This window comes from Gordionus sp. m RMFG-2023, chromosome 3, assembly GCF_954871325.1.
Source record: "Gordionus sp. m RMFG-2023 chromosome 3, tfGorSpeb1-WG-v2, whole genome shotgun sequence".
In the NCBI taxonomy this organism is placed as follows: Eukaryota; Metazoa; Nematomorpha; class Gordioida; order Chordodea; family Parachordodidae; genus Gordionus; species Gordionus sp. m RMFG-2023.
In genome coordinates, this window is record NC_088777.1 from 8,692,943 (window position 1) to 8,765,031 (window position 72,089).

The 72,089-nt window shown below is 27.7% G+C and overlaps 3 protein-coding genes across 8 annotated transcripts in view; 1 reads left to right on the plus strand and 2 right to left on the minus strand.

The window, feature by feature from the left end:
* Positions 1–10,605: 10,605 nt before the first annotated feature.
* LOC135927365 (poly(U)-binding-splicing factor PUF60-like) lies at positions 10,606–28,491 on the minus strand. 3 transcript variants are annotated; one of them, XM_065463331.1, is made up of 15 exons: positions 28,443–28,491; positions 28,343–28,404; positions 28,038–28,254; positions 27,621–27,824; positions 22,380–22,534; positions 21,482–21,540; positions 20,613–20,826; positions 17,924–18,051; positions 15,081–15,149; positions 13,180–13,282; positions 12,838–13,092; positions 12,340–12,430; positions 11,534–11,751; positions 11,055–11,262; positions 10,606–10,877 (listed from the first exon to the last, which is right to left on the minus strand). In XM_065463331.1, exons 4-15 carry the CDS (start codon positions 27,820–27,822, stop codon positions 10,768–10,770), a joined length of 1,812 nt encoding a protein of 603 aa, XP_065319403.1. In that variant the 5' UTR covers positions 27,823–27,824; positions 28,038–28,254; positions 28,343–28,404; positions 28,443–28,491; the 3' UTR covers positions 10,606–10,767. The 3 variants fall into 3 exon arrangements, with proteins under 3 accessions (XP_065319403.1, XP_065319402.1, XP_065319404.1); XM_065463330.1 differs by lacking the exon at positions 28,038–28,254 and having other exon boundaries at positions 28,443–28,457; XM_065463332.1 differs by lacking the exons at positions 28,343–28,404; positions 28,443–28,491 and having other exon boundaries at positions 28,038–28,297.
* Positions 28,492–29,036: 545 nt separating this feature from the next.
* On the minus strand, positions 29,037–29,468 carry LOC135926694 (uncharacterized). The gene has a single exon (XM_065462626.1). It carries the CDS (start codon positions 29,466–29,468, stop codon positions 29,037–29,039), a length of 432 nt encoding a protein of 143 aa, XP_065318698.1.
* Positions 29,469–60,008: 30,540 nt separating this feature from the next.
* The window catches only part of LOC135925639 (uncharacterized), a 12,542-nt gene continuing 461 nt past the window's right edge, over positions 60,009–72,089 (plus strand). The window contains exons 1-11 of one of the 4 annotated variants that reach the window (XM_065461020.1): positions 60,009–60,117; positions 60,192–60,248; positions 60,294–61,993; positions 62,165–62,347; positions 62,454–62,702; positions 62,819–62,984; positions 64,504–65,151; positions 65,847–66,368; positions 68,027–68,249; positions 68,465–68,655; positions 70,810–71,345. In XM_065461020.1, coding sequence (XP_065317092.1) covers positions 60,018–60,117; positions 60,192–60,248; positions 60,294–61,993; positions 62,165–62,347; positions 62,454–62,702; positions 62,819–62,984; positions 64,504–65,151; positions 65,847–66,368; positions 68,027–68,249; positions 68,465–68,655; positions 70,810–70,901 — 4,131 coding nt within the window. In that variant the 5' untranslated portion in view covers positions 60,009–60,017 and the 3' untranslated portion in view covers positions 70,902–71,345. Of the gene's footprint in view, positions 60,118–60,191; positions 61,994–62,164; positions 62,348–62,453; positions 62,703–62,818; positions 62,985–64,503; positions 65,152–65,846; positions 66,369–68,026; positions 68,250–68,464; positions 68,656–70,809; positions 71,346–72,089 lie in introns of those variants that run through there. The other 3 variants (XR_010571693.1, XM_065461018.1, XM_065461019.1) reach the window with 3 other exon arrangements.

The following is a 72,089-nucleotide window of genomic DNA, read 5'->3' on the forward strand; positions in this document are numbered from 1 at the left end:
ATAAGGAATTCCTAAGGTACCTCCAATGTAAGGATTTTGGAATAATAAATCCTCACAATTTTTTCTGTCGGAATATGTTAAATAAAAATAGTTAGGATTTAAAATTACATTAAACGCGTCGTTTAACTGTAACCCAACCCGTTAATCGTTATTGATTTCCAAAAAAAAATCTTAAAAATATAATACAGCCTTCAAATCATTGAATGTAATGCAAAATAGCTCCATTTAAGCCAATTTTTTAAAACGGCTAACTCAGTATTTTATAGAAAAATATTTGGCAAACTTGAAGATTTTGCAGCACAAAAGTTTGGACATCTATTAATGAAATCTCGAGGCCTAGGCAATATTTTCTGGCTAAAATATAGAGTTAACCGTTTTAAAAGATCGGTTCAAATGGAGAGATTTTGCATTACTAATTAAATGTACAAATTGATAATTGTTATATAGTTTTAAAGAAAAAATATTATATTTAAAAAATGGTTCTTAAAATTTGAAGATAAATTAATAATATATATATATAATAATTTGTATCATCCTAATCTAAAAAATTATTTGTAAAATGTTGATTCAAATCTTTCAGCTTGCAACCAAATAAAAATATAATGATAATTTTTATATTTAATTTAACTATAAACATTATAAGGCCAGGGACATAAAGAGACTTTCCGGAACCCGCTGGAGAATTTATGGGAACGGATCCGGAACGTGTATTCCGAAACCTTTCCAGAACGGTTCCAGAACATTCCTAACAATATATATAAATTCCTCATTTTCTATAATTAAAAAAATTAAAAAAAATTAATCCATCTATCTAACAAGTGCATATATTAAGTTCTTTTTATTTATAATATTTTTTTTATGTAATAAATAATCGTCAATCAATACTAGCACTTTTGAAGAAGGACAAGAATACGATGAATTAGAAATGTTTCAATGGTCCATTGATAAAAAAAAAGAAAATCATTACAAAACTTACAAAAAAAAATGATATTCTATCAACTATAAAAAAATTTCAAGCGGATCGTCTAGATAAATCAAAGAATTTGCTAGATTACTGGGAATCCAGTAAAATAAAAAAAAATTCTATTCTATATGAATAGGCCCAAATCGTATTAGCATTCCCTTGAAATAAGGTAGTGTTGAACTTTATTTTCAAAACTCAATACTACCGCAAAGAAATAATATAGATGATAATCTTTTAAGATATATTAATGCTTCGATGTAATAATAATTGATTTCATTTAATGATAAGATTAATTAAAATGTGTAGATTTAAAAAATATATTTAGATATTTTTCTAGAAACGTTCCAATGGAATGGAATTGGAACGGAACAATTTTTTTGACCTGAATTAAAACGAAACGGGAAAGTAAATATGCCCTAGTTCCGGATCCCTGATTAGAGCTTTTTTAAATGTAAAATATTTTCATAAATTTGGGTTTAGACCGGATATCGATTTTTGATTGGTAAATCAGTGTTTTATCAGACCTTTTAGAGTAGTTTAAAACTGATAGTGCCAATTTTCTTTATTTCCCGAGAGAAAAAGTCAAAATTTTTAAATAACCTGATTTTGGGCTGGGTAAAAAGATTTAATTTGTTCAAGATAACTTTTTCTCCTCTTGGAGTAAGAAATGATTGTTACTATTTATTTCAAAATACTTTCATAGGTTTTAAAATGCTTATCTACACCTCCCCACCCCCCCCCCACCCCCTCCCAAACAAATAACTTTTATAGCCATAAAATATAAAAATTGTTTTTTATTTGGGTGAATAAACGAAAAAATGTTAATCAAAATTTTAAAAAATGATTTTTAGAAAAAGATGATGAAAATTAATCTATACTATTTTCTGAATAAAATAAATAATTTAAATATTTAAGGAGAAGGGAGTTGATAAGTAATATCTAGATCACCTGATATCAAAATCAAATCTACCAATATAAATGTAACTCTTTTTAATATTTAGAAACTGACTTCTTTTTTCTCTATTAGAAATCAATAAATAAATAGTTATTATGAACTATTCCTGATAAGCCAGTGTCTATAGCTTGTCCAATGCTATTTTCCATGTCAACTTGAGATAAATATGACGGAATTGGTTGTTGTTCATATTGATATCGAATATAAGGATAAATCGGCATATTGTTTGCAATTACAAATCGGCTCATTCTCATTGCTTCATTCATTCCTACAATTCAAATTTGATTTTAAAAAAAAATTATATAACATTATATATATTTCCTTCAAGAACTGTTATTTGTCTATATAAAAAAGACATTATACCACTGATGGACCCTTAGAACTTCACCAATATTAAGTCGATATTAGGTAGATAATAACATATCTCAAAGCTTAGCCCGATTTAAAATCTTGGCTATTTACCGGAGCCACGGGTCAGGTCTGTAACTGGGTATACTCAAGCCGGTCCGGTGTTAATTACATTCCATGAATAGTTATTATTATACTTTTCAAAATGTAAATAGCCCTTAGATCAGGGTCAGGTAGGATTTGACTGTTTAAGTATAAATTGGGATACAATCCTAAGCTATTCACGAATATCCAATTCTTTTGTTCGTTTAGTCTTTGCTGCTTTTCGTCGCAAAAATATCCAGTTGCAAGGTCTCTTGATGTTTTATAAAAAATATATATATAGTTTGATTCAAAAAGTATTTGATGATAACAAAATTGAAATTTTTTGAAATTTTTTTGCCAAATCTTACTATAGCGGCTACAAGAATAAATGTCTCATTTTTAAAATTTAGAGTGTTTAATTAAGTTCGATTTCGATCATGTTAATTTTGTTTTTGCTGAAACGAATTTCATTATTTATGGTAAATGAGTAAATTATCCGTTTTAATTATCTTACTAAATTTATAAATTTTTTTAAATTATTTTATTATATAATATGGCTTATATGTTGTTATTTTGAGGATTTGATATTTTAATTATATGAGTCATTGTTTAATTATTTAACATCGAGTACCCTAACGACGAAATCAAAGAGCCAGGAAAATATATAATCCTATATAAATAAGTGGAAATTTCTAGAATGTTCAACCTGAACCCGGAACTGGATTGACCGCTCATAAAAATAGAAATTGACATATCGATAAATTTATCATGGAGTCACAAGGAAAATTAGCGAATATATTTTTTTTATTTTTCTTTTGGAAATGTGTCCAGAACATCATATAATTTATTTCGAAGACTTTTTTTAATATAAAAAAATTAAAAATATGGCCAAAACATATTTTGTGAGATTTTCAAAACTTTATCATTTTATCATTAGGTTTCCCTTAAAGTTTTAAAACTTTTGAAATTTATAAAACTTTTTTGTAAATTTTCGAAGCAGGTTTTTATACTTCAACTTTAAGAAATATTATTTTAAAATACCAAGTAGATAAAAATTTAAAATTAGAGTGTTCTTCGTTTTAAATATAAATTATGATTTAGAAATTATACCTCGCACAGGAAGGATAACCGTAGTAACCCCATTTGGCATATGGTCGCAACGCAATCGCCTTTTTAAGAGTGCTCTCCATAAAAAGTCTTACACCATTTTCATAAGCTGCTTGAGCTCCCATGTCTATCAAAGTGGCATTCGTTATCGATGGGTTCTGACTTTTGAAGTAAGCTATCGACGCGTCCTTCATGTAAAAATATATGGTTAATCGATTCTAATCGAATCGCTTATATAATACCATAAAAATGTCTATTTATTTTAGTCAATATTTTTTCCTAAAGGTTGTGACCTAAATATTTTGAAAAAAAAACCAAAATTTATAAATTTTCGAAAATTAATAAAATTATGTAACATATCCAAAATCTTCCATTATTTATTTATTTTCAAAAAAAATATAAAAAACAAAAAAAACACAAAACGAGAATAAAATACAAAAATTAACATACTTTAATATTACTTAGTCTTACTAATTTTTCATAATACCCAAAATAAGTATATTTTGAAATTTTTTTTATTCTAATACGAATATTTTGAATATAACAATTTACATTAATTTTTTAATTAAAAATATTATCATTATTTAAATCGCTAAAATAAAAAGAAAGAATTTGTCATGATAAGACAAATAATTTAAGCAGAGTTCCAAAAAAAGAAATCATAACTGATGGCATTTCTATATAATTTATAAGGATTATTTTTATATGATAAATGGAACAAAGGTGCTGATGAGAATCTGTTTAATAAGGTATAAAGAAGTTTGCCTTCAAGTCAATTTTTAGAAAAAGTGCTTAATTATAAAATCTTCATAAATATACCTATTAAAATAACAATTAAAAGACTATTTAAAAAAGTGCCATTTATTTAGAATTTTTTTTTAAAATAAACTATAATTTCTTAGACAAAAACTTAATAGCCAATTTTAAAGTTCAATGTTTTACAAAAGATTTTTTTTAATAAAAAAAGCAAGGGAAATGTTATAGAGAATTCGGCAAAGTAAATTTTGTTAATAATTAGATGATAAAATATATAAATCTCCCTATCCACAGACAGGCTTGCTTGTCAATCTATGTCTCGGGTTAACATTAGATCAGGCACATCTCGCCTAGAGCCCCCTCCCAAGAGATTTTGACTTGCTTATAGTTTCATATTCTTGAGTTTATCTCGCAATCATAGGAATTAACAAGGTTTCTCTTTATTCACAATAAAAGCAGACATGTTGAGGTCATCCTAACTCAAAACCTAGTCATATACCTAGTTTCTGAAGCTTCGAATAATCAATGGAACTCTTAATATCTTCTGTAGCTCCCAGGTTAGTAGAAAAAAATATTAGCCTCTAGACTATAAATATTCCATTCTATTCATAAAGCTTTTTCTTTAATTCACATTCGGTACTTTAAAACCAACATATCTTAATAATAAAATTGGCGATATAACGTTTCACGTCAATCATCCCTTGGGATACATCTAAGTAAAGCTAATCTAGCAAACTTACAATTTTTACCATTCAACCACTTTAACCTTAGAAGAAGTGACCCGTTTTTAAAGAGAATAGGCAAAAAATTAAATATTCTTATCGATAATGTTATTAGATGGATCATGAGCCCATTAAAACGGCTAACTCAAAATTTATGCGAAAAATATTGCCAAAGCCTTTTCACTAATAGATGTCCAAACCCTAGTGCCATCTACGATCAAAATCTTTAGACTTGCGTAATATTTTTCTAGATAAAATAATAAATAAGCCGTTTTTAAAAATTGGCTCAAAACGAGCCATTTTCATTGAGTAGTGCGAATAGTTATAAGGCGTCTTGATCGAATTCTTCATTATAAAAGAGGATATCGATTATGAATGTGAGACATGTCACCCATGGAGCCGTGTTATTATAAAGGACGGCTTGTATTTTATGCAATTATCTTTCGTTCTTTGTGAAATATTTTTCTCTTGATTGACAATCTTACTCCCGGGAAACTCCCCAGTCCCTGGAAGAAAAAAAATTCCCTTTCTCTTAAAAGTTTTACTAAATCTGTTTTAAGATTAATATCAAATTTGCTATCATTTTCTGAAGTACGCACCCATAAATAAATAAAATTATAATTTTAATAGATTTTTAAGTTTGATCAGAATTATGTTAGTTTGAATTTTTCTTTTTATATTATCCAAAAAATAGAATTAACCCCATAAAGCACCAAATATAGCAGTGATCTGCAGGCCCGAAACGATACTGGAAGATTTTGAAAACACGTATTTAATGGAGAATTTAATACTAATTTACTGTTCATATTTTCAATTTCTCTTTTGAGCAATCTTCAAGATAAGATGATACAGCCAAAATGATTCCCAATAACAAAAATTTGAAAAATTTAGGGCTAGACCCTAAAATAATCAAAATAAAAATCCGAAACTTGTGCTGCTATGCTAAATTACCTAACTTTGACCATCCCTATTGTGGCTTAGTCAAGCTTTTAGCCTAAAAAAGTGAAAGGCTTCTAAATTGAGTCTCGACTTAAAGATCGACTAGAATATTTTTGGATAAAAATATGGCTAACTCTGCTTTATAGTTGACTAAAGTTAGGTAGTTTAACAACGCTATCCGAAACAAGCCAAGAGATTTCCGAAAAAATCGCAGCCTGGACTTAAAGATATTTCTTTCCCCAATTATGACATTGTCGTAATCAATAGGCGAATCAAATTTTTTAACATTTTTGAGTTTTCCACCTATGTTTAAACAAATAAGCCTCATCATTTTATAATTGTTCATAATTTTACTGCGTTATTTAATAAAATTACCCGATATTTTTGGTAAATTCCAAAGTTTGTTTGACTCCACCAGGGAAGATATTTTTCGAAATCGATCACACCGAGCCCCTGATGAAATAATTTAAATCACTTGAAACTTTATCTAATATGAGCAAATTTATCTATTAATTGGCATTATTAAAGGAACTATATACCTCCTATGAACTAATCACTGACTTCCTTATAATCTTTTTTTAAATAATAAATTTCAAGAAAATGTTTAAATTTTGAAATCAAAAATCAATGATAAAAAAAATATTTTTTAAACACTAAAATTTAAATCAGGCATTAATGTGTTTATGTTCGCCTCTAATTGAGCAAGATGCCTTGTAATATTGGCCTTCTGCGGTATTCCTCCATTTGTTTCAACAGTCATATTTGTAGTTATATTTAGGTCTAGGCTGGGCCAAACGCCTGCTTGAATATCTAAGAAGATAGATATTATTTGGCCCCTTAGAGTTTCATTGGAATTCGTCAGTATGCCATATGATCCCAAACGTAAATCGTTATTATATCTATACAAAATATGAAAAGTTAAGAAATTGAATTATTCTCAACTTCCGACACTATAAATGGTTCATGTATTTATTTAGTCGTATCCAAATGAAATAGGAACTCTCCTCGGAATGGGTGGCGACATAGGAGTCTGATCTTGAATCTCTAACCCTCTTTAAAAATATATAGGAACCAGAATGAGAATATATAAAATTACAGGTGACACACAGATTCTAAGAAAAGTGCTCTAGAAGGGTTGGAACCAGGATCTGGTATTCTCAGAACAGCGTCAAACTTTGGAATCAAAAACCCCCTTTTCAAAATTTTGGATCCCAAAACCCAAACCATAACCAATTTTTAAAAAATATTTTAGAAACGCAAAAATCCTTTTTAGTACCAGGTGCAAACTTTGATTCTTTCTCTTATTTTCTTTTTTTCTTATTATAATTTCTTTTTTTAAATATTCCCTTACCTATATTTGCACACTTGAGTCGGGGAATTCCAAACAATTTGAAAAGCACTTTCAGATAAGATCCGAGAAAAACATTTCAATACTATCAGGATTGATACCAATAGATACATTGTATTAAATATATTTAAAGTGTTAAAATATTTTTGATTATTTAAAGAAAAATATTTTAAAGTTGTAAAATATAATTTGATGAAATTTTCCTTCATATTTATAAGTTACAATGATAACCCTGACTTTTAAAAACATTTTATTTTTAACTATGTATATTATACCCAAAAAAAAAGAGTACAAAATAATATGCAAGTGTTAAAAGCAAAAATAAATCTAATGATTCTTTTTGATTATCGCACATTGCAATCATAAAACCTTTAACACTTTCATAATTTGTAGGTTGATAAATAGGTATTTTATTTTTAAATGATAACATTATCATATGAAAAAGTTATTTGAAGGGTAATAAGTTATGAGTTGTAACACCTTTGAAACCCATCATTTATAAATTACTTGTTTTTTTTATGCTAGGTGAAGAAAAATAAAAGGATAAAGTGGACCATATAAATTTATATTAATTAAAATACTAAGAACAAATATTTCATTTATGATTTATAAATCGAAGTATATTTTATACGCTAGAGTCCATATCAATAGAAGATATAAATTATTAATTCATATATTTTTATTACAATATTGTATAAATTTTTTAGATAGGGGGTTTGTGGGGAAGGGATTATTAGCTTAGAATGATATTTATGTAAACATTTCCGAAGGGGGACTTCTCCGCCCTTTTCCTGACAATGCCTATGACTAAGACATTGTTCAGGCCCCACTTCCTCTTACTCTTTAGATGAATGGGATTAGGAAATAAACTTAACTAAAAGGTTTTGCACTTCTTTACTTGTTAATTAATTTAACAATCCTAAAAAATTTATGTCTTGATCAAATATAAAAAAGCAGAAGTCTGTAAATCCCGATTTAACCCCAAAACCCGACCCAGTTATCAACCCATAGTTTAGGACTGATCAGGAAATAAGATTATTCTAATTTTCGGGATGTATCGGTTGAGATATAAAAAAATCGGGCAGGTCGGGTTAAGCCCTGTTTGACATACGATAAATTAAATAAAAGATGCAGTTAAAGATAAAATAGAGCATGATATGCTAAAAAATTTATTAGTATTTATTGTAAGGAGAAAAGCATACAAAATTTTTAAGGGATTAGATGAATATAGTGATTAGTGTCTAAATAGTGTGTTATTTATTTATTTTTCTAAAGAATCAAAGTTCTTGAAAGTATTATTTACCACTGTAATCATTAATCTAATAATAAATATTTCTTCTGTGGATGTCGCTATGAAAATGTTCGAAGAGTAATTTATTGCTATATGTTAACATTTATTTGGCTAAAAATCTTATTTATTTATATATAAGAAAAAAATAAGTTTATGATTTGTAAAATTATTATAACATTTTTCTATACTTTCAAAATGAATATAGTGTAAGGTGTCAAATCAAAATAAATCGCTGTTTATCACATAATGAACACCTAATAATAGTTATATTTGGGGGGGGGGGGGGGGATTAATTTGATAGAGTATTATTTTTTATATAAAATTACATCTTCATTATAATAAAATAGAAAAGGTTTAGTTAAGCTAATAGGAGATGTAATCATTTTGATCATCCGAATCCAAAGTTTGCCATATTCAGTGTTATCAGTGTAAATTTATATTTATAAAAATAGGATACTTAAAAAATGCAATTTTTGCCCATCTTAATCCGCAAACTGCACTGTGCGAATTATAATTTTTTTATGGCCTAAAATCATTAATATTTTAATGATTTTGTATTTAAAAATAATTTTAACCAAACGATTTAGAAACATATGGCAGCCCAGTATGAAAATGAACTTGAAGACTTTTTAAAAATATCCCAATTTAAGCATAAATTTTAAAAAATTCACAAAAAAAACGAACTTCCTTATTTTTCAAAATGATAGTCGTGATTCAGCAGCTTGGAATATGAACTAGTAAATATTTTTAGTGTACTGTAACAATCAAAAAAAACCAAATCATCGTTCATTAACAAAATATCGAATACTTTCCCTTTCAAATTTTCATTTACAAATAGAGAGGAATGAGTTCAAATTCGTCACATAAAATTAGATATTTCCTTTCATAAAATAAAATTCCGAAACGTTATCATATGGTAAGATATTTTTATTTGAATCGATTATTGGGAAAAAGTTTGAAATTTATGGTAATTTGAATATTATGTACTTCTTCTTCAGCTAGCTGCCTTAAAAATCACTAACTCAGATCATAGCTTCTCAATTAATTGGCGTTAATGAATGCATTTTATGAAATCATATCGATAGTGGAGTCCTTCGTGGGCCTTAATTTTTTCATCAGGTCAGGCCCAGACCAGCTGTAAAAAAAATTAAGCCTAGTCCCATATTTCATATTAGAAAAACTACCCAAGCCTAAGTAAGTCAAAAAAATTTCCAAACACGGCCTATAAAGCTCTCCGATCGATAGCCATAGTGTTTGGTTAAAAGTTTAAAAAAATCTTCAAAAATATTTTGAGAAATAATCTTTGAATTTTTAAAAATATTCATTCGCAACATTTTGAATTTATCGAAAAAAGAAACATTCTTTAAACAAATATAAATATGTCCAAAATATAATTCTAGAAAATTTTGAAAAATTTAACAAATTATTTTATTAAAATTTCTAAGCTTCTGAATGTTTTAAAACTTTTCCATTTTTTCAAAAAAAGATTTTGGACATAGTCTAAAGTGAAAACAGGCAGGCTAGAGTGTAACCTTCATATTTCTTTAAATAGGTTTTTCTGAAATACAACTGAAAAATATACATGAGATCACATTAAATTTTTTTTAGTGCAATCATTGCCAATATATAAAATTTTATAGTCAAGTATTGCTGAATTTTAATTTTTAATATTTTTTGCTTAAACCAAGAGGCCCCAGATTTTAACAAGAATTTGTTGAAATTCTTCACTTTTTTATTTTAAAATACTTTTTTATTTATTAAAATAACCTCAGGAAAACTCAATTAAAGTTAAAATTTATGAACGTGTTGAAGCACTCTACAACTCTAAGCCAATGGCAATATTACCACCATCCTTCCCCTCCCCTTAAATATTTTTTTAGCAAAAAAAGAAAAAAATGCAAATAATTAGCAAAAAATAAAAACATAACCATATCTCCTAACCACCCCTTTACACACCTATTTTATTTCGATATGATCTTCTGTCATACCCCCCCCCCTATATTAAACATCTCCATCCATATTTTTTTTTCAATTTTTATTACATTGTGTATATAGCAAATTGTTTATAATTACTATATATAAATATATCAAGTATATATATAAATATCTTTATTAAAATAAAACCCATTTCAATTATATCCATACAATAATCGCTATTTTGCGACTTATTACACTATATCTATAATACCATATTAATTATGTACATCTTAAACACAATCGATAATTATTATTTTGTTTTAAGGTAGTTGTGTGCTACAGGGATAAATCGTTGTCATTATAAGCTATCTGATCGTACGCTTCCGCCACTACACTTCGTCCGCCAAAATAACGCCCATTCAAGGCTTCCTTCGCTCTTAAAACGTCTAAAAGGCAAAATTTTGAATGTATATAAAAAGTTAGGATATTATGATTATTTATTCGCTACATTTTTCTTAAAACATAAACATAAGGAAATAATGTGTAGGCTTTTTTATTTTATAATAATTTTTAAAATTTTTGCATATGGACCATCGAATTATTTACCAACATCATGACTTTACCTTCGTGAGCCAAAAATTCGACAAATATTTTGACGATTATATCTGACTCGCCGGTTTCAGGATCCGAAACTCCGTACTCATCGATCTCTTGATGGATAAGCACTTTAGTAACCTTTCCGTATTTACTACATTCCTCCGTTACTTCTCCTTCCAGTAATGAATCTATATCTTCCGGGCCCACCATATTTTTGAGTACTAAAACTTTCGACTTGATAAAAAAAAAAATTTGAATGAATGTTACACATTATAATAAAAATCAAGGCGTATTATGTTTAAAAACATTTAAAAAATTTTTAAGTTATTAATTAAATTTTTTGTATTTTACCTCAATCCAATCTCCCCCCCCCCTTCCCCTCATATTTGTGAGTTCAAAATAAAATCAAATTTCCAGATATTCCCATAAAAATTCATTTAAATACTTTATAAATTGAAAACTCCTGATCATTCTCAGTTTTATAAAATCAATTTATTTTAAAAACCTCTGTTTTTTTCATGAGTTTTTGCATAACCATATGCCTTGCCTTACGCCCGCTTATGATTACATCTTCTGAATCGTCCAACTTTTGTCTTTTTTTGTTAATCTCCAAAAGATCTTGGGATTCATCGAAGGACTTTTTAGATTTGGCATCCTGAATAATTTTATCAGAAATCGAGTTGGAAATATTGGGTATTTTCAAGTTGGTCGAATTAAAAATACCTGCGATTTTCGAGGATGATTTTAGTTTTTAGATATAAAAAAATATATACATATTATTTTAAATGTCTTTTTTTCTTCCTTTCTGTAATGTTAGGTTGGCATGTATAAAAATATTTACATCTAAAATAATATAATTTACGCTGTAATGACCATTATAAATTTAAAAATCTGGGCCGGGCTATAGAAAGAAACCAAGATTAGAAAATAATTATTTTACAAAACCCTTACCTGGCTTAAATTTATATTATATCCATTAATAAGCTGTGAAATGTTTGCAAAAATCATACATCATGGATCCTCTAACTTTCATTAGAATTTATATTTTCAATTTATCAACAAGGCAATTTACAAAATATTACTAAAATGATTATAACAAAAAAAAATTTAAATTTGGTCGAGTGTGGTTTAAAAAATTAATCCGGCCGGACCGGGCCAAAATATTTGTTAAAAAATCCGGGCTGGGTTTGAAAATTTAAATTTTTTAAATATTCGGGTCAAGCTTAAAATTTCGACCTCTATAGGTCTCCGAATCATAATAAAACATCCTTGATATAAATCCCATTATACGAATAAATAAATGAATAAAACCGTTTGTTAGATTAGTCATTTGAGATAAGTGAGCATTATTTGACAGAATAGCATTAGTTAACTCTAAAGGAAGGAGTGGAGGTGGTGGAGGCTTTTTTTAAAAAAATATGTATATATATATATATATGTAGTTTTTATTTTTCTTATGTTGTTAAATGGCTCGATTTGAGCCGACTTTTTAAAAACATTGCCTAGGCCTCAAGCCGCTACTTTATGTCCAATGTGCCATCTGTGAGCAAAATCTTCAAGTTTGCATAATTTTTATCTGGATAAAATAGAGTTCGCCATTTTTAAAAATTGACTCAAATCGAGTCGTTTAATAACGTTAAATTTTGCATTGTTTTTTTTTAAAATCTGCCCTTCTTTAATTCTTTCTTTCTCATTTTCCCGTGATTTTAACATGAAATATGATAGATTATGATATTAATATTATCATATTTAATTGAAAGGACAAAATAAAATACAATAATAAATAACTATAGACAACTCGTTTATTACTAAATTTATGCTCATGAGACTAGGTATGACGATTCCTTTAACGATTTTACCCTCTTGGGCCGTTACTTGATCATTTTTAGCGGAATTCAATTCTGGAGTCTTGTTAGAACTTTCTTCGGTTTCCGCGCCAAGTGATTCGGATACGGCAAAATCGGGCGTACCGAATCCGGTACCAAACAAGAGGGCACTGGGAGATAAAGAAGGCGGTAAAACGCCAATAGATAATGGGGACACGCTGGAAGGAGGAGTGACAGCCTAATTGTGGATTTTTTAAGCAATTAAAATATTTCGGGTAATTGATGTTATTTTTTAAAAAAAACTAATAAATAAACGATGATTTACCTTGCCAACTCTCAGAAATTGGCCACCCAAATCGAAAAGATTCATGGATGTTATTGCATCTTCGCAAGCTTGTTTTGTCTCATATTCAATGTAACCATAACCCCTTTAAATACATTCAAAAGTTATCTGGTGGTAGTAATATGTAATTTGATCATTTTATTTTTTCCCCTTTTTTTTATTCCGTTTACTTTTATATCTATCATTTTTTAGCCTTTTATTCTTATTTCTTTTATAAATTAATTTACACCTCACTAATTTGGCAGTATTTAACGCCCATGATTCTAGGTTTTGCTCATCCTCCCAGATAGAATAAAAATCTTAGCTTCCATAAAATCACCCCCCCCCCTTACCCTCTTTTCGCCCAACAATAGTTCCATTTTGCAGTAATCAGTATTCATTATTCTTACGTCTATCTATGAGCATAGTTGAGTAAAAGTTAATTTTTTTGGCTAATATAAGCCTAGATTTTTTTGGCTAATACTAAAACCGATTTATTTTGGCTAAGAAAGTTTTAAAATGTCGAATATGACAATTGTCACCCTTCTAGATTAAATTATTACTCAATTTCCAATAAAACAGGATTTAAATTATTAATGACTTATTTTCATTAAAAAACATTGGAAAAGATTTATGACGAATACGAAAATTGTATTGAATTTCCACTAAAACAATTTTAATACCTAATTTCATTTTAAAAAATTGGAAAAGTTTTAAAATGATGAATATGACAATTATCACCCTTCTGAATTAAATTATTGTAAAATTTACAGTAAAGCAGAACGTACGCCAATCAAAATCAGCTTACATTCAGTAATAGCCAATAAACCGGCACAGACTTGGCCTTCGCCAAAAAATGGGCACAGAAATTGGCTCAGGTTTAGCCTTGGCGAAAAAAATAGGCTAGGCTAAGCCAATTATCCAACTATGTAAGCCAGCAAATATTCCATTGTCTATAAGGCTACAATAGAAATGATAACTCTTGTATATCTTTATCCCTTATCACCATACCCATCACCATCATCTAAAGATCTGTCAATCTGATGAAATAACCAATTTCTAGGAAAGAGAATTGATTTATTTTGCCTGATATTTAATCTGTATTGATCTCCCTTCCTCTTTTATTAATTCTTGCTTCGTAGATTTCTTAAAAGACTTGTGTAAACTAATTTTTGCCCCGAGGAGATCTTCAAATTTTTTTTAGCTCAATGCTCATTCTACGAATACTCCTATAACTTTTTAACACCCATGTACCTCACTCACCCTCTATTTTCCTTATCAATCACATCGTTATATTTCATTTATTTACTAATATACTGATTTCGCCTTACCAGCTTGGTTTTTTCTTTTTCTCCCTTTATTCAAGTTTTCACAACTTTTCCATATCATGCATAAAATTTTACCTTTTTGTAAATATCGTTATTTTCTTATCAAAGCCCATTTTTAATAAATTAGCAAATTCAAAATTTTAACAAATTTTATATAAATCATATTATAAATTTTTGAATTTTATATTAAAAAATTCTAGAATTATGTTTTGGCCATGTTTTTATCTTTATATTTAAAATATCTTATTTATTTGTTTTCATTAAAATTTCGAAAATGTGAATTTAATTATTTTGATGTTTCGAAAGAGTTCATTTTTCAAATTTATTATCTTAGGTTTAAATCCACTATAGGCAATTTTTGCATATTTATATTTATGCTTTTAATAAAAATTATTTTTCATTTTATAAAAAATTTCCTCAAATCTTAAAAAGGGTAAAATAAATTTTTGATGTCATTTTGGAAAATAACTATTTGGTAAGAAAGTTGCGAACTATTTATTTCTTGATAAAACGACAATATTTTTTTAACATATTTCAAGATATTTTAATGTGAATTTAATAAATCTTGATATATACTTGTGTTTAGTCGTCATAGGTATGGGGGCTAATTTGCAACATTTTATCGTTCCAAAGGCTTCAAATACACTGTATGTATAAAAAGTTAAATATGATTATTGTCATTTAGGGTTGGCATGATTTAATCAGGTTAATTTAATTCGCGATTTATTTAAATCATTCCCTCTGTTTGCATGTAATTTCAAAGATAAGTTTTATTAGTTATATTTTTAAATAAACAATTGATCATATATTATTTTTAAACAGCTTCTATTATATAATATTCACTATTCATTCAAACTAATCCCAAGCGATTACAAAATTGAGATCAGTAATAGGTAAATTTGTATGGATACTCCTATTAAAAATGATGATAATGATATACTTGTTACTTATTATAGTATCCAACATACTACTGAGATACAATTTGATGCAAATGATAAAAGATATGACTTCCTGGATAACATAAAAGTCCTTTCATAATATCTCCAACAATCTGGTCTTGCAATGTAATCTATTGATCATGAGGTGTTTCATAAATTCTTTCCGGACCACTTTTTCTAATGCCGACATACATTCAATTCTTAAATTAGTTGATGAAGGTTAAAATGTTAATTTTGAGATCTTTCACTCTTTTATGGCTAGGTTTGGAAAATTCGCGGGAATTTTTATTGCGGTTGACTTTCCCATAAGAATTTAGGGAATAAAAGGGGATTAACGGAAATTTATGGACATATTGCTTAATTAACCAAAATTTTCAATTAATTTTTATACTATATTTTTATTATTTTCAAGTAACAACAGATAAATTATAATGCAAATAACATAATAAGAATATGTATTAAATGTTTAATAAAATACATTGTCAAAACTTGCCCTTCATACTATCATCAACCCACAATCATCATTCTGATATTTCAATTTCTGATGAACTATTTTCTCCAAATGTCTATTGATTCTAGATTGAGTATTTGAGGAGAATTGTTGATTTATTAAGTATAAGCTATGCCGAACTGATACCAGCATTTCTACTTTTTATTTCTTAACTTAATGTGTGTGCTTCCAAATGACCATTAGGAAACTGTAGAGAATAATTTGATTGTACAGAGCCCTTCACTATGTTATTGGAGTAAGATATCTCACCCCATCCCAAATACCAGAGTTTCTATAAAGAACCATCTTTGGTTTCCAATAAGCAAAATCAGCATATTATTTTAAAAAAATTAGAAAAAGACTTTATTATTATTATCATCCCATGACCATTCTCAATATCATCATCAAGGTTATCACCCAATAAATCTGGTATCCAAGAAATTTAAAAAATGGATTTCTTTTGCAACAGAATTCTTTTCTCTTTTGAATAAATATTTTTATCCTTAACTTTTCTGTATATTACATATTGATATTATCAACAGATTTTTTAATATTAAACATTTAGGTATTGCAGAAAGTGTTGCTTTGTCAGATTCAAGTAACAATATTTCAGCATATATTGGTCCAATAATTCTAAACTTCCTTAATTTTTAAAATTATCAATCCAGAATTTTGGTTTTAATAGTTCTATCAAAAATATTATGGATTGCCATTTCTTGAAATTTAGCTAAACTCTTTATCATCATTATTGCACCATCCCATCGTGTCGGACTTGGCAATTTCAAGTGCTGGATAATAATTACCATGTTTCTTTTTTAGTTTTTGCAAAAATACTTCAAAAGATTGGGTTGGCAAACTTCACTAGCCTGGCTCAGAACATACAATGGCTACCTTCCGAGGAAAATCCGGCGGATGAGCCGTCGTGTACCTGGATGGCCCAACGAGAGCATCTGGACCTATTTGGCGACCGTATCCTCACCGGACAATTGACCTTACAACAAGAAGAAACCTCGCTCTTTGGTGAAGAATCTTCAATTAGCACTCCATCAATCATCTCAAACCTTCCTAGTATGCACACCACACTTTCTTACCACTGGGATGATATCTCGATAAACTCAGCAGATCTATTAATCAATTGAATCAAAATATTCCAAAAACAATATAACCTCAGAAAGAACGAATCCTCTCCTTTATTTATTTATATAAATAGCTTATTATATCGGTTAATATTCATTATTGTTTTCTTTTTACAATTGTGATATATAAAATTTTGATTCAATAAAGCCTTAGGGATGCCAAAGCCATAAAGGCCTAGGCATCCAGTTACATCCAACTTTCCCGCAAATAGGGGAAAGTTGAAAGGATGTAACGGCGAATTAATTTCTTTTATTAACGTTTCCACATTTCTATATATTATATTTTTTTAATTAATAAATTTATCCATGTGCAGCACACCCAATGCATTGCAAATGGGATTAGTTTTGATTATTCTTAATGATTTAAAAAATTGAGATTTTGAAAATATTTCCTTCCCCATTTAATATATTCCCAGGGAATATTCAAAAAAATTCCCGGAAATATTCCTTGGTTTAACAACCCTATGCATGCCACAATCATATTTTATATAACATGCTATTAGATGAGATCCCCATAAGCTTAGAATGGCTTCTATGCTTTCCAGGATAGTCATTAATATTATCATTTTTATCATAACTTCAAATTTTATCATGATAAGTGAAGTTATTAGTGAATGATAATATATTGATAAGGTTATCATTATCATCCTTTTTAACATTGTTTATAAGAGCCTTTGATATCGTTGGGAGTATTCATACTCCGAATTTAGTAATGTAAATGTATAGAAATTACTGATTGCAATTTTGTAATTGCTTGGAATTATATATTTTTTTTACATATTCTTAAAAGTGGTTTATTTCTCGTGACTTCTATAAATTATTGTACTCAATTTGTTGGAAAAATATATATAATACCTTTTGATATCATCACTATTCAAATCGGTATGGATGGAGGCCACGTAGAGTCTATTGAAATTTTTGCCTTCCTCCTTTATTTCTTCGATAATAGGTTGCGCTTGTGGCATATTACTCGGCCTTCCTACCTACATATATTTAGCGTTTTGAAGGGGAAATAATATAGGGTAAATTATTTTTAAAAAAACAAACAATTAAAATAAAATAAAATAACAATATGTTTTTTTATTTTTGCACAACCCTCAAAAAATAAATGACAATCAAATATATAATATATAACAAAACAGATTTAAAAAATACATACGGTAATTTTTTTGCATTTACAATTTTTATATAATTTAATTTTTTTATAAAATACATACGGTAATTTTTTTGCATTTACAATTTTTATATAACTTAATTTTTTTTATAAAATAGAGTTTAATATTTTTTTCAAATGTTTAATATACGACAAATTTTATCTAGTAATACAAATTCATTTACATAAAATCCTGATCCTGTTTTTATCTAATTCAAATTCAATACCAAATATTAAAAATAATTTCCATATGATCAATTCTTCCTCTGTAAGTGGTGATTCTATTACTGATCCAACATCGGCTATTCCAAGAAGAAAATATACTAACTGCCACCCTATTCGCCGCAACTAAACCCGATAGAAAATTTTTTTGGAGTGTTAAAAAACAAATATAGGTCGATCAATCCCCGACCAAATACTCGAAACGAAATAATTAATAATGTAACATCAATTCTTAATGAATTTACTATTCCTTTTGATTTTTCAAATTATTATAATAAAATGCATCAATTTTTGGAGATTGGTTATCGAGGACAACCAATGAATTAAGGTAAATTTATAAAAATATAATTTATATTGAAATATATTTTAAAGGAATTTAGAAAAAGGAGAATATATATATAAAGAAAAAACGAAAATTAAAATATCCAATTTTTAATGTATTTTTTAAATCTGCTTTGTTATATATTATATATTTGATTGCCATTTATTTTTTGAGGGTTGTGCAAAAATAAAAAAACATATTGTTATTTTATTTTTAATTGTTTGTTCTTTTTTAAAATAATTTACCCTATAAATTTATATCATCAATTTTGGGACTTTCTATTTAAAACCTATCTCTCATATTTTTTTTAATGGTCATAAATAAACTCTTCCCAATCCTTCTTATTCAAAATCCAGGGTGTCAAACCGTTAAGTATAACCCATTCGGTTCTTAATTTGAAATTTTAAACCAATATATCCATTTCAATTATTCTTAACAAATTGATATCGATTCATTCTAATTTAGAAATTCACATGTCTTCGATTTCTTTTAAAATTAGTTATAATTTATATTATTTTTTTATTGACCCCCAATACAAATATTTTTAAAAACTTTTAAAAATAAAATAAAACTAAGCAATAACAAAAATTAAGTAACAGAAATTTATACTATTCATTTTTTTTTTAATTGAATTAGTTAAAATTAATGAAATATATTCTATTAAATTTTACAATAAATAAGTTTTTTTAAATTATGCTAATCAAAAACCATTATGAACCGATTGAAACCGGTTCGAATGTCTTTATCTGAGACCTGCAGGCAGGGCCGGGTCATATTTCAATTTTTTAAATATACCTGGGCCAGGCTTAAAATATTTTTTTTTAAATAACCGGCCTTATATTCCCTTATTACCTACAAGAATTAAAAATAGATATAGTATATTTTTATCTGGGCCGGACCTAAAAAAATTTTTTAAAAAAATCCGGACCGGGCCTGAAAATATAAAACCCGGGCTGAGCCGATTTTTTTCTTTTCGGGGTTGTTCGTTAATGGTTAGGGCTCTGAAAAATATAACGGCTTTTTCCTTTTTTAAAAAATCTACTTCATTCTTCCTGTATTTACTTTCCCTTCGAAAATAAAATCAAAAAAAAGCTAAGAAAAAAAAACTTGCAAGTTAAAACTAAAAAGGATAAAAAAAGACTCTGAAAGAAAGGGGAAGTAAATAAGTGAAGTCGTGGTACATCCGTTTGTGGTAAAAGATCAGTGGTCCCAGGTAGCATAGCGGATGGCGTAGGTAGACAAATCCTTAGACAGACCTCGAGATTGAGTTTAGGTCATGGTAAATGTTATATTCAATTTTAACAAACAAATTAATTACTAACTTTCATTATAGATGTAAAAAAAATAAAAATTTATCTTTAAAATTTTTATTAATAGGGTAAAATAATATAGAAAGTTAAAACGTAAAATTTATAGGAATCTATCTTATTACATATAAAAATATATTTTAAAAAAATATAGGATCCTGTAAATATAAAATTTGGTCTCTTTTATAGGGGAAAATAAAAAAAACGCAATAATATATATTATTTGCTTTCGGACAATCATAAAAAAAGAATCATTTTTCCAATGATTTGTGCTAGTCATATCCTATAAAATTGAGGATAAAACCAACCCCCCCCCCTACTATCGGGATTCTAATTATACCCGACCGAACCATATAGTTTATAATTTATAATGAAAACCTTAGTAAAAAATTCAAAAGTATAAAAAAAAACTCGCGATTAAAAGAAAACATTAAAAGCTATATGCCTTTTTCCATGTATTTTAAAAAACTAAATAAAAAAACTGGACATAGAATAAAATAAGAAAAATAATAACCCAAATATAAAAAAACAATAAGCAACCTTAATATTTCTACCGCCCATCAGCACTCCGGTCATCTGTAATACGGCCAATTCTCCTGCCTCGGGTGTTTCGTATTCCAGGAAGGCGAACCCTTTGTGTCTCTGAGTCAATGGGTCGTAGCTCATGCTTATGCTACGGATAGGGCCGAAAGGGAGGAAGGCTGTTTTGATCGTTTCTTCTTTCACCTCAAAATTTATGCTGCCTATGTATATCCTTTTTAGTTATATTTTTTTGAATCGCAATGATATATAAATAACATAGATAGCACAATCCGTATTCCCCTAATGTTTTCCATCCAACACAAGGATAGGGATATAAAAAACGGTGGAAAAAATAACAAAATAAAAATTTCTTTTTTTAAAAAAAATATCAAAAAACGGGCAAAAAATAAAATTTTGAAACCTAACAAAATTAAATTTATAAAATTAATTTCCTTGTAAAAAAAATTTAATTTTCCTAGTTAGTAAAACTAAATTTAATAAAATGAGGTATATAATGAAAAATAACAAAATATTGGCATAATGTTTTTACGGACAAAGTCTAGTCAAAAGGATGTAGCAAAGTTTTGGACCAAAGAAATCGACCCAAAACTAACTCGAGTTGTAAACTCAGTTCTTAAACTCAAGTTACGAACTCGAGTCCTCGAGTCGTTATTTCCTAACACCAATTTACCCTTGAAATAATATTTTTTTTTAGTTTTACAATCATTTTACAAAGAATAGAAATTATAAATTAATTATTTAATTTTTAATGAATAGCAATAAAAATAAGCTAATTAAGGTTATCATAAACACTGGATATTAGAAGAATTTATCGTATTTATTTCAAATTCTTTTTTTTTTATAAAAAAAATACTAAATTAAAGTACCTGCACATCAACGCCAGAGCTTGCTGTCTTTGTATGTGATTTTTATGAAACACCAATTGCTGTAAAATATATTTGGGTTTTTTTTAAAAAAATATATATATTTTAAAATAATTTTTTAAAATTTATAAAATTTATAATAAAAAAAAAATATAGGGATTTTATAAAAAATATATATCTTTTTTTTCTCTCTCTTCTTTCTTATCAAACTTTCTTGTAAATAAATCAGGGACCCGGAGTGAACCGTAACGAACAGTTAAACCATTATAAACCGTTATAAATATCTGAATAATAACCGTAACCGAACCGATATAATTATTTTTTGAAAGAGTAAAAAGAACCTTTATAAAAAAAAATTAAACCGGTTTAAACCGGTTCAGTTTTTATATTTTAGAAATGAAAATAATTTGAATATCCTGAATTATATAAACTTGCTCTTATAGTACTGACGGTTCCCGCAACACAAGTTTCTGTAGAAAGGGCCTTTTCGGGACTAAAATTTATGTTATCGTCACAACGAGCAAAAAGAAATCCATTTATATTAGAAAATATATTACTTATACGTTCAAATAATATATTTAAAAATGAATTATTTTGAATCATATATATATTTTTTTATATATAATTCATAGATGCTTATAATAAAAATAAATTAGACGATGGTGCTACTTCAATAAAAAAAAATTTTCTAACCGTAATGAACCTTTATAATTAACTGAACCAAACCGAACCTTTATAAATTTTTTCTTTAGAACCGTAACCATTATATTTTTTACACACTGAACCGTAACCAAACTGAACCGTTATAAATAATGGTTCGGGTCCCTGAAATAGATTAATAAACTGTAAACCAAAATTTTACTACTTAATGGAATAAAAAAATTAGTATAAATTAATTTACGTTTTGTTGCTGAGAAGAGGCATTCTGCTTTAAAAGAGCCGTTTTAACGTTTTGTTCGGATGAGTACCTTTTAGATTTATTGATCATTTCTATCTGGGCCTCTCCCAACTTTTCCAAAACTTTGATTTTGCTAGTGGCAAATAGTGGGAGAGGTTCTTTTAAATGAATAAATATTTATTTAATCGATTTAGATTTTAATATATTTTATTTTCTAAAAAAAAATGTATGTTTCGATATTATCAATTATAAAATAGAGATTATTTAAAAAAATGACTTATTAAAGGTGGCAAAAAATTAATAAAATTTTCTAAAAAAGAAGTGGAGGGGAGTGGAGAATCCTAGGGAGTAGTGGACACTTAGAGAAAATAGATAAATGTTCCTTGATCGAGGTAAACCCCCCCCCTCATTAAGATATCCAATTTTTCTCCAAAAGATCCTTTTTTTATTGATCGGAAAGTTTCGTCTCCTAAAATTCCGAAGGTGTTGGCGATATTATGGCATGAAAACTAAAATCATGCAAGGACGGCCCGGCCCATCATCCTGGTCCAGCCCACATCATCAAAAACATATAGGACTGACCAGTGCCCTGAAAAATATCGTGTCCAGAAAGAAAGATCCTATTTCTTCATTTTTTACATGTTTGATTAGAATATCACAATTACAAGATGATTATTTTTTTTAGGCTGTGTCCTAAATATCAAAAATTGCAAAAAAATTATCTCGCGCAATTTGCGCCAATCTAACGAAAAAAATAATATAATCCATTTATAATGGAAAATTAAAATGTTGACCTTTCGATTTTGCGCAAAATCCAAAAAATCATTTAGGCCAACATTTTAATTTTCCATTTAAAATGTCTTATATTATTTTTTTCGTTAGATTCGCGCAAATTGCGCGAGATAATTTTTATGCAATTTTAGATATTCAGGACACAGCCTTAAATATAAGAAACATTTTTAAATCTGGAAAATATTAAATTCATTAAAATTACCAAAATTATTACCGATTATTTAAATTTTAAATTTAATGGTGCAACATTAAAATATAGAATTATACAGATATCTTGAGTTTGATATTCCTTCACTATTATCTTTTTTTAAATTGCGGGAGGGGCGGGTGGGCGAGCTTGTGCCAAAAAATCGATCTTGCAGGTCTCTAATGAAACATTCATTTTGAATATTAGAGTATTCGTTCTTTGAGGGAATTTTCCATGTGGATCAAAGCAAAGTGCAAGTTGCTGGACTTGGTTTAGAAATTGCTGCGAGATAAAAAAAAATCTGATCTAGATACAGTAAGATGGGTGTTACTATATTACACCGAGATATGCCCTGCTGAGAGAAATGAAAAATCTGAATTAATTTAGATGCAGAAACAGCTTCTCTTTAAGTGGTGGGCTGAACGTTTGAAGAGCAGTTTAAAATAATTTAAAAGAAATAATGGGGTCTAGAGTTGGGGATTGAAGATGTATAAGTTAAGGGGGGAGGGTATAGATTTAAATCTGATTCAACATGCAGATTTCACTCAATTTAAATCGATGAAGCAAATAGGCAAAAATGGCTTCTGATCCTGTCATATATCATCATATATATTATACAACCTGGTATAGAAAAACTAGACCTGAATATTTAAATATAGTCTGTTTTGTCATATATGCTTGAGTCGGATACGTTTTTTCAATTAAATTTTGTTAATCGGGTCAATTCAATCCATATTTTCAAAATTACATTTCAACAGGCTCAGGCGACTCCAGCGAGCTCTGAGAATAGAAAAAGAATCGTATAACATTAAATAATTATGCTATGTGTGCCTAGCCTTAGTACACACGCCTTAATGAATCTGACCATTAATCCTAAGAAATTAAATTAACAAAAAAAAACTACTGAATTTTTTAGTTGTTCAAATCTGATAAAGAACTGAGTCAAAATGACAACCATACTACTAAATTTAGGGGGTCAATGTTTTATAAGTACTTACATCTTAAACTTATATTTTTATACCATCATAACAAATTGTTGCCAATCTAAAATCGAAATAAGTTAGTCCCAATATTATAACAGGCTGCCTTTTCTTTTCAGGTCAGTGAAAATACATATATTTATAAAAGTTTTAAAAAGAATAAGCCTTATTTATAATTATCTAAACAAAAACAATTGGAAAAACTTCTTTTACTTTTGGATTTTGGAAATTTTCACACTTCTTATTTATTTTATAATAATATGCTAAGTGCTGCATTATCTAGAAGAAATCAACATACACTAATATTCTCTCAAGATGTGCTTCCTTTATCTACATTGATCCATGTAAAAAATAAAATTTATCTTTTACAACCTAATTATTCAAGATATCTTTTATAACATTATTCAGTTGTAATGTGTTCCAATATCTTTTTTACAGTGGCGTCGCTAGGGGGGAGCGCAGGTGCTCGAGCCCCTTGAAAAGTTTGAATATTCCCCTGAAGCAAAAAAAATTTTTTTAATGGCTCCTTAATATCCCCTTGAACTAAAAATAATTTTTTTAGACAGCCCCCTGAATGATTTTTTTTATAATTCCATTAAGTAATAGATAGAATTAATTTTATTATTTCGAAATTAATAAGACTATTTAAATTTTTATCAAATGAATACTATTTTATTTATTAAGATAAGATTATTAAATATAAATTATATTTTCACTATGTCAGCTTGCAATCAAATTCTGTATTAAAAATATAATATCAATAACTCACTAAATATTAATTTAGCTTTAACAGTTGAAGTTTAATTGACTTTTATTATTTAAATTATTATATAACCCTAATTAAATATATATAATCATATATTATTTGAATAACAAATTTAATATTGTAATTAGCCGAGTTCAAAATGACTATTCAACTGTATATTTATTTTTAAATTTAATTATCATGCCTATTCCTAAAAATATTTTCAAGGTCCAAATAAGTATAAGAGATTTCTTTATAAAAAGTAAATAAATAGAGATATAGTTTATAATCCTATATTATATACAGTTGTTAATTAAAATGCAACTTTTATAGACGTATTTGACAGTTATAAAATATATTACAGTTAATATTATAATAAATTTTACTAATAAATGGTTTTGATAATAAACATGGTAACAATTTGCATTCAAGTATTTAACGCCATCTATTTAGTTATAAAAATTTAATTAAACATTTTATTATTCATCCTGCAATAGATGTAATAAATTTGATATCTTTTCTTCTCTTTTTTTACGTGTTTTTAAAAAGCTATTTTTTTCTTTTTCGAAAAACAGTTTTGAGTTAAATTTTTAATACAAGTATATTTTTGATATTATTACAAATTACTATTATTTTAAGATATAATATACCAAGGTGGTGCGACAATATATAAAATCTTAATTGTTTCATCATGTCATTCTGGCCCTTATTTTATAGTTAGAAAATGTTTTATTTCTAATATTGCATTGCTGTGTAAATAACTCCAGGCTTCAATATATTTGCATAATTATTTTTTCCAAAGATTTAGTGTTTCTATTTTATCAATTTATCCAACATAATAAATTCTATTACTTGTGTTGCTATGTAATTTAAAATTATTACAACAACGACTGAGAGCATATGATTGCATATTTTAGATAAACAATAATGGTCAACTGTGCAGTCGTTTATATATCATTTAAAATGGAAGATAATCTTTAAGAAATTTAATATCTCACGATAATTTTCTTGATTACTTATCTAGCTTCCATTATGTCATCTAAAAGGAAGCTCTAACCACCATATAGTTTTATGATTTGGATTAATTCTTTACGCATCCTTCTTCAAAAATAGTTGATTTGGTATAGGTCTATAAAATTTTCCTTATAGTTTATTCTATAAAACATTGTCTAAAATGGTAACAAAGAGTTATATTAGTTTTATAACCTTTTGTCAATGTAAGTTGCTAATTATATTATTGCATTATGTGGTTTTTAAAAACCATTATCAATTGAGGCATATGTATGAATTAATTAATCTTTTTTATCACTTGTAATTCTTCAGACGCAAATTTTTTTTATATCAGCAATCGAAAATACTTTATATTGTAATAAATAGATTTTGTATTAATAAATATTATTTTTAGAAATGTGTTTGTTTTAATTATTTATATGCCAGTTTATTTTGTATGCATAATATAATGACAAAATATGAAATTCAGAATAATTGTTCAGAGTTAACAAATTTTAAAAAAGTATAATATATCAATATAAAACCCGGCAGAAGACCAGGTAAAAGTGGGCCGAAGGCCCACAAATTACAGGATATGGGGGTGAAGCCCCATAAAAATTTTTTAGTTGAGCCCCCTGAGATTTTAAAGGCTAGTGACGCCCCTACTTTTCCAGCAGAAGCATTAAAAATTTGTTTAAATAAATTTCAATAAAACTGCCCGATCAAAGCTGACATCTTAAGAATAATAAATTTGTGATATAATCAAAGAATTATGATTTATGCAGGGTGGTGAAATTCATGCCATTTAGTTAATATAATAACTTTTCAAAGTAAAAGTATCATCTTTGTTAAGCATAATTTGTAGAATATATAAAATTAATCAGATGTCATCATCACACTGGTAAAAGGGACTTTACAAACTTTGCAAGTGGTAGATGTCATAGTAAACCTTCCAAGTTCAGCTTATTAAAAAATAATAATAGTTGCTTGAAGTAATTTTAATAAAAAAGAACCAAATTGATTAGCTTAACTACAGATAGTTATCATGATTTTTAATAAAAATATAAGGAAATTAATAACAACTCAGTTAAATCCCATAAAAAAAAACTCTGCCAGCCAATCAAATGAAACATTTCATAAAGTTTAATTATATGTATATTCATTTATAAATATATTCTGTATATTTAGTAAAATGTTATACCAAGTAAAGAAATCATCATAACAATTAAATACTTAAATTTTACCCTATTTGAATAGTCAAATATCAATCAATTACCAAATTAAATTTGACCAGTCAAATACCCAATCTTAGAATAATCTATCAAAATTAAAAAATACTGAAAGAAATTCATATATTTTAAATTAAGCTAATCTTCTTGCTAGTAAATAAGATAGAAAGAATCATTATTAAAATTTGATAGCAATTAATATTGTATTGATGTCATATGTTTGATATATGATCATTTATATTTATATAAATATTCAATCTTAACCTATATACTCATAATTTTTGGCTTATAATATTTATTTTAAAAACAAATTATATATACTTGGTTTAGCCAGAGTTTTTAGAGCAATTGAACCAGCATCATTTATTTCTGCAGTTTCTTGAGATATTTTTTCATTATTTTTATTAATCAAATATTGTTTTTGTTGATTTAATAAGTTTTGTATCATTTGTGTTGTTCTTTTAGCACCTGGCCCTTCCAATACAGGACCTAATTGCTCTGCTTGCTTTTCTGAGTGTGTCATATCTGATATATAAATTTTTAATTTATGATTAGATAAATAGTGTTAAGTAAAATAGTTTTTATTTTTCTCTCTATTCATTAAACATTAAATATTTAAATTAATATATAGAAATATAATTCACCTAATACTAATGCAAGAATTAATATAATAATCATTTTAATTATATTGTAGAATTTATGTTAATTGGTGCAATAAAGTATATTCAAGTTTTTAACCTTGAAGTTTATAATATTATAGGGTGAGAGGTTGCCCAATATATTATTTACATAATTAATCTTATCTTGTTGCTGTAGGGTTAACTGATATAAGATAAAAAGAAAAATAGACAAAATTAAAAAAATTATTAAATCGTTTGATGAACAAAATTGAAATTGCTGCAGATCCATTTTTTGGATATCCCACATTTTCCAGACAAGCTTTGATATATTTAAACTCAAAAAATAGAAAAAAAACATACATGTATATTTATAATAAAATTTTATAATATAAATTTAATTATTTTATGAAAAATTATTTGTACTTATATCCATTGCTTCGATCCGCTAATATCACCAAAATGTTAGGCTATATTATCTTATTTTTCTGAGATTATTGTTAAATATGAATAAAATATAATTAACTGCAGCAGCTTATTTGAAACATAATCTTTTATAAAACTTAGAAAAGTTGTGAGTGAAAATAATGTGAAATGATTGATGTACACTGAGAAAATAAAATTTTTACATTTTTTGAAAATAATTTTATATATATAGGTTAAAATAAAATATGCTCTCTAATGTTTATTTTTTTAAAATTCTCATGTTTATCATAATACTAATAAAAAAAATCATAATTCTTTTACTTTATCTAACACATAAAAAAACTATCTTATTCATCAGACGCTTTTAGTAATTATGCCAAACGCAGGGGCGTCGCTAGCCTTTACAATCTTAGGGGGCTCAACTAAAAAGCCACCCATACCCCCAATTGGTTTTAAATTAATATATTATACTTTTTTCTAAACAATTATTCTGAATTTCATATTTTGTCATTTATTATTTTTGTATTAAACTAACTGAAGTGTTTTATTAAATAAAAAGTAAGTAAAAGTATATTTAATACAAAATATCACGTATATATATATCATGAATTCAATCCTTCAGGTTATATAATTTACAAACGAAAAGTTAATATTATATTCAATTTAAATTCAATTTATATTACAGTTCTCCCCACTATAAATTTAATTCATCGTGATAACGTAATGGGGGTTTCGAAACTCTTTTTTCAAGAGTTGTATTCTCATGTTCTGCCTTTTCCACTTCTTCGGTCAACGTAACGGGTATTTCCTTCTCTTGTGTATGTGCATCCCTCAATTGATCTGCATGCTTGTTTTTAACGATCCCCTCTGATTCCACATCGTACAATATTGCGTTTTTTCGTTGTAACACTTTTCCTTCATGCCACCCTGCTGTCCTTTTGTTTGCTATCCAAACTTTTTGCTGCTCTACAAACTTCCGAGGTTCAACACTTCTATCTTTGTAGTACTTTTGTTTCCATAGAGCGTTTTCCGTTCTTTCTCTCGTTGATAATTTCCACTGATCCAATGTCGTCCTAAGCGACCTTCCAAACATCATCTCGGCAGGAGATTTACCAAGTAGTTGCATTGGGAGTATTACGGTGAGTAATTAAAACAATTGCTAAATTTAACTGGTCCGGAGTTACACATCTCCTTCCAGCATAGAAACGCGTCTTTATCGTCCGTATATATCGTTCAGCCAAACCATTCGATTTGGGGCTATAAGGGGCCGATCTAAAATGTTTTATATTGTTTTTAAAAAGAAACGTTTTGAATTCAGATCCAGTAAACTGAGTACCGTTATATTAGACAATGTAGCGATGTAACCCAAATCTAGCGAAATAATTACGCAGATTATTTATTACACTCGCCGAATTAATATGTGTTAAAATTGCAACTTCAACCCATTTGGTAAAAGAGTCTACGCAAATTAACCAATATTTTCCAGATACGGGGCCTGTCAAATCAATGTGTAATCGTTCCCAAGGTCGGGTAAGAATGTTCCAATTGTATAATGGCACTTCTTTAGCTCCCGGCATTCCTTCTTGACAACTCTTACAACATTTAACAAAGTCTTCAACATCAGTGTCAAGATTTGTCCAAAACACGTAATATCTACACAATGATTTCATCCCCACTATCCCAGGATGTCCTCGATGAATCACATATAAAACCTCCTTTTTTAAAATATCTAGAATAATAATTCTATCATTATAAAATAATAATCCTTCTTCGAACGAAATATTATCTTTAATCGAAATATATTTTTTTACAATCTCCGAATAATTATTTATATTATTAATATACCAATGATTTTTTATTAATTTATTAATCTCTTTTAGGTTTATATCATTGCTCGTTTCACTTACGACTTTACTGCGTGTGAAAGATAAATCCTCTATTAAATTAATTTTTAATCCTCTGATTTCTTCTTCGAATTTTTTTGTAACTTCATTGGTTTTTGCTTTCTCTACCCTCAAACGGGACAGAGCATCGGCACATTTATTTTGATTACCTGGTCTATATATTATCTCATAATCATAATTTAATAGTTTCGTAGCCCACCGTATTAAACGGTTATTTGTTATTTTGTTAAGATCTCTTTTATCACCTAAAATATATTGTAATGGTTTATGATCAGTAACCAAGATAAAATGTCTTCCAAAAATATATTGATGAAACTTCTCGATAGCGAACATGATCGCCGAAGCCTCCCGATCAATTGTGGCATAATTCTTTTCAGCCGGCTAAAGTGTCCTCGATGCGTAAGCAATCGGTTTCTCCTGGCCAGTAAGAAATCGGTGTGCAATAACAGCTCCTAGACCATCTTCGGAAGCGTCACAAGAAATCACGACAGGAATATCGGCTGAATAAGGAATTATTGTATCTACTTTTGACAATATATTTTTAACTTTAGTAAATATTTCATTTTCTTTAGCTGACCAAAACCAACCAACATTTTTACTCGTTAGTCGGTGTAAAGGCGCACAAATAGAATGCAAATTTTTAATAAATGCCTCATGATAATTCACTATTCCAAGAAATGAACGTAGTTCTTTAACATTGGAAGGTGTTTTAAAATTTTTTATAGCGCTAATCTTATCTTCTGTAGGGTGAATTCCGAAACTGTCAATAACATGACCTAAATAAGTGACTGACTTTTCTCCGATTTTAATTTTATCGGTCGTCGTGATCAGTCCAGCCTTCTCAAATCTTCTTAATACTTCTTCCAAATTAACTACATGATCGGAATTATTCGCACCTGCAATAATTATGTCGTCTAAAAATACACTAACCATAGGAATTCCCTTTAATAGGTTTTTCATAAAGCGTTGGAATATTATCGGAGCGCTAGTCAAACCAAATGGAATTCTTTGGTATCGGTAATAACCGACATGTGACGAAATTACTAAAAGGTCCCTACATTCTGGACTAACTCCGAATTGTAAAAATGCATCTCTTAAATCTATTGTAGATTATATTTTACCACCCGCGATTTTATTTGTTAGGTCGACGAAAGTTGGTAGTAAATCGTTATCGATCGCTAGATATTTGTTGATTGTTAAACGAAAATCTCCGCATATCCGTACGGCACCGGATTTCTTTAAGATATTAACCGTTGGCGTAGCCCAAGTGATTGGAGTTATTGTTGGATCCACCTTCTCGATAACGCCTTTGTCTAAAAGTCTGTCCAACTCAGCTTCAGGTTCGACTCAGCGGAAAAGGAACTCTTCTTGCTGGTAATGCAATCGGTAACGTGTTCGGTTCTATTCGGATGACTGCCTTTTGCAGTTTGATTTCACCTAATTTTTTTTTAAAAACTTGAGGGAATTTTGAAACAATCGTATTTAAAGAGGGATATTCATATTCATATTTATTTTATTAATACGAACTTCTTCCGGTAGTTTTATATCAAATTCTCTAATGAAAGGCATCCCAAAAATAATGGAATTCTCCCCTTTAACTACCCAAATAAGTAAAAATTTCGAAATATTTTTTACTTTGACTTCTACGGTACATTTACCTAGTACTTCGATTTGGATATGATTATATCCCACTAATTTATAAGCCGGTGATAGTTGTGGTCTGCCAATACGATTCCAGGTGACCTCATCAATCACACTACATGCGGCGCCGGTATCAAACTCCATAGCTAGCTGCAACCCATTTATCTTCGCATCGATGGTAGCTTTATTTGAAAATGACAGGCGAGGTGTCCGTGGCAGAATCATTTGTATGGCATGGGTTCTACAATCTGCTATGTGGTTTGCCTTACCGCAACGAAAGCATATCACTTTCTTTTGAATAGAGTTAATTTTGATACTAGGTCTATAATTATTATTAGGAATATAATTGTTACTAAAGTGTTTATTATTATTGAATCTATTGACGTTAGTATAATTATTATTTCTAAAATAATTATTTTTCGAACCCTGTGTTGGCTTATTTTTAATTATTTTATTAACTTCAGTCTGGGTTTCATTTTCCAACAAAGACAGCGCGATCGCTAAACGCACGGTCTCTTCAAAAGTAATATTGCCTTCGATATACTTTGACCGAAGTTCTTTGTCCAACTCAGGTAAGCCTACTCCTAGGATAAATATATCTCTTAAAAGTTCATTAAAAGGCGGTTTAAAATTACAAAGAGAACAGACAGTTTTAACCCTAATTGAAAAGTCAATAATCGTCTCATTACATCTTTTTAGGGTAAAAAAAATTTTCCTATTTACGAAAATTCTAGAACTATCCTTGAACACCAAATTTAAGCTTTTTATTAAAGTATCATAATTTATCATCTCTAAATTTATTGGAAAGTGAAAGTTCTTAATTTTGATAAGATTGTCTGTTCCGATATAGGCTAAAAGCAGGTCTTTTTTTGTATTTAAATCTATAATATTTCTTATTTTATAAATTAACTCCAAGTTAAATAAGTAGTCCTGAATATTTACTTTTTCTTTGACGAATTCTGGAATATGGAATTTAATAGGAACTACTTCCATTGAGTGTTTAACTTTAATAGGGACTACTTCCATTGAATCTTCAACTTTAATAGGAGCTACTTCCATTGAGTCTTTTACTTTAAATTTAATAAATCAAATAAATCTTCTCTAAAAATATCGTCTCCAATGAAGTGTTTTATTAAATAAAAAGTAAGTAAAAGTATATTTAATACAAAATATCACTTATATATATATCATGAATTCAATCCTTCAGGTTATATAATTTACAAACGAAAAGTTAATATTATATTCAATTTAAATTCAATTTATATTATACTAACATATAAATAATAAAAACAATACAAGACATATCTAAAATTATTATTTTTTAATACAAAATTTATTTATTACAGTATAACATATTTTCGATGGTTGATATAAAAAATATTTATGTCTAAAGAATTATAAGTGATAAAGGTTAATTAATTCATACATATGCCTCAATTGATAATGGTTTTTAAAAACCACATAAGGCTATATAATTCTTAGCAATTTACATTGACAAAAGGTCATGAAACTAATATAACTCTCTGTTATCATTTTATTTCAATTTTAAATGATATATAAACGACTACACAGTTGATCATGATTGCATATTTTATTGCACATCTAAAATAAGCAATCATATGCTCTCAGCAGCTGTAGAAATAATCTTAAATTACATAGCCATACAAATAATAGATGCTGGTTAATTTACAGTCATAGCCATGACATCATGATAACCCATATCAGAATTTATTATGCTAGATAAATTGATGAAAAACACTAAAAATCTTAAGAAGAAATTATGCAAATATATTGAAGCCTTGAGTTATTTATACGACAAGGATGACATATTAGAAATGAAACATTTTGTTACTATAAAATAAGAACCAGAGTGATATCATGAAAGCAATTAAAATTTAATATATTGCTATATTATATCTTAAAATAATAGTAGTTTGTAATAATATCAAAAATATACTTGTATTAAAAATTTAACTCAAAAATATTTTTCAAAAAAGAAAAAAATTGCTCTCCTAAAAACACGAAAAGAGAAAAAATATATCAAATTTATTACATCTATTGTAAGATGAATAATAAAATGTTTAATTTTTAAAATTATTTATAACTAAATAGATAACGTTAAATACTTAAATGCAAATTGTTACTATATTTATTATCAAAAGCATTTATTATTAAAATTCATATTATATAACTGACAAATACGTCTATAAAACTGTCATTTTTTCTAATAATTTATAAACAACTGTATATAGAGGATTATAAACTATATGTCTACTTACTTACTTTTATAAAGAAATCTCTTATACTTATTTGGACCTTGAAAATATTTTTAGGAATAGATATGATAATAAAATTTAAAAATAAATATACAGTTGATTAGTCATTTTGAACTCGGCTAATTACAATATTAATTTTTTAAATTTTCAAATAATAAATGATTATCTATATTATAATTTTTCGATGTCCTCACTACGTCATCGTGACATCATGTCATCGCTACGTCACGTCATCGCTACGTCACGTCATCGCTACGTCAATGTAAATAAATTTTTTAAAAAACGTTAAATTTACATTTTAGATTACATCTGTTTTAGCTTTACCAATATCTGAAGATAATCCCACAATTCCTAGAGAGTTAATCCTAATATTGTATCCTATGCAAGTTCAGTGCATTATTATTTTTTATATTTATATTCTTTTATTTTATAAAATAGGCCCTATCTTAACCTCTTAATAGTTGAACAAATTTTAGTTAATCTATCATTGCCAAACAAAGAAACTGTTTTAGCTTTACCAATATCTAAAGATAATCCCACAATTCCTAGAAAGTTAATCCTAATATTGTTTCCTATGCAAGTAAAGTGCATTATTATTTTAAAATTTATATTTTGCTTAAACAGGCCCTTTTAATAGCTGAACAAATTTTGGTTAATCAATCATTGCCAAACAAAGAAACTGTTTTAGCTTTACCAATATCTGAAGATAATCCCACAATTCCTATAGAGTTAATCCTAATATTGTCTCTTATGCAGGGTCAGTGCATTATTATTTTTTTTATTTATTATCTTTTATTTTATAAAACAGGCCCTATCTTAACCTCTTAATAGCTGAACAAATTTTGGTTAATCTCTTATTGCCAAACAAATAAAATGTTTTAGCTTTAGTTATTCCTAATATTGTCTCCTATGCAGGTTCAGTGCATTATTATTTATTATATTTATATTCTTTTATTTTATAAAACAGACCCTATCTTAACCTCATAATAGTTGAACAAATTTTGGTTAATCTATCATTGCCAAACAAAGAAACTGTTTTAGCTTTACCAATATCTGAAGATAATCCTACAATTTCTAGAGAGTTAATCCTAATATTGTCTCCTATGCAAGTACAGTGCATTATTATTTTTATATTTATATTTTGCTTTTATTTTAGAAAACAGGCCCTATCTTAACCTCTTAATAGCTGAACAAATTTTAATTAATCTATCATTGCCAAACAAAGAAACTGTTTCAGCTTTACCAATATCTGAAGATAATTCCACAATTCCTAGAGAGTTATTCCTAATATTGTCTCCTATGCAGGTTCAATGCATTATTATTTTTTATATTTATATTTTGCTTTTATTTTAGAAAACAGGCCCTATCTTAACCTCTTAATAGCTGAACAAATTTTGGTAAAACAAATAAAGAGATGACTAAGCAAAATAAATATCCCCAAATAATCGAAGTCCTAATTTCTAAACAATAAGTTAGTAAAATATAATAATATTCATGCAATTATTGGATATCAATACAAATTATTCATATTATCATTAATATTTTATACATTTACTCAATAAAATAACAACAGTTTTTATAAATCCAATAATATGAGGTAAGATAGGCTTTCCCAGTTTCCCTTATTACGAATTCACATGTTTTTTTTGCCTATATAGCCGAATACTCCTACTTTTAATAGGGACCCCGGAGTTAACTCATAGACTAATTGGTAAGATATTTCCCCTTTATTATTTATAAATTTAATTCTAGGCTTGGGAAAATTTTTTCAAAATTATTATGGGGTTGGACTTGGCTTAAAAATTATTTCTCAAAATTATTGGCTTGATTCAAAATTACTAGGGATTGAGGTGGGCTTGAGAAAATCTTTTTTAATTATTAAGATCTTGGAAGCTTGGAAATTTTTTCCAAATATTGTGGGCTTGAACCTAAATTGGGATTTTTAAAGTTAAATGTTAGTCTTATGTTAATATACATTAAATATATCTATTTACCAAATATTACAAATTATTAATATTTTATAAAGAAATTAAATTTAACTTGTACGTCAGAGATTTTTTCTCCATAACTTAATTTTTGGAGTTATCTCCAATAATACGAGGTAATATTTTTTATTTCTTATAATAATATTAAGGCAGACCTTATTTTGTCATGATTCTCTAATAAGTGGTTTGCCCAGGCTTTCTCAGTTTCCCTTATTAAGAATTCACATGTTTTTTTTGCATATATAACTAGGAGTTAACTCATAGATTAATTGATAAATGAGAGATTTCTCTTTGATTGGTTTTATTTTTTAAATTATTCTTTTGTTTTTATTTTAGATAACAAACCATGTCTTAACCTCACTTAATGATTGTATAGGTGGTGATTTATCCGTCATTAATGAAAGAAAAAGATGGCAGGTCAATCAACAAAAGAAACGCTACAGGGATCGTGAATCCCAACAAAATATACTAACAACGCAAAATAAAGTTAGTCTATATATATATATATATATTAAAAATGCATAAATGTTCTTCATATATTTTTTTTATATTTTAGAATATATTTTAGCTTCTGATGATATTCCCACTATTTCTAGGGAGTTAAACCTAATATTGACTCCTCTGCAAGTTTAACGCATTATATTTTTAAAATTTTTTATTTGTTTTTATTTTAGATAACAAACTCTGCTTTATTTCCTGCTTATATTTGTTAAAATATTGATATATCTGCCATTAATAATCAACAAATACAAAATAAATGTTCAGAAAAAACATGAGAGGCTTGATAAGTCCCCAACTAGACAAATTTTATTTTTTGATGATAGCCTCCCAACTACTAAGAGATATGCATATAATATTGACCCCTTTACAGGTTCAGTACAGTATTTTAATGTTCGTTTTATTACAATAATAATGTTTATTTATATTTTTGCCTGATTTTCTTATTTTTTTAGGCTAACCCAACCTTGATCCCTCACTTTGCTACAAAACATGATATTTCTATTAAAGATAAGCAAAGAAAAAAATGGCGACTCAACAAACGCCTTACCCGTTCTAGAATTACATGTATGCAGGATAATAAGGACCTACACCTGATATTAACTCCACCACTCACCTATATTAGATATCGGATGATAGAAATATGCACCTTCTGTAATGCTAAAATGTGGAATGGAGAAAAATTGTCAAAAATCTCATGTAGAAATATTCAATTTTTTTTATTATAAATAATTTTATATATGATTTTATACCTATTTCAAAAAATCGATTATTTTTTTATAATTTAAATAAATTTATATTATTTTAACTACGTATTTTTAAGGCTATCCATTTTGTCGGGCCACTCAATATGCCCTTTTATCTCTGATGAATATTTTTTCTAACTACTTGAAAAATATACAAAGTACATTTTTAATATTTAACTAAATTAATAAAAAAAAATTAAGGATCCTACTTTTTTAAAAGAATACTATTTTGTCGGATCCATCATTGCTCTATTATCCCTGCTGATTATTTTGTATAACGCACAAAAAAATATACATAGTATATTATTTTAAATAATTTTATATATGATTTTATATCTATTCCAAAAAATCGATTATTTTTTTATAATTTAAATAAATTTATATTATTTTAACTACGTATTTTTAAGGCTATCCATTTTGTCGGGCCGCTCAATATGCCATTTTATCTCTGATGAATATTTGGTATAACAAACTGAAAAATATACAAAGTACATTTTTAATATTTAACTAAATAAATATAACAATTTTTAAGGATCCTAATTTTTTAAAAGTTCACCATTTTGTCGGATCCACCATTGCTCCATTATCCCTGCTGAATATTTTGTATAATGCTCAAAAAAATATACATAGTACATTATTTTTATTATAAATAATTTTATATAGGATTTTATATCTATTCTAAAAAATCAAAATATATTACAATATTTATTTTTATTCAATTAAAATTACGTATTTATTCTTAAGGTTCCTACCTTTTTTAACAATACTCCTTTTTATTCTTTCAATAAAAAATACTAAACGGGGGTTTCTATTTTTATATTTATTCCAAAAAAAATACATATTATGGTATTTATATATTATTTAAATTGTTCTATACCTATTCACAAGGATCTTATTTTATTTTTTTAAGTTTGCCAATTGGTCTCTCCGAATGATACTTTATTTTATTCCGACCTTATAAAATTAACTTGAGAATAATTTTTTTTTTTACTTTAGAAAACTATCCCCATATTATTTCCTCTTTATAATTGTTCAAATATTGACATATCAGCCATTAATAATGAACAAATGCAAAATAAACCTTTAGAATATCATAATAGGCTTGATAAGTCCCCCAAAAACCAAAAAATATTTTGATGATAGCCCTCCAACTACTAGATATATGCATTTAATTGACCCATCTACTGGTTTACATTATTTTCACTAGTAGAAAGCCCGTCAAAAATGAGGGGGAATGTGATTTTTATTCATTTTTTTACTATAAATTTTGAGGTTCCAAGCCCATTCGTATCCAATATAATTATGAAAATTTTTTCCCACCTAGGAGTTAGTTAAATTTTTAATTGATTTATCATCACATGAAGGGGAATTATATGATTTACCAATAAGTTTAAGATATAAAAAAAACATGTAAATTCCGTGGGAAACTGGGAAGGCCTGGGCAAACCACTTATTAGAGAATCATTTCATGACAAACAAAATAAAAATAACCGACTCTTATACTTTTTGGTAATATGATCAATTATAATTATATATAAAAAATAAATTTTTGTTTATTATATAGGGTTATTGTAGCTTTTCGGATAAATTTAATGTATGTCTTGCATTTCTCAAATTATTTGTCTATATTTTATTTTAAATAAAAAAAAATACTATCTATTTAAATAAAAGTGCCATTAAACACTAATGAAATTTATATGCAAATTATATAAATATAAAATATAAGATAAAAAAATAAAAATAAAAATAAACCTCCAGAGGAGTTAATTTCAAGCGTAGTTTTTTAGTATTTTGGCTACCAGTAACTCTTGAACTGGCAAGGCGTTTGTTTATTCGTCACTATTTTCTTAGCTTATCAGTAATAGATTCATCAGGATTTGTAGCAATGTGAGGTAGGTTGGGTTAGCCTAGATAAATAAAGAAATCAGGTAAAAATATAAATAAACATTATTATTGAAATAAAACGAAGATTTTTTGGAATAGATATAAAATCATATATAAAATTATTTATAATTAAAATAATGTACTATGTATATTTTTTGTGCGTTATACAAAATAATCAGCAGGGATAATAGAGCAATGGTGGATCCGACAAAATGGTAAGCTTTTAAAAAAGTAGGATCCTTAAAAATTGTTATATTTTAGTTAAATTTTAAAAATTTACTTTGTATAATTTCCAATTAGACAAAATATTCATCAGAGATAAAAGGGCATATTGTGCGGCCCGACAAAAGGATGCTTAAATAATATAAAATTGTTTAAATTATAAAATAATATCATATTAAATAATGTTCATTCTTATTCGTATAAACCGGGATTAATCGGATATAACTGATATATATTATCAAATAATAATATATTTATTTAACATTATAAATATATGTCAATCAATTTATAGTTGATAATTAGAAAAATAATATAGATATTGATTGTTTATTACATATTTATGGAGATTGATAAATATCGCGGATGGATATGGAAAAAGATTGTAGTTCTTTGTTTTATAATTAAGAATTAGTTTTTACTTTTAAAAAAAAACTTGGTACTTGATATACTTTTCGACGGAATATATTTGAATAAAAACGATTAAAAAAAAGAGTTGTAATTTTGAATTAAATACTTATTTTAATGTTGTGTGATAGATAATATTGGGAATAAATTATGTAACATACGATTTGATGATGGTACTGTGGGAGTACGTCATAACGATTTTATTAGGGTATATAATAAAGAGGGGAATTAAATTAGTCCATAAAAAACGGAATTGTGGTTCCTATAATTTTTTAGGACAGAATTCTTAGGACAGAACTCTTTGTGTACTTAAATAATTTTAGTGGTAAAGTTTATACAAATAAAAAAAACAATGAGAAATATACCCTAGATAATTAAAAGTATATATATATATTAAAAAAAAATATGAATGAAGAACTGAGAAGAAATATTTAAAGAAAGAAGGTACATATCATCTTAGAGAAGAGTGAATACTTCTGCTGATGAAAGTAAAATACTTAATTGGAATTATCTGATATATGTATCATTTTTTTAAATATTAATATAAAGCTATGTGAGCCAAAAGAATATCACTAAATTTGATTTAAATTGAATTTTCGTGAAATGTACACTTGTGGGGACAAACAGAAAATAAATCATTTTATGTATAAGGGAATATTTTTTTTTATGTTATTTTAAAAGAAAAGAGGATAAAATTAAATAACATGTTTTATGCGTTTCTTTTAGGGAAGGAAAAGTGAAGAGTAAAATATTTTTTAAAAGAAAATAACACGAGTGGTGTTTTCGAAAAAATTGTTTCTCTTTTATTTGAATTGCATAGTGGTAATATGTAAATAATTGGTTAGGGTACCTTTTCAGGGGCAATTATTTTTGTAATACTAAATATAAAAATAAAATCATAAATTCAATATTAATTAATGAATAAAATTTAGATATAAATTGTAACTAATTAGGGGGTATATTGAGAATATGAAGCTGAGGTAATTGGATTTTATTATATTGAGGGCTAATCTTTGGCGTAGGTAGTAACCCTCGTTGGGATCTTCGGTCCTAGTAGAGATCCGTTTCCCCAGCTCTTTAAAGAAGGCAAGGGCGTGAGAGCCGAACGATGTTAGAGTCGTGGCGATTAGTGGTAGGAATGTGTAATTGGCCGGAAGCGATGGTGAATATTTAGCGAGTTTATTCGTCTCGGCGTCTACTAGAGCATCTCTATTTATATTGGAAGGGGCAAGGGGATCGATGCATGAGAAATCCCAGGTTAGAAATTCCCCCCTCTTCCAAGGGATCATGGTAGAGCCATCGGGACGCTTACCATCAGAATTGTAGAGTCCAGTGGGTTCTAGGGTTGAAGGGATACCGGCAGATTTTAGGGCCCTGGCAATAGTATCATTGCATTTTGAATGTCTAATGAATCTGCCTCTACAGCGCGTGCAGTGTAAAGAGTGACGGCCTTTGGAGTTGACCGGCGTTTGACAAAGGATGCAGTGATAGGGTATTACCATATCACAATTAAGTCTTAGACCGATGGCGTGACGTAGCTCATCATTGCTTAGGAGCTGGTCAAGGTTTCGCGATGGAAAAGCTTCGAGAAATTCTTACCCGCTGTCTGCGGAAATGGAGAAGAGTAGAGAATGGTCCTCGGGTTGGCTCCTCGATTTAAGGTATTCAACGGAGTTGCCAACTAGAGGCTTATCCCAGTCCTTCTGCAGTGTCGATGAGGGAGGATCGACTAATGAAAGAGATTTCCATAGATCAATTGCCTGGGGAAGTAAAGTCTCAGGATGTTTTGTGAGTGCGTGTATGATGGGCTCGCAGGACAGGCGAGAGGATATGAACGCACTAACAGAGAGTAGGGAAGGCGATCGTATGCCAATGCCGCCGGATTTGGTTGGCAAGGTAGCTTGTAGCCAAGATAGGTCTCCGAATTTGCCATTGAGTAGATCCTCTGTAAGGTGTTTAATCTCTAGCTCGTGTGCAGCGAGGTTGACGTCGTATTGGAAGATACGTGACGATCGGAGTGTATATAGAATTTTTGGGATTAGGAGGTAGTTCTTTAATAGAAAGAACGCTTGGTGGGCTGGGAGGCGAGATAGTGTACCGCGCGCATAAGGGATATCTCTAGTAGAGTGTCGGCGAAGAACTTGACAAAGGACTCGTCTTTACCCACTGGAGATCCGAGATGTGTTAAGAAGTTCAATGGTGTATGATTGAACATAGGATCATAGTTAAGGTCGATGATTCCAAGAGGACAATATTCGCTCTTGTCTTGATTGATTCGCAGTCCCAAACTGCTCTCGCTGGATTTTATTATTTCGACCGCCTTCATAACTTCGCTGGGTGAGCCGCCTAGTATACCATTGTCGATATACCAGTTATGAAGGTTTAGTTTACATTGGTCATTTATGCTTTGTATTAGGCTATTAATGCCCAGACTAGTGTTGTTAAACGGCTCAATTTGAGCCGATTTTTAAAAACGGCTAACTCAATATTTCATTCAGAATACTATTGCGCAAGCCTGAAGATTTTGTTTGTAGAAAAAACAGAGGTTTGGGCATCTATTAGTCAAATCTCGAGACTCAGGCAATATTTTTTCTGGCTGAAATATTGAGTTAGCCGTTTTTAAATATCGGCTCAAAACGAGCCGTTTAACAACACTAGCCCAGACTGAATAAGAAGGAGCCTAGAGGGTCACCTTGTTGAATTCCACTACTAGAAGGAATCAATCTATCTCCAAATTGAAGATGCGATGGACTAGCATAACAATCGAAGATGAATTGCGAGTATTCTGGGTAAAGAGTAAGGATGGGATTAAGAAACGCTGTACGTTTTAGAGAGTTAAAAGCGTTTGAAAAATCTATCTTAATTAGGATATCGTCACTGGGGTCTGTTTGTAGATACATTCTGGTCATGTGTAAGGATACCTCGCATCCCCCTTTTACGTTGACTCCTAATTGATTAGGGCACAGGTGATTAGATACTGTGAACAATATTCTGCTCACTACTAGCTTTGCGGTTAATCGGCGCCAAGTGGTTCCAATAGCGATAGGGTGAATATCTTTATTAGGTTTGTGGAGGGCGATGAGTTTAGCTCCATAAAGGAGTGGAATAATGGCGGGTGGTAAGCCTCCAGCAAGCATACGGTTGATGAGTTGAGTAATTTTTTCCAAAACGTCGCATTGTTGTGTGATGTAAGGTGCGGTTAGATCCTGTAGGAATATTGGGCGAAACCCATCAACCCCCGGTGAAGAATCGCGTTTGAAGGAGAGAATAGCCTTTCTAACCTCGCTTGAGGTAAAAGTGGTTGCAATTAGAGGAGCTTCGGGGTAAGACGGTATTTCGTCCTTAAGATCGTGTGGGTGGTGTTTTAGGAGAAGAGCTTGATAAGTTGTTTGATCGTAGGGAGCTAGCTTATTGTCAGATGTTGCCAGTCGTATGGCGGATTTAACATTCAGGTTATCCAGCTTTTTAGATATAAGCTTGGCCTTGGTGAGTAGGTCATTTTTGTGATTTTTATTTTTATCAGTGTCATCACCTTTAAAAGATGTGGAAAAGTGATTGATGGGTAAGGGGTAGATAGTAGCATCCTTGATTTGCTGTGTCAGAGATTTTTTACTGGCAGGATCAGGAACTTCAAGGTAGTAAAGGCAAATGACAGGGTGTCTAGCCAGTGTTTTATGGAAGAATAATTATTTATCAAGGAAGTCAAGTTCTTTGAGAGGTGTTTGGCAACTTGAAGTCTTGCTCCCTTAGGTATACGTGAAATCACAAATGGTTTTGGTGTGACTAGAAATATTTCTACATCTGTGGAGTCGGTTGGATTGAAAGTGAGAGCATTTTCGGGGGTTGAGGTGGGGACTATTGGGCTAGTAGGCACATCAGTCAACGTGGGAAGGGTAACTATAGGTTGTGCGAGGGCAAGGGCAGAAAAGGCATTTAGGGTTCGAGGGATAGCTGATGATAAGATGGGAAACCCAGATTGAGGACATTTTATCTTCTGGTTTCGATGAGATGGCAATAGCCCCAATTTGGTTACTTTAACGAGTTTATTACATAAAGGGCAGTTAGATTTGGTAGAAGCTGTGCTGAGGTCTGGTAAGCTCATGAATTAAAAATTTTTTATCAGTTTAAGAGTGAAAATGTTGGATATTATTTTTATCTTCAAATATGGGTTTCTTGTGGGTTGGTATATTAAGGAAGTTTAATGAGTTATTATTTTCTGTTGGCAATTATTTTATTTTTTGTAAAATATTCAGTTTCTCTTTCTGCTTTTATAGCAATATTAGCTTGCTTTAAAGGATTTGAATCAATAGTATAATTAGATAAGAGATTAAATGTCTTATCCTTTTCAAGTGTGAATATTGATTGTGTTTTGTGCATTTAAATAAAATGTTTGGATGACAATTTTATATTAGTCAATAGTTTTTGGTATAAATAAGGGTAAATTTTAAAGATTGGTAAGAATGATAGAATTGATAATGTAGAGTGTTTTGTTGGGAATAATATAAAAGAACTTGTTGGTTATTATACATAAATTACTAACATCTTAAATGTTCTATTATATGATATTCTAACTGATTAATATAATATATTGTATTTAATTTAATATTTAATTTAAAGTAATATTGTTTCCGATTATTTATCAGTAGTAAAACTCTTTTTTTTAAAAAAAAAAATTATTTTTGTTATTTTTTAATGTTATTTTTTGTTATTTTTTTATGCGATTTTTTGTTATTTTTTTATGCGAATTTTTTTATGTAATTTTTTTATGAAAACTATTGTTTTTATGTTATTTTTTTATGATTGGTTCATTTTCTTATTGGTTAATTTTCTATTTAAGATATTTTTAAATTAATATATCTTTTTTTATTTAAGATCATTTTAAAATAATTTTTTCTAAAATTTAAAATTCGTACAATTATTTAAAGGAAGTGATGGGGGCAAATAAGGGGGAAGGCTAGGGGTAAGGGGTAAAATTATTAGATTATGTACAATGCGGGTAGGTTTGGGGTTAAATTTTTGATAGATGAAACTTCGCTATTTAAAATTTATTTGGTTGATTCTTTATATACAAACTTAATATGATTTCTTCTAAACAAACTTAATACGATTCCTTCTATGCAAACTTAATATGATTCCCTCTATACAAACTTAATATGATTCCTTCTATACAAACTTAATATGATTCCTTCTATATAAACTTAATATGATTCCTTCTATACAAACTTAATATGATTCCTTCTATACAAACTTAATATGAATAATTTTTTCTAAAATTTGTATAAAGAATTTAATTTTTTTTAGTGATAACACTATAATTAAAGGAAGATTCCAAAAATAAATAAAATTTAAGCATAACAATCGAAATAATTTATTCATTAAATTGAAATATACTATTAAAATTTATACAATCATTAATAAAATGAATAAAAACATCAAAACGATTTAATAATCTATATTTTCGAAAATATCTATATTCAAGAAGATATTCATGAATATTATCCCGATCCCCATGTCTTTTATAATTTGCCTTTAGATCCCGCCACAGCCTCTCGACTTTTTGAGTGTGGATCGATCTGTCATTTGGATCAACAAAATTTTGCGAATGGTTGATCCGATAGTGGAAATAGTTTGAACTTTCTAGCCGATTATATCTAAGATAAATATATTTACATTTATCACCAAATTTGCTTTATTGAAAAAATATCATCACATACCCTAACCACGAGTCAGTTCCTAATCGTATAAATCTTGCATAACATTATCTTTAACCACACGATAGGAGGTATCTTGATCTCATGTTGTGGTGGCACTTAAAAATATCTCATTTGTTTCCAGACATATACCACCAATAATCCATATAGCCTCGGAAGTCAAATGCCGACCACGGTTATATTTAGCTTCCATACATGAGTTTCATCAATTTCAATAACGTGGCCAGGCCCCCCGATCTTTGAATGATTCGAGGCTATATGGAATCCACATACCTTTCGAAATTTTTTAAACCTATATAAGTGAAGTAAAAAACCATATTATACTTTAGATTACCATCTTGAAATTGCCTTCTTATCATAATCTAACTCTTTCGAAGCAGTTAAAATTTTATAACGGCCTAAAAATAATTTTGTTTAATATTTTTTAAAGAATTGGTACTTATGTACAAGTACACTAGTCTTAAAAATCTCCCAACATCATGAATTCCTTCAAAAATGGAATCTAAAAATTCGTCATTTATGATATATATATATTAATATTACCTTTCCATATTGAATACGATCTACGACACCTACTGCATCGATATCGTAAACTCTTATTGTTTTTTTCAACCCGCATTACGGAATTGCAACAGGTATGTTGTATTCCAGGCGGTATAAATTGATTATTTAGACAAAAATCATAAGCTTTCTCATCATTTTGAGTATAAACACCAACTTCAAAAATATTCATTTTAAAAAAAATGGAAGGAATTATATAATATATATTGGAACTAAAAAAAGGGAACCAAAAAAAGATTTATACCAAAAAAAAAATTAAAAATGGAAAGTTTCGTCTACCAAAAATCTTACCCCTAGCCTTCCCCCTTATTTACCCCCATCACTTCCTTTAAATAATTGTACGAATTTTAAATTTTAGAAAAAATTATTTTAAAATATCTTAAATAAAAAATTAACCAATAAGAAAATGAACCAATCATAAAATAAATAACATAAAAACAATAGCTTTCATAAAAAATTACATAAAAAAAAATCGCATAAAAAAATAACAAAAAAATAAAATAACATAAAAAAATAACAAAAATAATTGCCCCTGAAAAGGTACCCTAACCAAATAATTTATGTGATAAAAATGAGAAAAATTATTAAATTTGTTTTAAAAAGAAATATTAAAGTGTATTCCATGTTAACAGAATATTGTATATATGTCACAAAAATAAAATCAAAATTAAACAACATGTTTTGTGAATGGTTGATTTAGAGAAAGAAAAATATGTAAATATTGTATGTTATAAAATGGGGAGAAAATTATTTTTTGTATATAAATAAATTTTAAATTATATTTTTATTTTAAATAATTAAATTATTTTTGTGTATTAATTTTAAAAAAAATATATAATAAAATGAGTTATAAGATAGAAACTAGTGACCAGATTATATATGTAAAAATAGTTAAAAAAAAGAAAATGGGAATTAAAAAATCGAAATTTGAGGAATTTCAGCGGTGTTTCATATGTCAATCTTATGGACACCTCATAAAAAATTGTAATATTCCCATTCACATGTTACAAAGTCAAGAGAGGGAGGAACATCTTAGTGAAATAGATGAGACTCCAGGAACTAGTTATTTTTGTGGGAAAAATAACAGGATAAAGCCGGATGTTGCTTATCATTCACTTCCACAACCCATTTGTTAAGTGTTACTCGAAAATCTGCACATAATCTAAGTTTTCCATTAGATTTTTTAACAGGTACTAATGGGGTAGCCCATTCACTATATTCCACAGGAATAATAATACCATCATTAACCCATTTATCTAATTCTTCGTTGATATCCTTTTTCCACTCAAAAGGAACTCTACGACACGCTAAGAAAATAGGTGAAAATCCCTCTTTTAATTTTAAATCCACTGGATAATCATTTAGACATCCCAAAGTGTCTTCAAAATTTATATCATATTTTTCAACTAAAATAGGTATAGTATTTTCAACTCTATTTAATTCATTAATTTCATTATTAATTGTTTTATCATTATCAACTTCACTATTGATCTTATATTGATTTGAATCTATTATTAATTTTGCGGGATATTCACAAATATTATTATTAACTATAGATTCTTTCACTTCACTCATTAATTTATTCATTTCCCTTTCTTTAAGCTTTTCCCTGACTTCATTAGCCATTATTTTTCTTTTGGCATTATCTCTAGCCAATTCGCTATCAATTATAAATAAATCCCAATAATTATTTATAGGTCCAAGTTTCTTTATCCAATCCCAACCCATAATTGTCTCAACATTTTTTTTTACTATCCATAAATCTAAAATAATGCGAGTGTTATGGAAAAGAACATCCCACTTAGTTTTACCCAAAACTTGGATTTCAGATCCATTAAATTGTTTTATACACATATTTTGTCTCTCGACAATACCATTTGGCCAATATTTATAAAAATTTTGATTAGACATTATATATATACTTGCTCCAGTATCAAATAACATTTCAATAATATGTCCATCAATTTTCAAATTTATATGAGGACATGAACCTTGTTCAATTGTTCCCTCATCACTTAACTTTTCAATTACTTTCATTGGCTGAATAGTATTTATTATAATCAAATTTCCACTATAATTAATATTCATACCTAAATTCATCTCAGAATTTAAAGGTCTCTGAATCTCATTTATGTTTTTATTAAAAATCTCCCATGGATATTTCCCACTTGTTTGATTATAATAATCCTTTTTATTCAGATTATTGGTTAAAAATTTTTATTTCATCAAAATGACAATAAAAATTTCCCACATTACAACTCTTTTTATTTGAGTTAAATTTCAATGTATAATCATCATTCCCATAATGATTATCTATTTTATTATATATATCCACAAAATTTTTAATAAAACTATATATATCACATTCTTAAATATAATTTATCTATTTTTATATGACTCTCTTTCAAATCATATAGTCACTGTGATCCACTCACACTTTGAATACAATGTATTGCAATGTGTCCCATTTTTTCACATCTAAAACACATTCTATCATGGTCTGTATTGTATATTTCTGTTTTATCCATATTTGTACTAGGATTTTGTATATTTCGAACCACTGGATTTATCACTACCTATGTTCGTTGCTGAAATCCACTTTTGAAATTGGCTTCTTTCACCATGCAATTTCTTTTTATATGTCCTACAAAACCACATCTATGACACACTATGTCATTTTTTTCACTTGGTTTTGCAGTCACATTCTCATTAGTTTTTCGGTCTCTTGAATAAAAATTTTTACCGATATGTCCTTTTCTTCCACAAAGTTCACAACTTTCAATCACATTATTACTTTTAATTTTTAAGTTGGAAACTTCTCTGGACAAATTTATCATATTTTCTCTCATTTCTTTCACTTAAAATTAGAGATTCCTCGGTACTTTGTCTCAAAGTATTATTTGTTTTATTATTTTTCAAAATTTCTACTGGTTTCTCGATTAAAACCTCAGATATTTGCTTTTTAAATTCTATCATAAATGAATTTAATTTTTTATTTATATCCTCCGATATGTCAATATTTTGAGGAAAATTAAATACTTCACCCGTATATAATATTTTCTCTGATTGTTCTTCCGGTATAACAATTTTTTTACCATTTAATTTTTTTTAATTCTAATAAAATTAAATGTAAACTATTTTTGATATCCTCAGAAATATCTAAAGATTTATTACTATTCAGATCACCTAATTTAATTATTTTATTATTCACTGATTATAATATTTTCCGATTTCTATTATGTCTTATATTTTTTATTATATTTTTTTTCCAAATTATTTTTTTCTTTTTCATAATAATCAATTTCTGAAAAATCGATAATCAAAAATAATATTTATAATTCCGAGAAAAAATAAATTCCATGAAAAATATTGATAAATTTCAAAAATCGATAATCAAAAATAATATTGATAATTCCGAGAAAAAAAAATAAATAAATAAAAAAAATGATGAACATAACATCTCTCCTCTTAGAGAATGTCTGTTCTCTTCCGCATTTGATCTTGGTGTCTTCTCCATCGGCCCTTGGAGGTATCCACAACGTATATGCACCTCCCAGCACGAGCCACTATTGTTCCTTTTATCCATTTTACCTTGTCGTTGTACATTTTGGCCCACACCGGTTGTCCTATCCTAAATTGACCTCTCTGTTCCGTTTGTGTATCGTTTGATCGGCTTTCTTGGGTGGTCTCTTTAATCATCTCCAGATGATTTCGAACATTTCGTCCCAACATCAGTTTTGCTGGTGTCTGTCCCGTCGCTGCATGTTGCGTGTTCCTATAAGCTAATAAGAATTCGTTTAATCCTTCGTACTTGTTTGGGGTTGTATTTTTTTCCATAGCTGTTTTACCCGTTCGTACCATGCGTTCTGCTTCTCCGTTGGAGCTCGGATGGTATGGAGGTGTCAGCACATGGTTTATTCGTGTCAAGCAATATTCTTTAAGTGATAGCTGGTGAACTGGACCGTTGTCCGATACCAAGGATTCTGGATATCCCCATCTAGAAAATATTTCGCCCCCCATAGTTCTTTCAGATGTGGTGGTGGTCATTCCTTTTACCTCCACCCATTTGGTAAAGGTGTCTACCAATATGAGCCATATTGTGTTTTTGAACGGTCCTGCGAAATCTATGTGAACTCTTTGCCAAGGTCTTGTCGGTTTCTCCCAATGATGATCTTGCATTTTTGGAGGATTGTTTGCCCATGTGTTACATGATTTGCATTGACGACATAGTTCTTCTATTTCATGGTCGATTCCGGGCCACCATACATATTGTCTGGCTAAACTTTTCATTCTGACGATTCCTTGATGACCATTATGTAATTCGTTTAGTATTTTTTTTCGCAATTCTGTTGGAATTATTATTCTGTCTCCTTTGTATAAACATCCGTCCTTTTCCCATAAATTGTTTTTGCACATTTCGTATTGTCTTAGTACACTGTCATCTTTTGACTTGAATTGTGTTTTTATACTCTCCTTTACCTTTTTTAACATGTCGTCGTTTTTAAGTTTTTCCCGAATTTCGTCTATCGATATTGGATGTTCGTTTATAAAATATACTTCTTCATTATGGTCTTTGGTTTTGTTTTCCATTGGGCATCTTGAAAGTCCGTCTGCCACTTTGTTTTCCTTGCCAGCTTTATACTTTATTTCGCAATTGTACCCTCCTAATATTAGAGACCATTTGAGCAATCGTGGTGACTATATATTTGCCGAACTTTTGTTACCAAATATATATATAAGAGGTTTGTGATCGGTCCATATTGTAAAATTTTGTTTTTTTTTTTAATTTTTTTATTTTTCCCTAATAAGTGTTCACTGATCCTGGTCGGTCGGTACCATTAAAATAAGTATAACTTTAATTCAAAATTACAACTCTTTTTTTTTAATCGTTTTTATTCAAATATATTCCGTCGAAAAGTATATCAAGTACCAAGTTTTTTTTTAAAAGTAAAAACTAATTCTTAATTATAAAACAAAGAACTACAATCTTTTTCCATATCCATCCGCGATATTTATCAATCTCCATAAATATGTAATAAACAATCAATATCTATATTATTTTACTAATTATCAACTATAAATTGATTGACATATATTTATAATGTTAAATAAATGTATTATTATTTGATAATATATATCAATAACCTCATGTTATACCACATTGGTTGTAGTTCTTGTTTTATCATTGGTTATAATCTTTAATTTATGAGGAAAACAAACTCGAGACATAGCCACATATAGCTGTCTATGTGAAAAGAAATCAGCAGGGATAATAGAGCAATGGTTGATCAGACAAAATGGTATACTTTAAAAAAAATAGGATCCTTAAAAATTGTTATATTAATTTAGTTAAATATTAAAAATGAACTTTGTATAATTTTTAGTTTGTTAGACAAAATATTCATCGGAGATAAAAGGGCATGTGCGGAAAAGGATGCTTAAATAATATAAAATTGTTTAAATTATAAAATAATATCATACTAAGTAATGTTCATTCTTATTCGTATAAACCGGGATTAATCGGGTATAATGTCATGATATCACATTGGTTGTAGTTCTTGTTTTATCATTGGTTATAATCTTTAATTTATGAGGAGAACAAACTCGAGACATAGCCACATATAGCTGTCCATGTGAAAAAACAGGATGAGGTAAATAGATGGCAACTTTGTTCAACGTTTGTCCCTGAGCTTTATTAATTGTCATGACAAAAGCAGGTCTCACGGGAAATTGGCGGCGCTTAAAGAAAAATGGCAAGCCAGAATCTGTAGGAATTAAACTTATTCTAGAAATGAGAACTTTAGTACTGAGAAAACTACCAGAAACAAATTCCGCCTCAATTATATTTGATAGCAAAGAAGTTATAATCAATTTAGTCTCATTATTCAAACCAGAAGCAGAATTTAAGTTACACATTAATATTATAGGTACCCCGATTTTGAGTAAAATTTTTTGAGGTGGTATTCCTGATATACTTAAAGAGTTTAAAAATTCAGTCGGATAAAACGTCGCTTCATCCTCGGTTATCGTTTCATCAGCACTTATGTATGTAATTAAATCCCCCGGAATTTTGTTAATCAATTTAATATTTATAGAATCGACATCTACGTTTTTGGGGTCAGGATTCCCCGTCATTTTTGACGGGCTTTCTACTAGTATTTATTTAATTAGGGTTATATAATAATTTAAATAATAAAAGTCAATTAAGATTCAACTGTTAATGCTAAATTAATAGTTAATGAGTGATATTGATTATTTATAACACAGAATTTGATCGCAAGCTGACATAGTGAAAATATAATTTATATGTATTTAATCTAATAATTAAAATAGTATTCATTTAATAAAAATTTAGATAGTCTTATTAATTTTTAAATAATAAAATTAAATCTATATATTACTTAATGGAATTATAAAAGAAATTATTCAGGGAGCAATTAAAGAAATTTATTTTTAGTTCAAGGTTATTAAGGAGTCGTTAAAAAAAAATTAGCTTGAGGGGGCTATTCAAATTTTTCAGGGGGCTCGAGCCCCTGTGCACCAGCGACGCCACTGATTAAAAGGCTTATTTTGAACCAATTTAACAGCTAACTCAATATTTTAGCCAAATAAATATTGCCTAAGGCTCTAGATTTGTTAATAGATGTCTAGACCTTTGTACTATCTATGAGCAAAATCTTTAGGCTTGGGTTAATATTTTTCTGTGTAAATTTTTGAGTTAGCCGTTTTTAAAAATCGGCTCAAATCGAGCAGTTTAACAACACTAGCTTTTACCCCTCTAAACCAAATTAATTGATATGCTATCCCACTATACCTCTCTCTATATCAAAATTAGCAAAAATAATAATTGAAAATTTTTAAATTAAAATATTATACTTACCCCTTCAATAGCAATGTATTGGCCCTAAGTTGTAGGAGTTCGTGTTGCTATTTAGCTCTATTTGAATCGATTTAAAAACGGCCAGATTAAGATTTCAGTCAAAATAATGTTATGTAAACCTTGATAGAATAAATGTGTGGACCTCTATTTGCTCAATCTCGATGCTTACATAATATTATTTAGGAAGGATGTTTTTAAAAATCCACTATATTCCAACTTTTTAACACTAGTAGATGAGCCTGTTATTTAGATCCATCATAGGTATAGCCAGGCTTTCTTAGTTAATATATTCTCATAAAATATTATTGCAATATAGAAGATTAATTTTAATAAAAGATATTATCTTTATTTAAAATACAAGAAATTGGTTAAAAGATTATATCAATATATAAGCCTGGAAATATATTTTCTTAGTTTATATAAAATATAATAAATTACATATATATATAAATATACATTAATATCAAAATGTAGTAATAATTTATTCCAAACAAGTATAAGAAATTTCTTTATAAAAAGTAAATAGACATATAGTTGATATACAATATTAGGTAAACAGACATATTTGACAATTATAGAATATATTACAGTTAATAATTTAATAAACCTTATTAATCAATGTTTTTGATAATAAATATAAGCAACCATTTGCATTCAATTCTTTTACGCCATCTATTTATTTTAAATAAATAAATGATATCAAAAATAAATCAATGGATGTACCTTATTAGTGATACTGAAATATATAATTATTTTTTTCATTAACATTCTTTAAAAGATATTTCTGATGTCCTTATCAATATTCAATAGTCTTCTGTAAAATATAATTCCCTATTGGTAAAAATTATTTGATTGTCATACGATAAAATCACGTCTATGAGACCCATACACAGATAAAAAAAATCGAAGGATGCAGAAATGGGGTTAAAGAAAGGTAAAAGATTTTAGTAAAATATTAATATTTATAAAGAAAATCAAATCTAAATTAGAAAAAAATCTAATTTAAATAGAAATATAATATAGATTAGTAATAAAATATTATAAAAGTTAAAAATATTAGCAAATATTAATAATTAAAATAAAATAAAATAAGTAATTGGTAAAGATATCCATTGTTGGTGTCTTTATTTCTGAGGCAGAAGATTCAAATTTTAAGGAGGTTTGTTATTTATTTATATGTGGCTTTTATAACTCTAATATATATATATGTAAATATACTAACACATTATTTTTTTTGTTTGCTTAATAAGGATAACGCTTATTTCTTTTTCACAAATATATTTGAACGGTTTCAATATTAATTTAAGTTGTTACTTTTAGTAACCACGAGAGAGCAAATTTAAAAGAAGATGCCCTAGAATGATAAGATTTTTTCCGTCAATTTTAAGGAGGTTTGTTATTTATTTATATGCCGTTTTATAATTCTAGATATATATATATATATATGTAAATATACTAACACATTATTTTTTTTGTTTTCTTAATAAGGATAACTTTTATTTCTTTTTGACAAATATATTTGAACGGTTTCAATATTAATTTAAGTTGTTACTTTAAGTCACGAGAGAACATTTTAAAAAAGAAGATGCCCTAAAATCCTATTTTTTTCGTCAAAAAATATTTAACGTATATAAACTTATCTACCATTATTATGTTTCTTCCTTTATTTGGAAAATTTTTTTATAATTTATATTATATAATCATAATAACAATAATTAGTAAATTATTTTTTTTATAATAGATTTAAAACCTTGAAACCTATTTCTAAAAAAAAATTTTTGATCATCTAACTACCGCGAATATCGAGTGAGTACAAAATATTGACAATTTCTAATGCACAAATTAAAATATAATTAATTATAAAATACTACATATCTGCATATAAATTATTATAAAATAAATATCTCTAAAAAGAATTTATAAAACTTAGAAATTTTTTAGCATATCAAATTTGATATATAAATTTAAATTATATTTTTCTAAGAAGAGAGGAAATCAGGGTTGGCAGGTCAATTGACCGGTCAATTGAGAGAAGGAAAAATGTTATAGGTGAATAACTGTATTTATTTAATGAACTAATATGTATTTAAAGCATATTTATCTATCTAATTTATTTACAAATTATTTTAAAATATATTTGTATCATCTAGACATCGATTTAATTATAATTTTATATAAAATTTTCATATTAAAATTAAGAATTTTTCTCATTATTAATTTGATTGAATTTAAATATATAAATAAATATAAAAATTTAACTTAAGCATAGTTTGAGAAAATTGCTAATTGCCAATTTATATTACATTATGTACAATTATCCAAATAAGATGGGCATCATCAATAAAATATAATGAGCCAATATAAATATATGCAACAAAGCTCTGAAAGCAGCTGTTGAAGAAGTTGGATATTTGTCCGAGAGAATTTACCAATAATATATAATATATTAAATTATATATTTTATACAAAAATTTTAAAATTTTAAACTATTCATAAAATCATTTAGCTATCTTAACCTTGGCTCATGTAAAAAATGATATGCTTAATTTAGAAAACACATAATACAATCATCTTAAGTTTAATGAAGCATATGTCATAATACAAAAATTAGTCGTTTCATAAAGAGATGATCATCAAAATATTTTAAGTGATCATAAATTTCAGAAGTAAAAGCGGCGTATAGCCAAAATACCAGTAAAACAATCAGATTTTGGGCTCAAGTTGTTGTAATGGGCTTTGTTCACTTTTAATATTAAGAGAAATGTCTAAAAAATCAGATTGAAGATCTCGACAACCAGAAAATTGGTAGGAGTATATCATAAAAAATGTTAAAAAAAATAAGAATGAATATAAATTAGAACAAGGTTTTGCCATGGAGAGCGAAACATTAATTATATAATTTAAAAAATAATTTAATATACATACATTTTTTACTATTATATATAAAATAGAATTAATATTATCCTAAAAAACATTTATTTGAATTTGACCATATTGACCGTATTTGACCATATTTGATATTTGACCGGTCAAATGCACATCCCTGGAGGAAGTACATATTAATTACAAAAATATTCTTAATAATTATTGCATATATATAAATTTCCAAAATATTTTGTAAATAAAAATATGAGGTATCTAAAAATGGTAAAAAATATAATTAAAAAGCATTATAAATTAATAATGAAAATTTAATATTATGGGATTGAGTTATTTAATGATAATGATTTCATAAGTGATTGGTGTTATCTCCGTGTATATTAAGAAGGACTAAGACCCAACTAATCTATTTTCGGATATAGTACTTTTAGTAATATTGTTAAATAGGTTTTTAGCTTTTTTAAATGTTGCTACCAGAAAAAATATTATTTGGGCATCTATTTGAGAAATTTTTAATCTTAGGAAATAATTTTCTATTTTTAAAAATTAGATTAAATCAAGCCATTTAACAAAATTTATAAGTTATGATTTTCTTGTTAAAGAAGTAGGTTTATTCATTGCTAGACTAGTATATAATAATATTTATACCTTATAAAAATAGTCTTAGAAGTGTTTGAAATTATGCAAAGCATTTATATATTTTTTGGAACATTAACAATCCTATAAAACTTTTATATCATAGTTTTCATTCGGCTAGTATTACGTCATGAGTTATTTAACATCCTCAAAATAAAAATCTATCAAATATTTAATTTTTTCTCTAACAAGATTAGAAATAGATTTGGAAGGATTTTGCGGTAATATTATAGAGTTGCAAGTGCTGTATTATTTATTAAGAACCTTTCATTTATTTTAATTGTAAAAGTATCTAAGTGAGGGATAAAGGATTTATTTTTTGGTGTTCTTCGACTACCCTATACTAATACTGAAACGATGGTTTGCATTGCTGCTAGTCGAGGTAGATATTAAAAAACATTTACTTTTGACTCAACAATGACATAATTTATTGAATTTGTTATCTACATTTCGTCCCCTAATTTCCTAAATTTCTAATATAATGCTCTAAGCTATTCTAGATGTCATTTTTTTGAAATATTTTAATTTAGTTTTAGAGTAAAAAAGTTGTAAATAATTTAAGAAATTTTAAAATGTTAGATAAATATAAAGCCAAGTTAATTCATAGAATAATTTAGTAGCATATATATTTCTGAAGTTAATTTAATAAATAATTCAGGAATTTATGCAATAATATGTAGTATCAGTAATATTTCTAAAAAAATATTTTAGCCATCATATAGAGGTTTTGCTTTTTTTATGGGGGGGGATCTCTTTGCCCCTCCCCTGCCGCCAACGCGCCTTCATTTAGATCTAAATCTGTCTTGTCTTTTAAAGCCAAATTAGTCTTGCCACGATGTGGATTACAATTTTATAAATAGTCAATTTAATTTTAAATTTTAAAATGAAAAGCTTTATGTCAGATAGTGTTGTTTAAAAGCCAGATTCGGGTCGATTTTTCAAAACGGCCCGATTAAGATTATAACTAAAATAATATTATGTAAGCATTGAGATTTGGCAAGTAGATGTCCAAGCATTGCCAGCTATGTGCAAAATCTTTTGGATTACATAATGTTATTTTGGTTATAATCTTATTCGGGCCGTTTTTTATAAATCGACCCGAATAGGGCTTTTTAACAACATTAATGTCAGATTATAAATGCATTCTAAATTTTTTGAATCTTTATTATCAGTAAAATAAATTAGTGCCAGAACTATTAGCTGCCCTTGGAATATTTTATAAAATAATGTAAACTGAAGTCGATGAAGAATTGAAAAACGAGATTAATGTATATTCAATGTGATTAAGTTATTATTTAGTAAAGTTAATGATAACTCTTAAATAAAATATAATTTGGCTTAAAAAAAAATATAGAAATTTTACTATATGATAGAGTTTTGTTTGAATACGATAAACACCCTTCAAAAATTATTGCAAGCAATTATGTCAAATACTGTAATTCATTAAAACGTGTTTTAGTATGTCAGATATATAAAATATAAAAGTAAGTAATCAAAAATATGCAGATCAAAATTAATATTTATTTTAATATATTATTAATAGTCATCATATAAACATAATTCACCGGGGACAGGGAAGGAGGTTACCAATCCGGAAATGTGACAGTTATATACGACACAGTTTTCCCGACTTTTAGCCGGATTCAACCATTAGTATCTTTAATTTATATACTTATTTTATCTATCATTGTTATTTTAATATTGTTTATCTAATTATTAATTACAACTTCTAATAAAACTAATTAGAATTTTGCAGAGTTTTTGAAGCATCGCGATACTGTACTGTATCGGTGTTGGTTCAGAAACACTTGCTCATTTTGTATTACAATGTCCCGTCGTCATATAGTTAATTCCTATAAAATATAAAAAAAATCTGATTTTACATAATAAAAACATATTTTAATTCTTTATTTAATTAAATAAATTAAACAATTTAATTTCTTTTTTATGAATTTTCACTGGTTTCTTTTGAGTAAATATACCCATCTATATTATATTATATTTTATTCTTTATTTTTCTTTGCAAAATGTTTAAAAATATAAGATATATTTCGATTTCACATAAATTATAAAAAAAAAATTATAAATTGTTTATTATTTGAGTAAATTGATTTAATCAAATAATTTTTTTTAATCTTAATTAAATATAAATTCAAAATTATTTGATAAAAATTATTAAAATATAAAAAAAAACTGTTTTTTTATCGACAAAAGGTAACGATTTCACTATTTTAGATAACATTTCCCATATTTAGACAATTATTTTTAGTAAAATATTTCAGCGTACCAGTTAAACATTTATTTAGTATCGGTAAAAAAATTTACCGATATGGATTAGGGTGAGAGGGGAGGGGGAGTGTTGCCTTGTTAAAAACTTCTGAAATGTTATTAAAATCAAGTAAAATTGTGTTAATTTTTATTTGTATATTATATATATTGCTATTTTTAATAACAGATGTATTTGTTAAATAGGAATAAATTATCTCCAAATATGTATAGAAAACGTATTGATTTTTTATGTAATAGATCGTAAACAAAAGTGACTATGATCGTAGGACATATTTGCAAAAGAGAGAATTAAAAACATATAGAAGTTATGGAATCAGGATACAGTCACATGTCTGAATAAATGTAGAAAGAATGTATTCTCTTATAGTTTAAATATAAAAAATAGCTTAGAGTGGTCTTTTTAATGGTCTCATTTTAAAGATTTTTATCATATTTTAAATTTGTAAATATTCTTTCATATATAAAAATCAAGCAGAAATTTAAAGGCCTTCCAATATTCAATACCTGGTTGAGCCGTAAAAACTTTAAATATGATCAACAACATCTTAGTAAAATTTGATTATAGTAGTACTTTTTATTTTTATTATATTATTTTAATGGCATATTATTTCCTTCATATAAAAATTAAAACGCTCAGAATCTTTTTACTAATTGCTCAGAATTAAAGAATACTTTTTCCTTGATTTTACTCAAAAGCTTCATATATATTTATGAGCTATTCATTCAATAATCTGAACATTTTCGTTTCATACCCGAGCAATTAGTTATTTTTATCTGAGCATTAAGAAAAAATTTTGAGCATTCAATATCTTTTCTAAACCATAAGTTTTTATTCTGATAGCTTAGGGATTTTTTTTCTTAGCATTTTATTTTAATTCTGGGAGATTATATAGGAGCATTAAATTCAATAAATCACGTGCCACCCAACACAAATTTTATTCTTGGGCAAGCACGTAAAATAAATTTGAGTTTAAAAAAATATGAATTCAATTTAGATAATAGGTTTTATATCCTATTTATTTAAATTTGTATTCATATCTAATATTAAAATATACCTAATTATAGAATGCCAATCATTTATTATCACCCATTTCTTAAACTTATAGAATTGTCAATCCAAACGTTTCGCTTAAAATTGCGAACCTGAATCTTTGAAGATGTTACCATCTAAGGGATATTTTAAGACTTTAAATTGTCCCTTTTTCCAAAATGGACTTTGCGAAAAACCTTATTGTCATTTTAGACATTCCAGAACAGGTACAGATTTAACTTAATATAAATATTCCATGTTATATATTAATATTGACATATTTAAAATATTTCTTTATTAGATTTGTTGCCTATCATAACAACTAATGCTGGAAATTCTCTGCAAGCTTCTATGGCACGTAATATATTAGACATATCTAATAAACCAGAGTTTAATAACACAGATCTTCAGGATGCCAATGTAAACACACCTTTTACCATACCACATGAACCAGATTTTATAAATTACATGGCTGAAACTATTAAAAATGTTAAATCAGACACTCATGTTGGTGATCCAGATTTTTTAAATGGCCACAAATTTACAGAAAATGATTGTGATTTATCTGATGAAAATGATTCTAATTACATGAAAAATATATATGATTCTCATACATTATATCAACCATCATTCAAATATAATAAGAATGCTCCAGTTTATAATCCTACTCCTATTAGCCAATTAAAGAATATAAAACATGTTAATATCCCAGAAAACTCAATGGAAAATAAACTTAAAATTTTTACTAAAGAAGTGTTTAAGTCAGATAAACTTATTAATTTTACTATGGATTTTTTATCTAAACTAACTAAAGAAGAGCTAGATCATTTTAAAAAACAATATATTAATAAGGACAAGAATGATCATGAAATTCAAGATATAAATCAAAAAATCAATGGAACAGAAGTTGATAAATCTCTCTATACAATATTTTCAAATGATATAGAAATGTCTTCACTACCCATACCATCTCAAACAATTTCTGACCAAATTAATAACATCAAAACTCCTATAAAAAATAAAAATTCAAATTTTTTAAGTTCTTCATTTTTTACTAATCTTATCAATTCATCAGAAATGAAGCGATTTAAATCTGAGAAACAAGAAACTCAACATAATATAATTGATGAAAGTTCAAAAAAATGTGTTAAAAATAGTTTGCAAGAAGGTATAGATAAACATATACTTAATGAGGATAACATTGAACAAGATGACTTGATATCACCCATGTCTCCAGATCAATGTGATCCTGATTCTGGGGTACAATTTAATAGAAAAATCTATGGATCAAATAATCAGTCATCCAAAACAAAGAATACAAATAAAATCAAAGAGATCATACCAATTACTAAAGATTGTAAAAGGCTTTATCAGTTAGATGAAAAAACAAAAAGAATTATCCGTGCTGCATCTATCAAATGTCAAACTAACATTCACCTAACTAATTCCTCAGAAGCAAATGGTTCTAAAAATTTAAAAAAAGAATCTACAAATATAAAATATTCAAAAAATGAAGGTATATCATCAAGCCTTGTAAAATTGAATGAAAATGCAAGTGTTGTTGGTGAAATGAATGTGGATAAAGGTATAAAAAAAGAATGCATTAATAAGAAACAATCATTGCCTTTTAAAAGTATAGATATTGATATATTTTCCACTTCTACACCCAATTCAACTTCCCTGTCCAGATCCAAAACAAACTCATCAAATAAAAAAAATTGTCTCTCAACATCTGCTCCAAAAAAAGATCTAATAGCCCATCACAAAAACGTTGGTACAACTTTCAACAAGATGCACAATATTAGTTATAGTCTTAATAAAGAAAAAGAAACACCCAAAATTTCTGAAGATGAAATTGTAAGTGAACATGAAAGTGATTCTATGGTTTCAGTTTCTGATATGGATGATAACCTCTTTGGCTCTGATGATGAAACTGACAATATAACTAGTTCCTCTTGTTCACAACCTCCCAACAATACACATTTGGATTTTAATAAAGTTATTACTGGTAGTATTGAAAAATTATCACCTAGGAAGTACAATAAAGATGACATGAGAGATAAGCTAGAGCAGATCAAAAAGAATATTGAATTAGCCAAACAGGTTATAAACTATGTTAGAAAGAAAGGATTAATTAATGAATTGAATTTTTGCATGTAGGAATTTGATTATATAAACTTTTTGGCATTTATTAATTCTAATTTATTTGAATAAATTATCATTTTGATTACCAAAAACAATAAATTTATCTTAAAAAAAATAAAAAAATCACAGGGAACAATCAAACAAGACATGTATCAAAATGAAACAAAGGAACTCCTATTAAAAATAGAAGGCAAATCATCAAGTTTACTGAACCAGAAATCATCGAAGAATAATATTGTAGAAAACAATTTGTCCAAGACCAATTCACCCCTATATGACTCCACTAAAAATAAAAAACGGCTAGCTCATAAAGTTAATTATATTTTTTTGTTCATTATATCATAAAAATTCATATAAGATAAATTCTTTGGGTCTTTTGGTTCATTTTTTTTGTAAATATATTTTATATTACATAAAGGTTACCAACAATCCAGAGCAATCTAACAGTAAATCAATGTCTACCAAACTTCCCTTGGGCAAAAATAATACAAATTTATCTTTAAAACTAAATCCAAGTTATGTAATGTTGCAAAGGACTGCCTCAGTAAAACAAAATGTTAATCTCAAGAATGATGCCAATATTATTCAAACATCTGATAATATGGATGATGAGCAAAATATTGAAACAATCACTAAGAAGAGAATGTCACATATATTGCCCCAATATGTAACAATTTTCCCATTATTGATTTAATTATAGTGCAATCAGTTATATTTTATTTGAAATTTCTGCAAATAGATTTTATTAATTAAAAAAATTTCAAAAAAATATATGATTTAAAGGAAAATGACGTTAAAAAAATTCCCACCCTTGACAACCTAAATATACTGGATCAACCAAAATACATTGATAACTCAACATGTGATTTTGCTGCATCTAAAATATCTCTAACAGTTCGTCAAAGATATCTCAACATGTTTTATCGTGAGATATTAACTAAATATAAAGGTATAGATTAAGTTTATGCAACCTTATTTTTGTACAAAATTAAGTAAACTTCTTGCAATTAAAATTACTTTTCTCTATTTCACCCCTCTCTCCACATATTGTTTTTTGTGAAAATAATGGCAACCCAAAAAGATTGTTGGCCCTAAAATAAAATGGAGATATAACATTATAATAATCAAGTGTCTAGTACTATTTTTTTTATCATAGTTTGGAATCAAACAGCCATAGTTTATTACACAAGCTGAATGGGTAAAAAATTTTTTAATAAATAGTGATGTGTTAAACTAGGGCTGTGCCAATATTAAATATAGGATCGGCACCGATATTTAGCGTTTTCCAAAAATATTGGATCAGACCGATGCCTGTAAAAAACGATCCGATCTTTTTACTTTACTTTTTTTTGTTATTTTATGTATATATATTTTACATAATATTTTCTAAATAATTTTTTTTTAAACAATGCAAATGCACAACACCCTTTAAGTTTTATTTATTTTTTTAAAATAGATTTATAGTATTTTAAAGTTTTTTTTATAAAAATAGAAAGGAACACCCAATTTTGTTATTTATACTTTAAATAAAAGAATATTTTTAAATATTCTGAATTATGGAAATATTTTACAAAGGACATTAATTTTGCAAAATGCTTTATCTGCGGAATTCTAATTTCACGGGGAGTAATAATGAAAAATTCATTTAATATTACCAATATCCGTAAACTTTTTTTAATTATTGTAGAAATAAAAACATTAAATTAAATACATAATTCGATTTTTTGCATAAAAAATATTTATTTCTTAATTACATTTGGTTCAAAGGGAGGTGGTGAAAAATCAATATAAATATCGGATCGTTTTTGAACCAATTCGGAAAATATCGGATCGGATCGGTGGAAAATATGTGGATCGGCACAGACCAATGTTAAACCATCCCGATCAAGTCCAATACTAATATTATACTCTATTGATCTATTCATTAAGGCTTTCAATACAATTTGCGATAATTTGATACATAAATGATCAAAAAAATTAATGCTTAAGATCTTAAAATGCAAAAATTAATAAATTTTTTTAAAATATTAAATCTAATATGCTCTGCATATTTTAAAATAAAATTTTACATTTATAAATACCTATGACAAGGCAGCAGTAGATTTACTATAACGTTGAATTCTGCGAGCATATTTGTAGAATTGGACTTTATATTTTTATATGTTTGTAGTGAGAGGTAACAGGTAAGCAATTTATTGTTATTCCTTATTTTCTACAAACAATTTTAACAAAATTGAAATATTTTTAAAACATAATATATTACCAGATATTTTATCCAATTAATTATCTGAATTGTAAACTAAAAAAATATTAACCAATTTTAATATTTAATTTTATATAAGTGGCAATCGTAATCCTCAAGTCCCTGTACCAATGTTCTATACTTTCTATTTTTAAATTATTTTATTTCACTTAATTAAATTTATACATATAAACTCACTAAAAATATTATCGAAAAATAAAATAAGCAGAAAATGCATCTTCACATGAGATGGATGAACCAAATGAAGATAATGAAAATGTTAAGAGGGCGTTTGAAACCGAATCAGCCGTTTATTCAAAAGGCCTGACCTCGCGTTCTGCCTACTTCAACACTGCGGCTTCCACTATAAAACATTTGCGTAGCGTTTTGTCTAACAAAACCCATAACCATAAAAATATAAACCCGAAAAACAACCCTAAAAGACCTGCAATACACTCACCCATATTAACTGATAAAATGAAAAGTTTTGAGTCAATGTTTGCTTCAGCGCTTTGCCAATACATGGCTTCCCCAAAACAATTGGCGGAAAATGGGTACCCAGTTTTGATATTCAATGATGATAAAACGTCTAAAAATGTTATCAGGCCCATTGTCAGAGTTACACCAGTTGAGAGACCCAGCGTAAATATTTTCGCCAACCAATCAAAAGAACGCCGAAATACATGTAATGTTCATCTTAATTCTGACTCCCGTCAATCAATTGTCAGGAAGGGGCCGAAGATATCCATTCACAAAGATCCTGTTTCTACCGAGCAGAAAAATTCTGAAGGGGATTCAAAAATAATGCATACCTTTACTTGCTGCAGATGCGCCAAAGGATATTCCGTTTACGAAATACCAGGAGTAGATGGCGGTAATTGATTCTTAATTTATACCCTATTCTCAATCTCATAGTACCTTTATTCTTGAGCACCTAAGCGTAGCCAGGAATAGCCCCTCCCCCCTCCAGAAATTTATTCTCGTAAATGTCATTTTAAGCTAATAAAATTCCTCCTACACACCCCACTCTCTTAAAATAATGTATACAATATATCACTATGAAACAAGAATCTGAAAGAAATATTAGCCAAAGTTAATTTTTTTAATACGAAATTTTTAATAAGAAAAAACATTTTATAAAAAACGGAGAAAACCAAAATATTTTTTATAAAAATCGAATATAGCCAAAGACCGCATTAAAAAAAATCTAAAGACTTCCAATAAAATTTATGTGGGAAAACAATACATAAAAGTGCTCCCTTCCCTAGCAGAATCTTCTCTACGCCAATCGGCTTGAGCATGTTATTGTATTTAAAAGAAGAATGTTTATAAATTAATATTGAAGAAAGTTTTAAATAAATTAGCAGTAATCTTTAAAAAAAAACTACCGAAACTTCATATTTTATTTTGTTAATTCACATAAAATAATGGCAAAAATAAAAATAAATGAAAATATACATCGCCTATATTTTGAAAGCTTGGAAAACAATGCTTATCTCTAAGAGGCCAAATTAAATGGGTTTCCTTATTTCCTACATTAACATTCATTTAAACTATAATTTATAACAGGTAAAAGCTCTTTCATATACGTCAAGCCTAACGAGGAATGTTTGTACCATTGGGGCCGCCTCCGCAAAACTGGATCAGGTGGTGGAAAAAAGAATGCTGCCCCGATTTTAACCCGATTTTCTTGTTGCGGCGAACCGGGGTTGGACCCAGGTTGTACTTTGGCCTCTCGTCATGTCAATGACAAACCCCTCGGAATTTACAGGTCCTTCTGTGCGAATAATCAAATCTATTCAAATTCGTCTAAACGCCTCAAATCAGACGATTTAGATCGAAATTCAAGGCAATCCACATGGGTTAGTACCTCATTAGGGCCCGCAGTTCCATTATCGTTGGAGATTGGTGCAAAAAGCGACGAAAGTGAAAAAAGGAATAACATAAAATCCGATACTTTTAAAAATACTCGTGAGGAGAAGGAACAATCTAAGGTATACGGTTTGGATTGCGAGATGATTTACACACCCCTGGGTACTGAAGTTGCTCGGATTACGTTGGTGGGATATGAGAAGCCTTTAGAAAATTTTAGTAATATATTTATTCTACCGAAAATTTACTAGAGAAAAAGAAAAATTTATAGATTTTCAAATATTTCTCGAATGAATTCTATGATGAATATAAATACGACAGCTCATTTAACTTATCTTTTTTTTTAAATGCACTCCTAATTAGTTTTATAAATTAGATTTACTAAGCATAATGACTCTTAATTCTAAATAAGACAACAACTACCCACTAACAGAAAAAAATATAGGCACAATAGTTATAGTATAAATCATTGTAGTTTAACTCAAGGGGAAATGTTGTTACAACAACTTATTTATTTAAATTTATCTTCTTCTATTTATAATAATATGACCTATCAGATTTGACAAGTTATTAATAAAAACCCATTTTTAATATATCTTTTACAATAATCTATATACTTAAACCTTTAATTAACTCTAACTTCTTACTCTAACCTTTAATCCTATACTTCTTTACTTCATGTCTAATTTTAAATATTCTTATCCAATTTTAAAAAAATTCCCTTGTTAATCAGTCCTATAATTGAGCTATTATTAGTATAAATATAGCTCAAAGTAGCTCGGAAAAAAAATAAGCCATAGATACAAAAATTAGCCATGGCTTATCAAACATGCTACACTACCAGAGAGAGAAATTTTTTTTTTAATAAAAAGCTTAAAAATTTAATGTCCCTTGTACAATATTAGACAGAGTTGAATCGAAATAATCATAGAGATTCTTTATATCTCCTTAAATTTAAACAATATTAAAATGATTAATTTATATAGTAGGAATTTATTATAGATAATATAAAAAATATTTTTTAATAATTAAATATAACAATTTAAACTTATATGCAAAATTTCGGAGGCCCTTTAAAGCCCCATGCCTTAAGAAAAGGAAAATCGAAATTAGGGCCGCATCGATATTGAAATGACCAAATTATAAATATGTATATCTCAGAATTGGCAAGAGATTGGCAGCTAATTTTTTATGCATAAACATCTTGTAATATCGATATAACATCACGATTTGTCATAAAAAAAATTATTTCAAGGAAACATTTAGAATCGAACGATTTAATATTTGTTCAAAATTGGATTGGTTTAGCCGATCCAAAACATAGGGCCGATTTTATTTGCCGCCACCAACCCCTCATTGAAATTTTTTGCTTGATAACATACTTTTTTAAAGTATCTAAGATGGTTACATATTAAAAAATATCTGTCAATCTTGTGCCAATTCCAAAATAGATACATTTATAACCAGGTCTTTTTAATATCGGCTAAAATTGGGTCAAACTTAATCACAATCAATGCACAAGAGGGCAGCTTTCCCACTTTCTCCCCCGTTCGCTTGTTGCTAGGGCCTCTTTGTTAAAATGGCATACAATAAAATGTTGTGAATTAAAAGGAGATATATTTATTATTTATATTACAGACTAAAAAAATTGATTTAATCACACCAACCCTAGTAAAATGAGATTTTAAAAATTGTTATTAAAATCAATATGATTTATTAATCATGCCAACCCTATAATCAATCAAATATATTTTAGGGATAGTATAGGAAATTTATTTTTAATCTACCTTCTCAATTTTATTTAAAAATTACAAATTTTGTTATATATTTTTTCTTCACGAAAAGTTAAAAAAAATAAAATAAATTACAAACCTAAGAATTCTTCGCTCATCAAAAAAATCACGATTCGCAAGAGACGGTAATATACGACACCTACGTTAAACCCAGGAATGAACCGGTTATCGATTACAACACTCGGTTTAGCGGTATCCGATCCGAACATTTAAACCCATCGATTAATATAGATCGGTTAGTCACTTTCGATCAAGCTAGGATCGACCTCTGCCAATTTCTCGCCAATCCCGCTGAATCCCTCGAAAAGTTATAATTTACAATATCAATACAATGTATATGGATATAATAACCAGAAATAAGTACTATTTTTCCTCTCCTAAAATTTTAAAACGGCCCCTTACTTTCTTTAAAACCTTTTCAATATGCCCCCCATCCCGTTTGCATATTTATCGAAAGGATATTTTTTTTTTTTAAATTATATGTATATTTTTTAAATGTATAAACACAAAATCGACTATTAGAAATTCTCCTGCGAAATCATACGTTGTACTCGTCGGACACTCGCTTGAAAGCGATTTGGTGGCGCTCGAACTGGTGCACAATAACATTGTCGATACTGCTTTAGTATTTCCTCACAGACTCGGACTTCCTTTCAAAAGGGCTCTAAGGACGCTCAGCACAGAAATCCTCAAGAAAATCATTCAGGAAGATGGTTTTTTTAGAAATTATTTTAAATTTCTCTTTGTCAATATTAATTTTTTTTTACCTATTGACTCTCTTCTTAAGACTTTTATGACTTTTTAAAAAATATGAGTATTTTTTGGAAAGACAGCTGACAAGGTTAAGACTTATGCTAAGTATATAAAAACAAAATTAGGTAATCTTATTTATGAGGATTAAATGCTGCCCATTTTTTTTGTTAAATTTTAAAAAAAAGAAGATAATATCATCATTAATAAATGGCAATTAACATTACAATTATATCATCATAGGAAAGGTATAAACGGAAAAATCTTTTTGAATTTTTTAAAAATATATTCTCCATTTCAAATAAAATAGATTTGATAAATATCAATTTGGGTATATATGATCACATGACATGACATATCAGATGTGACAAGATTATCAATAAAAATAATTTAATTATATTAAAATAAAATATTGTTATTTAATGTACACTATTCTTTGAACATTTTCTCACATATTTGCTCGCATTTTAAATTTTGTCAGACTTAACCAATTAAATAAATTTCTTACCCTATGAACATTCCTATTTACTTCGAAAAAAAGATAATTTTAAAACTTTCAATACTTTATGGGAAAAATCTTTTTATATCCGTTGGCGCCTGTGATTTTTTATTAAGTTGACAACACCTACATCTAAAAAGAATTCGGCGACGTGATAAATGTTTTTGATTATTATTATTGAATTAATTATTTATATAAGAAAAATAATATCAAATGTATTTTTTTAAAGATATTTTTAATTTATTAAATGCGATATTATTTATTTTAAAAAAACATTTAATTTACAAATAACATACACTATAAAAATAACAATAATTTTAACATACCATTTTTTATTATAATTTAAGATATTTTGTCACTTTAACCAAATTTTTCTAGTATATATAAATGATCATCACATGGGAAAATGAAATATGCCTACACTTTGCATAACATTATAAAGATTCTCATCAGCAGGAATGAACATGATCTTAAATTATTTAACTCTGATTAGTTGGTTGAAGAACTTATAAAATAAAAAATTTTAACCCTCAAAAAGTTGAATTTATCCACATTTAATCTTTATTTAGAAGTATTATGAATAATTAGTTAATTATAAAGAAAATTATATTTCTGCAATAAAAATATGAGTAATCAATTTAACCATATTTTTTTATACTTCGGTATTACGTGCACTTTGAACCCTCGCTTTCAAAAACATAATAAATGAATATTTGAAAAATAATGTTACCCCAATACAATTTATATGCCAACATGCTGCGGCTCTGCTACCTACATGGACAATCTGCAGATTAGAAAAACGCAGAGGTGACTTCCGAATCATATTAAAATAATAACGATTAAACATTCATAACCAGAATTTGGAACAACAAGATCATTTGAATGATCTAGAAGGAGAATTTTATTTATTTTCGCCTCATACTTTAGAGATAACTGATCTTACTTTTTAAAATAACAGCATTGGATCTCATCACCATTGGAGCAACAGGACAATTTAAAATAATCTAGAAGAAAAATGTTATTCATTATTTTTGTTAGCTGATATCTTAAATTATATTATAAAAGTATTGGATATTCTCAAACTTTCAATTTTCACCGGAAAATCTACACACAAGAAGCGTGTATTTTCTATAACTGGGCTCGCATTCAACTAGAAGATCTTCATTACGCCCTTCAAATTTTTATATAATAATTTTTATACATGATAATTGTAACTCAAAGAAATCGTTAAATTGATGATATAATTTGATTTTATTATTATAAATACAAATTCAAAATTTGCACAATAAATTTTGTTTCAAAAAGTTGTTTCCAACAAAATTATTTTATGGCGGCGTTGACGCCGCCGTTAGACGATCGCTTAAAAAAAGAAACGCAGGCACCGATAAAACTATTTGCACACATGTTCAACTGCGGCCCAATTTTTTTGAGAAAAAGATATCCAAATTCTCAAAATTATATTTTTTGCGTTTTTAGAATATTTAGTTTAAAGCAAAAATCATAATTTACTTTTTTATATATATTTTTTTAAAATGTCTTAAAATTAAAAATAAAACATTTAATTAATCAATCATTTTACCCTTTCATAATATCTTTTTTACAAAAAAACGTTAATTAGATGATGGACATGATAGTAAAGAAGATGCTATGACTTGTTTAGAGCTGATGAAATGGAAGGTTAATAGGGATAATCCTAAAGCGTTTGCATGATTCCTTTTCTTCATTTACAGATTTTATCATATTATGTAAAAATGGCAAATTTCGAGTGATTAGACAAACAATATGATAGACGCTGCCCTCCTGCTTATTGTATTTAAATATCCTTTTTTTTTTATAAAATGAAAAATGACAAGATATTAAATTAATTTATATATAAAAACTAATAAATTTTTATAGAAAAAAATTTGTATTTTCGAAGGAATTTAATTTCTTTAGGATTGGGGGTTAGAAATCCCTCTCCATGATAAATTTTTTCCTAAAACTTAAAGGGAAATATATTTCATTATTAAATTTATTTAATTGTCACGAGAGACTGAACAAACGGTCACTAAAATGAGGCGCTCATTTTCTGAAGTTTTACTATATCATTCAGTCAATGATGCCTACAAAAAATACGAATCTGATATTTATACTATTCTTGTTACAATATAATTCTTTATTTTTATTCGTACGAAATAATAAAAACATTATTCGATTTGATTCGTCGAAAATTCGATTCGAAAATTAAATTCCATAAAACCTTTTTCAAAAATGAAAAATGTATTACTCAAATTTAAAAAAGTTATAAATGCGTCTGGAAAAAAAGTTAAGAAAAAGTTCTTCACGTAACATGTTAAAATCTCAAATATTTAGGAATAATTTCTAATACTTATAAATGGGATAGGTTCTGAATAGTTAAAAATTTGGGGTACTCGTTTATATCTCCTAGATTTTTTTTTATAAAAATTATATAATTGATGCTAGGGAAGTAAAAAAAATCGCTATAAAAATGGGGAAAATAACTTAAATCCAAATTTGTGAATCTTTAGAATTTCCCCCCATTTATAGCCATTTTTTTAAAGCCCTAGCACTTTTTATAATTAATTTTATTATAGCTTATAAAAAAAATTTGGGAGATTAAATTAAATTCCTAATTTTTACCGGGAACCTACAAATAATTTCTAATATTTGCAAATTATTCTGGATAATTATTCGACAGATAATATAATTTCCTAATTCATATTCGATTCAAATAGTAATTAATTCGTTTTTGGTATGATAACCACGGCTGTGAACCTAAATGATCTGAACATTCATGATTTTACTGAACCCAAACATTTTTTTAGAGTGCAGGCTGTGTCCTAATTCGACATAATTTTGATACTTAATTGCCTTTTAGTTTAGGATAAATAGCTTTTG

Excerpts from the sequence above, each read along its gene's own strand:
- LOC135926694 (XM_065462626.1), bottom strand. The coding sequence starts at position 29,468 with ATGCAACTACTTGGTAAATCTCCTGCCGAGATGATGTTTGGAAGGTCG.
- LOC135927365 (XM_065463330.1), bottom strand. Across the intron at positions 18,052-20,612 it reads TGGGCGGTAGAAATATTAAG|GTAGGAAGGCCGAGTAATAT; the intron begins GTTGCTTATTGT and ends AAATATATGTAG. Across the intron at positions 11,752-12,339 it reads AATGACTAATCTAACAAACG|GTATTTTTAATTCGACCAAC; the intron begins GTTTTATTCATT and ends CGAAAATCGCAG.